Source organism: Nicotiana attenuata, unplaced genomic scaffold (assembly GCF_001879085.1).
Source record: "Nicotiana attenuata strain UT unplaced genomic scaffold, NIATTr2, whole genome shotgun sequence".
In the NCBI taxonomy this organism is placed as follows: domain Eukaryota; kingdom Viridiplantae; phylum Streptophyta; class Magnoliopsida; order Solanales; family Solanaceae; genus Nicotiana; species Nicotiana attenuata.
Window position 1 is genome coordinate 132,883 of NW_017671624.1, and position 69,076 is coordinate 201,958.

The 69,076-nt window shown below is 37.1% G+C and overlaps 11 protein-coding genes across 11 annotated transcripts in view; 4 read left to right on the plus strand and 7 right to left on the minus strand.

Annotated features, from left to right (window-relative positions):
- Positions 1 to 6,098: 6,098 nt before the first annotated feature.
- On the plus strand, positions 6,099 to 7,679 carry LOC109209354 (glucose and ribitol dehydrogenase homolog 1-like). Its single transcript, XM_019372611.1, has 4 exons — positions 6,099 to 6,398; positions 6,569 to 6,855; positions 7,049 to 7,407; positions 7,504 to 7,679. Exons 1-4 carry the CDS (start codon positions 6,276 to 6,278, stop codon positions 7,524 to 7,526), a joined length of 792 nt encoding a protein of 263 aa, XP_019228156.1. The 5' UTR covers positions 6,099 to 6,275; the 3' UTR covers positions 7,527 to 7,679.
- Positions 7,680 to 7,850: 171 nt separating this feature from the next.
- LOC109209353 (mevalonate kinase-like) lies at positions 7,851 to 12,548 on the minus strand. The gene is made up of 5 exons (XM_019372610.1): positions 12,134 to 12,548; positions 11,186 to 11,423; positions 10,839 to 11,092; positions 9,078 to 9,491; positions 7,851 to 8,274 (listed from the first exon to the last, which is right to left on the minus strand). Exons 1-5 carry the CDS (start codon positions 12,264 to 12,266, stop codon positions 8,156 to 8,158), a joined length of 1,158 nt encoding a protein of 385 aa, XP_019228155.1. The 5' UTR covers positions 12,267 to 12,548; the 3' UTR covers positions 7,851 to 8,155.
- A 686-nt stretch (positions 12,549 to 13,234) lies between these two features.
- LOC109209355 lies at positions 13,235 to 18,977 on the minus strand. The gene is made up of 7 exons (XM_019372612.1): positions 18,763 to 18,977; positions 18,405 to 18,499; positions 15,303 to 15,382; positions 15,153 to 15,208; positions 14,952 to 15,064; positions 13,867 to 13,925; positions 13,235 to 13,645 (listed from the first exon to the last, which is right to left on the minus strand). Exons 1-7 carry the CDS (start codon positions 18,869 to 18,871, stop codon positions 13,348 to 13,350), a joined length of 810 nt encoding a protein of 269 aa, XP_019228157.1. The 5' UTR covers positions 18,872 to 18,977; the 3' UTR covers positions 13,235 to 13,347.
- Positions 18,978 to 19,640: 663 nt separating this feature from the next.
- On the minus strand, positions 19,641 to 22,622 carry LOC109209356 (coleoptile phototropism protein 1-like). Its single transcript, XM_019372613.1, has 4 exons — positions 22,034 to 22,622; positions 21,871 to 21,940; positions 20,204 to 21,307; positions 19,641 to 20,118 (listed from the first exon to the last, which is right to left on the minus strand). Exons 1-4 carry the CDS (start codon positions 22,153 to 22,155, stop codon positions 19,744 to 19,746), a joined length of 1,671 nt encoding a protein of 556 aa, XP_019228158.1. The 5' UTR covers positions 22,156 to 22,622; the 3' UTR covers positions 19,641 to 19,743.
- A 6,175-nt stretch (positions 22,623 to 28,797) lies between these two features.
- On the minus strand, positions 28,798 to 32,719 carry LOC109209357 (alpha-crystallin domain-containing protein 22.3-like). Its single transcript, XM_019372615.1, has 4 exons — positions 32,454 to 32,719; positions 30,961 to 31,391; positions 29,507 to 29,796; positions 28,798 to 29,192 (listed from the first exon to the last, which is right to left on the minus strand). Exons 1-3 carry the CDS (start codon positions 32,468 to 32,470, stop codon positions 29,546 to 29,548), a joined length of 699 nt encoding a protein of 232 aa, XP_019228160.1. The 5' UTR covers positions 32,471 to 32,719; the 3' UTR covers positions 28,798 to 29,192; positions 29,507 to 29,545.
- An 8,551-nt stretch (positions 32,720 to 41,270) lies between these two features.
- On the minus strand, positions 41,271 to 42,414 carry LOC109209366 (probable serine/threonine-protein kinase At5g41260). Its single transcript, XM_019372623.1, has 5 exons — positions 42,277 to 42,414; positions 42,071 to 42,157; positions 41,823 to 41,958; positions 41,470 to 41,603; positions 41,271 to 41,387 (listed from the first exon to the last, which is right to left on the minus strand). The coding sequence occupies exons 1-5, from the start codon at positions 42,412 to 42,414 to the stop codon at positions 41,271 to 41,273; spliced, it is 612 nt and encodes a 203-aa protein (XP_019228168.1).
- Positions 42,415 to 45,503: 3,089 nt separating this feature from the next.
- Positions 45,504 to 52,709, plus strand: LOC109209358 (cation/calcium exchanger 5). The gene is made up of 2 exons (XM_019372616.1): positions 45,504 to 46,503; positions 51,432 to 52,709. The coding sequence occupies exons 1-2, from the start codon at positions 45,643 to 45,645 to the stop codon at positions 52,194 to 52,196; spliced, it is 1,626 nt and encodes a 541-aa protein (XP_019228161.1). The 5' UTR covers positions 45,504 to 45,642; the 3' UTR covers positions 52,197 to 52,709.
- A 242-nt stretch (positions 52,710 to 52,951) lies between these two features.
- LOC109209367 (increased DNA methylation 2-like) lies at positions 52,952 to 55,182 on the minus strand. The gene is made up of 2 exons (XM_019372624.1): positions 53,497 to 55,182; positions 52,952 to 53,256 (listed from the first exon to the last, which is right to left on the minus strand). The coding sequence occupies exons 1-2, from the start codon at positions 54,707 to 54,709 to the stop codon at positions 53,012 to 53,014; spliced, it is 1,458 nt and encodes a 485-aa protein (XP_019228169.1). The 5' UTR covers positions 54,710 to 55,182; the 3' UTR covers positions 52,952 to 53,011.
- Positions 55,183 to 57,729: 2,547 nt separating this feature from the next.
- LOC109209359 (signal peptidase complex subunit 3B-like) lies at positions 57,730 to 61,173 on the plus strand. The gene is made up of 6 exons (XM_019372617.1): positions 57,730 to 57,948; positions 58,082 to 58,129; positions 59,181 to 59,243; positions 60,100 to 60,153; positions 60,704 to 60,790; positions 60,872 to 61,173. The coding sequence occupies exons 1-6, from the start codon at positions 57,823 to 57,825 to the stop codon at positions 60,995 to 60,997; spliced, it is 504 nt and encodes a 167-aa protein (XP_019228162.1). The 5' UTR covers positions 57,730 to 57,822; the 3' UTR covers positions 60,998 to 61,173.
- Positions 61,174 to 63,320: 2,147 nt separating this feature from the next.
- Positions 63,321 to 65,065, plus strand: LOC109209368 (basic 7S globulin-like). Its single transcript, XM_019372626.1, has one exon. It carries the CDS (start codon positions 63,386 to 63,388, stop codon positions 64,703 to 64,705), a length of 1,320 nt encoding a protein of 439 aa, XP_019228171.1. The 5' UTR covers positions 63,321 to 63,385; the 3' UTR covers positions 64,706 to 65,065.
- Positions 65,066 to 67,678: 2,613 nt separating this feature from the next.
- LOC109209360 (heavy metal-associated isoprenylated plant protein 34) overlaps positions 67,679 to 69,076 on the minus strand; it is a 2,627-nt gene continuing 1,229 nt past the window's right edge. The window contains exon 3 of the mRNA XM_019372618.1: positions 67,679 to 69,027. Coding sequence (XP_019228163.1) covers positions 67,769 to 69,027 — 1,259 coding nt within the window. The 3' untranslated portion in view covers positions 67,679 to 67,768. The remainder of the gene's footprint in view (positions 69,028 to 69,076) is intronic.

The following is a 69,076-nucleotide window of genomic DNA, read 5'->3' on the forward strand; positions in this document are numbered from 1 at the left end:
ATGGAGAAAGTACAGAGTCCAGATAATCTCTGGAGCGGCCCCCCTAAAGTAACTCTCTTCTTCTCCATTTATAGTTGGGGGTCTCACGCCCATCGGGCCCTCTCTTGGCCGACCCGGTCGAGGGGGCGACGCTTCCCTCGTGGGGTGGGAGGGGCGACCTCGACGCTAGCTTCATAATTGGTGCGGATCGGACGAGGTCAGGTTCGTTAGCCATTGCTTTGGGGGAACGCTTGAGACGGGGTCGATACCACGACGGTCGATTGGGCAGATTTTTGACCAATATAGTTAGTCCCTCCGTTCGTCGGGGTTGTACCCTATCGACCTCGATGGCCGGACTATGTAACGACATGGTCGTGTTGGGAGTCTGGTTCGTATTACTTCCCTCAGTCACGCCACAAGTTTCGAAACAGCATAGAGGGTATTCGTCGACGCCCTCATACCATCGCGGCGGCTTCGAAGAAATGGCGGCTGTTAAAAGGGGCGTCGCTTCACGTGAGCGGTCATAATGGTTCTTGACAGTCATAAGGGCGCATGTTCGCGAGGAACCGAATCGTTTTCACGACTGGTCAAATTCTAATGGCGACTTGGTTTTCGCACTCGAGGAATCTGTGCCCTATATATTGGCTAAACCTTGCACTTTGTCTTTCATTCTTTTTGCCTTATTTCGAGAGAATTTTCGGAATATTCATCCCTTTGGGCATTGAGCTCTTTCTTTGCCTCTTTTCTCACAACCTTCTTCTAGTTTTCCTGTTTTCCCGATAAAGCTTCCCTCTCCTTCATTGAATTAACGATGGCGGGAACTTCTTCTCACGAAAATCTTCCGGCCATCCCGCCGGCGACTGAGGATCACGCTCCGGCGGGAGGGGATTCAGACCTGGCAGAGAACGAAGGGGTTCCCTCAGTGGATGAGATCTTGTTCCGTGCGGGGAGGGTGGTGGAAGACTTCAGCGCCGACGGTGGCAGGGAGTACTCCGACATCGAATCCCTTATGGGGGAGTCTGGAATAAGGGAGCTGAGGGAGCGATGGGGCATACCCAGCTACGTCGAGATAATACCCGCCGAGAAAAATGATAGGGTGCAGATAAACCGCCCTGGGTACTGCTCGTTCTACGCGTACCCTTTCATTGTGGGGTACACATTGCCGCTCCCGATGCTAGTGGTCAACTTTTGTCGCTACTACGAGGTATGCCCCGCCCAGATATCTTCGTACTTGTATAAGCTCTTTCTCATGTTCATTAAATACGCGAAGCTAGCAAGTCGTGACGTCACCCTGAGGCATGTGCTTAGTCTGTTCGCCCCCCAAAGGATTCGGGGCACTATGATCCACGTGCATCCTCGTGGGTCAAGAGGGTTGGTGGTCGATATGGACGACCGCACCAACCGCCGCTTTGCTGATAATTTCTTCTTCGTGCGGACCGAACATCTTGTGGGGATCCGACCGACTTCCCGGTGGTGTGGAATTTCGCCCGTAAGTATGTGTTTTTGGTCGCCGAAATTCGTTTTGGGTCTTTCTTCCCTCATGTCTTGTGTTACCTGTAGACTTATTTTTGATGTTCTGCAGCCGAGAAGGTGCCGCCGCCGCCCTTGGAGGGGATCCGGGACTGGGTAGAGGCCGTCTTTCCCCATACAGTGGGGATTCGCACGTGGGCGTTGTTCCGTCTGAAGTTCGGTCGTAGGCCCCTCACAGGTGAGATTGCCTTCTTACTTCCTAACCTCTTTTGTCCATTCCTCATTTCCTGAACTTTGTTCGTTGTGATTAGGGAGGGTTCGCAGAACCAGGGCCCCTCAGTTGGCGTTCTGTCGCCCGGGTGCGGTCGCTCGGATTAGTGCTCCACCTGTAACTCATCCTTTGTCGAGGGCGACATCCGTGGAGTCAATGGCTTTCACCAGCCCAGCCCGAGTCGTGTCTCGGGAAGAAGGCCCGTCCGGTACTGTTCGTCCGCTAGCTGAGTCGTCATCGACCAGGAAGGAGGACGGGCCACCAAAGAGGCGGAGAGTGGGCTTCGAGATGGCTCCCCCAACGGTGATTAACTTGGACTCTCCTCCGGCGGGGCCAGGAGGGAGGTGTTGTCACAGAGTCTGCTGTAGAGACGGAACATACGGTCAACGCTATTCCTGCGAGTCGGAGCCCAGAGGACTCCGCTGTTGCTGTACCTCAAACGGAAGTTCCTACTGCGGATGTGGCGACTGATCAGTCCTTTGGGACTACTGTCGTGGCCTCGGTCGAGCCGCCATCATCATCGGTAGGTCGTGCCACACCGTTGGCAGTGGAGAGGGGGAAGAGCGTGCTGGTGGACGAGTATGAGTCTGAGTCTGACCTGGACCCTGATGACATTCGAATGTTTTAAGAGGGCATCACCCATTCGGTGGTCAATGCGGAGAGGCTAGCCCGCCTCGTTGATGTTCCCACAGATATGAACCTGTTGGCCCAGAGGGGTGAGTTGGTGGAGCAGTTCAGCCTGCTGTGTTCCGGGGCTGAGAATGAGTCCCTGAGGGAGGTTCCGGATGTCGCCGTGATGGAGGAGGTGGCCGTAATGGGCTTGCGGGTACGCTATACTTAGACTTTTAATCTGTCAGCCCTTTAGTGTGGAGTGGACGTTTTTCTAACTATTCTTTGTTTTGCAGTCGTATATACTAGAAGTGGAGAACATCCGCAGGGCCAACGTTCGGTCGAGGATCTTCTTGCAGATGTTGGGGAAGTATCGTCGTTACCGCGATAGGTGTCACGAGCTGCATGAGCGGTTGAGAAACGATCCTCGCACCCAGGCGTTGGGCGAGGAGTTGGAGTGGAAGGACCGCGAGCTATTGCAAGTGCTGCGCAGCAGGAGTGAGCTCGAGGAGCGAATTCGTCTCAAGGACGAGGAGCTCGAAGTGGGGAGGGGTGTCGCCGCCGAGTGTGAGTATCTGGAACGCAAGGTGCGGGAACTAAAGCTGGAGATGGAGCAAAGTCGGGCCAGAATTATGGAAATTGAGGTCGAGTGGGGAGCGAAGTTGGCTTCCCTGGAGGGTCAAGTCGCCGTCCTGGAGCATGCGGAGAGGGATGCGTCAACAAGGGCAGCGGTCTTTGAGGCAGCGGTTTGTGTCCAGGAATCCCAACGAGAGTCGGAGGGTGAGGCTGCAGCCTTTAGGGAGGCGAGGCTTGAGGAGCTTATCGGCGAGATTGATCAAGAGGCTCAGGATTTGTCGGATCGGGTTGCTGTTTTGGAGGAAGAGAACCAGCGCCTGAGAGCCTTGGCTGGACCAGCTCGTACCGGCGTTCCCCCCAGACTCATGATCTTTGGGTTTACGCCGAAGCCCAGCTTGACATTTTTGAGAACCTGTTGGAGGAGGGCGCCGTGTCTGAGGAGGCTGTGGGGATGGCACGCCAAAAAGCCCGCGAAGCAAGAGCCAACTGCGGGTATGAAGTGGGGACGCCCGAGACCAATGATGGTGCCCGTGGTGGCGGTGATGATGGCCTTGATGAAGGCGAAGATGACGACGGCAGTGCTGGCGCCGAGTAAAAAAAAAATGAGTCTGTTCTGTATTGGTCTTTCCTTTGGTTACGCCGATGGGCATTTGTTTGTTTGTTGTTTCTCTCTTCTTTTTTTTACATTTGACTCTTTGGCCGGCTTGGACCGGGTGTAAGCGGTGTTGGCCCGCGTTTCTGCCTCTATTAATAAAGGATTCTTTCTTCTATCGCCATTGCTTTGTGATGGTGTGCTCTTTATCGATTAGTGATCCGGCTGTGGGCGGTAGACGGTTGTCTTTGCTCGAGTAAGGTCGAGTTACAAGGTTTTGATGGTGAGGGCACTTAGCCTGAGTCCTAGTCCGAGCAAGGTCGAACTGTACTGTGTTGATGGCGAAGGCACTTAGCCTGAGTCCCAATTCGAGCGAGGTCGAACTGTATTATTTTGATGGCGAAGGCACTTAGCTTGAGTCTCAATTCGAGCGAGGTCGAACTGTATTATTTTGATGGCGAAGGCACTTAGCCTGAGTCTCAATTCGAGCGAGGTCGAACTGTAGTATGTTTATGGCGAAGGCAGTTAGCCTGAGTCCCAGTTCGAGCGAGGTCGAACTGTACTATGTTGATGGCGAAGGCACTTAGCTTGAGTCCCAGTTCCAGCGAGGTCGAACTGTACTATGTTGATGGCGAAGGCACTTAGCCTGAGTCCCAGTTCGAGCGAGGTCGAACTGTACTATGTTGATGGCGAAGGCACTTAGCCTGAGTTTCAATTCGAGCGAGGTCAAACTGTACTATGTGTATGGCGAAGGCACTTAGCCTGAGTCCCAGTTCGAGCGAGGTCGAACTGTACTATGTTGATGGCGAAGGCACTTAGCCTAAGTCTCAATTCGAGCGAGGTCGAACTGTACTATGTTGATGGCGAAGGCATTTAGCCTGAGTCCCAGTTCGAGCGAGGTCGAACTGTACTATGTTGATGGTAAAGGCACTTAGCCTGAGTTCAAGTTCGAGCGAGGTCGAACTGTACTATGTTGATGACGAAGTCACTTAGCCTGCATCATGTGTTGCGTTCGCGTTACGCTCATCTTCTTGATTGTGACATTCAAATTGTTCCAGGTTCGTTTTCGATGTCTCGTTTGCGGCGCTTTTTCGCCGGTTTCCGGCCTGACACGGCGGGGAAGATGAGTGGGAGTTACAGCTAGGGACGGCTTCTCTATATTCTCTGTTTGGCGCGTTTCCGTCGATTCTGGTTTGAATCGAGCTATCCTCTTGATGCTTTTCCTTTGATTCGGGAGGAACTAAGAGTTTTCGCTAGAAAATCCCCACAGACGGCGCCAAATTGTTTGACTTAAAATGTTATCGAACAATATTTAAGCAAATCAATCAAATGTATGCAAAGAGGTAAATCATAGCCAACCATAATTAACACCTAATCAAGGATTAAAGAAGCAAGACGGTAGATTCTATAGAAATAATATTCAAGAGACTTTATTGATCATGTAAACTGGTCCTGCCTCCCCTTGGGAAGGTTCAGGAAGTTTGTAGTTTGTTTCTCCCCTTCTAGATCGGTCCTGCCTCTCCTTGGAAAGGTTCAGGAAGTTTGTAGTTTGTTTCTCCCCTTCTAGATCGGTCCTGCCTCTCCTTGGAAAGGTTCAGGAAGTTTGTAGTTTGTTTCTCCCCTTCTAGATCGGTCCTGCCTCTCCTTGGAAAAGGTTCAGGAAGTTTGTAGTTTGTTTCTCCCCTCCTAGATCGGATCTCGGAATGGAGAGATATCCCTTTCCTTTTTGGGAGAGAGGGAGAGAATGGAGAAAGTCCAGAGTCCAGATAATCTCCGGAGCGGCCCCCCTAAAGTAACTCTCTTCTTCCCCATTTATAGTTGGGGGTCTCACGCCCATCGGGCCCTCTCTTGGCCGACCCGGTCGAGGGGGCGACGCTTCCCTCGTGGGGGGGGGGAGGGGGCGACCTCGACGCTAGCTTCATAATTGGTGTGGATCGGACGAGGTCAGGTTCGTTAGCCATTGCTCTGGGGGAACGCTTGAGACGGGGTCGATACCACGACGGTCGATTGGGCAGATTTCTGACTAATAAAGTATCTAAATCATAAATTTTGGAAACAATAAACGTGAAAATAACAGAATTATCATTGTCTACTAACTTACGTACATGGAAATATTCATAAATTATTGTCTATTAACTTACGTAATTATTTATAATTTATTTTTAAATAATATGATAAACATATTTATGGTAATCATCCCATGAACTGAAGTTCCATAGCAGCACCAACAGTAGCAGAAGAAAGAAGAAGAAGAAGAAGAAGAAGAAGAAGAAGAAGAAGAAGACGAAGAAGGAGAAAGGGGACTGAAGTTTTTAAAAGTAGGTATAAACTAAAAAAAAATTATAAAAAATAGGTATAGATTAAATGGGGACGACCAAATAGCAGCCTGTACAATTTTTACCAATTTCCTCCTAGCTAAAAAGACATTAGTATAAGAGGCGATCGAGCTCTTTGTCCTCCAAATTAACCCCATATGACGTCCGTTTCTACAGACGTGTCCGCTGCATGCGGCTGAACAAGACACGTACACACGTACTACTCTTCCACCGTTTTCCTACCATACATATAAATAGCTTTCCCAAATAATTATTCTTCATCACTCACTACATTGATTTACTTTAACACGTATATGTATGTACTCTCGTTTTCTAATTCCTTCTTCGACTCGAGCTTTATCTTCCGCTTTCAACACTCACCTTAACAGCAGTCATCAGCTTTCTCCCTGCTACTCGAAATAACACCACAAAGCGAAAATTTCCATCAGTGATCGTGAGATCAATGGCGTCTGGAGGCCAAACATTCCCACCCCAGAAACAGGAAACTCAGCCTGGCAAAGAACATGCCATGGACCCGACTCCCCACCATTCTAGCCAGGATTATAAGCCTGCCAACAAGCTTCGGGTAATTCATTCTCTTCTTCCCTTTATTTTCATCATTTTTTATCTTTCCTCCAAGTGCAACTTCTACTATTTCCTCTATAGGCTAGTTTTAATGAGTAGTACTGTTACTTTATTCTTAATGTGAAAAATAATGAATGCGAAATGATCTGTGATACTAATTAATTTATGAAGGGCAAGGTAGCGCTTGTGACTGGAGGGGATTCTGGCATAGGACGAGCAGTCTGCCATTGCTTTGCCCTGGAGGGCGCAACCGTGGCCTTCACTTACGTTAAGTCTCAAGAAGAGAAAGATGCGCAAGACACACTTGAATTGCTAAGACAAGCCAAAGCTCCTGATGCAAAGGATCCAATGGCGGTGCCGACCGATTTAGGATTTGATGACAACTGCAAGAAGGTGGTTGATGAGGTTGTGAATTCCTATGGGAGAATTGATATTCTGGTGAACAATGCTGCAGAGCAGTACGAGGCTACCTCTGTTGAGGAGATCAATGAAGTGTTGTGTTGTTGTAGAGGACATATATTATAACGTAACATAAAAATTGGTTCCGAGAAAAATTCGGTGGTTATAGTACTGAATGACCCTTATATAAGGGATGCTGTTAAATGGGATTAATAACGTTTTGACAGAATACAAATGATGTTTTGGATGCAGGCATGCCTTGAAACACATGAAGGAAGGTAGCAGCATAATAAACACAACATCCGTGAATGCATACAAGGGGAATGCCAAGCTTCTTGATTACACTGCTACAAAGGGTGCAATAGTTGCATTTACTAGAGGACTTGCTCTTCAGCTTGTTGAGAGGGGAATACGTGTTAATGGCGTTGCCCCTGGTCCAATTTGGACACCACTGATTCCGGCTTCGTTTACTGAAGAGGAATGTGCGAATTTTGGGAAACAAGTGCCAATGAAGAGGGCTGGTCAGCCTATAGAGGTGGCCCCTTCGTATGTTTTCCTGGCTTCTATCCCTGAATCCTCCTATATAACTGGCCAAGTCATTCACCCGAATGGTAACTTGAACTTTTACATAGCCAAGCTCTGCATTGTTATGTTTAATATAGGTTCCATTAGATTGGGGTCTAAAATTTGTTTTGTTGGCTTTGCAGGCGGGACCATTGTCAATGCTTAAAGCCTCTTTGGGAGTCTTTTTGTCTGTTTCATGGAAAGCTGGGATCTGTTTTGTGATAGTTTTAAATAGTGTACGAAGTATGTGTTGTATGTTTTGTACCATGGTTCTAGAGTGGCATCAATAAAATAATACTCCACTTCTCTCTTCAAGATACTCTCTTTTGCCTCTATCTGTGTCTATGTTGGAGGTTCGCTTAAAACAAGGTTCTGCTACTGTTAAATATGGTCTGGGCGAAACTGATAGCAACCATAAATAGACGAAGGAGCTAAGGACTAGGAAAATTTAGCAACTACATAAAAATATTAAATAGGAGAAACGTCCAAGAACTAAAAAACTTCGGAATTATAATTAGTGTGGCCGTGTCCTTCGAACCATCAAAACCAGGAATCTTCTTATTACCATTGCTGTTTATGACAAAAGAAGGAAAAAAGAAGAACAAGAAATGAGAGAGCGAGTATAAATTTGTTTTCTACAATTGCCCCAAGTTCTAAGACCAGAACTGTAACAAGTCGATGGCAGGGTTTTGATGCTTCTTAGATTGCGAGTGGTCACAAGCTGGCACCTCCATATCTATATTCAAGAATGCAGATAAAGATCTTATGACAAACTGCCGCCTCTGGGTATTACAATCAGGAAGTGCCACTAAATAAAATCTCCACGCCATTTCCACCAATTCCAGCAAGCAGGCACTGGAATCCGCACGTTTCTAACTCAGCTATCACTTTATCAACAACTGTTCCTGACAGAACTGGAAATTGTCGTCAAGGAAAGTTGAAAGAGACTAAGACCAAATGTGGGGAACTCGGCCGCAAGTCTCATACAAAGCACATGATATATGCTAATCTATGGGGAAGACTATTATGTGTCTAGTTGGTTTTTCAGAGGGGTCAAAGACCAAGTGTATCAGCAAAGAAAAGATGGATATAAAACACCTGCAGAAAACGAACAATTTGACAAACAGTTGGACACAAAGGATGTGAGATGGTGAGTAGGTGTAGAAGCAAATATCATATATTCCTGACCTTCCTTAGGTCAAGGCAAGGAATGCAATTATACTTTCAGATAAGATATTGGTTGCACAAGCTTTTGCTTATGCCACCATGTAAAGCAACGCTAGTGATAAATAATGTTGTCCATCTCTGTCTCAGTACAAACAAAGCTGACTCATAGTATCAAGTTCAGACACACTTGAACATAGGTCATATTTTCTAGGTATATAGGGATCTGTCCTAGTGAATAACTGTTTTACCCTTTCAGAGTAATGTTCAGGGACTCAAACTTTATGTGTATGCATGAACTTCATCAGTAATGACAGAAACCCATGTATATTAATGAAAAACAGTATGACGAGGCCATCAGCCAATGCAGAGCATTTATGCAGCCCAGATAAAGCAGATGGAGTGTAAAGGTAAAATGAAAATGATGAAAAGCCATATCCTGGAGCAATTAAGTCTCTAACGCCAAAAATATCAATAATGAATGGAGATACCATATAAAAAGCACATTCTGAATAGAAAGCATTTATAAGAAGGAAGATAAATGAAAGGATACGGGTTGGTAATAATGTCAAAACACAGCCTCCACCACCAGCACCAGTTAACTTGGAAGATAGTTTGTACTTTAGAGTTGTTCGAAGAACAGTTTCTATAGAAGCATGGCTAACACCCATGCACTGAAGCAATCCTTGGTTCATCTCCATCAACTCTTCCAGTTTCTCTTCTTTCTCAGTTATGGCTAGATCATCCGGGACAGGTGATTGAATAATTGCAGCCACTTCGCTGCTGATAGAATCCACTGCAGTAAAAACAGAAGCCATAGCAGTCGGATGCCTCAAGGTCCTTTCTGAGACGCTAGCTACCAATGCCTTCGTATTTCTCCCGACCTTTGTGTTAGTTATCAGCATTTTAAGTGGCATGTTTGTTTTGAGGCGTGTCAAATTGCCTGACTTAAACTTGATCATGTTTCCTGTAAGTAAATTTTATAGGTTGTGAAGTTATTGAAATACTGACATATCCTTCCATAGAGTATCTGAAAGTTAGAAGTACTCTATATTTCTTAACAATAGAAGAAAAATCTACCATGGAAAATAATTTAGGCACATTCATTTACAGATACCTTGGTGTTGGAAGGAGGAACAGAAGGGCAAGTGACTATCCAAACGGACCAAGCCACATCGCCCAAAAAAAACACATAAAAGGAGAAGAATGTCAAAATCAAGATTAATTTTTATATATTGCCCCATGCAATGTGAGTCCAAATGAAAAGTTAATTATCTCTCAAGTAGTAAGACCTATTTTCGGTGGACATCAGTCTTGCTTCAAGTTACTTTCTCTGTTACTAAGGGAAGGGCTTAATGTTTACACCGTCTCCAGTCCTTGTTTGATTCTGGTCCGATGAGGACAAACTTCTCTCATTTCTGGCACTATCACAGATATAGTTTTCAAGTAAACAATGAAGATGATTTTTAACAAATATCTGAGACACCTAGAGAGATTTAGAGTTACTTATATAGAAGATAATATAAGTGTTGCTAACCTAAGATAGTTAAATCCATAATTAAGCTCACTAATTCCTCATAGATCACTAATGATACCTCTTTATGTTGTTCGGACTCTCCGAAAATGTAGCCGGGTGAGTGTCGGATCCTCCAAAAGTAGCGCATTTTTGGAGGATCCGACACGGGGTGCAGCATCACTTTGGAGAGTGTGCACAAATTCATATCAAGGTTCCAAAAGCATAATTAGTTTCACAGTACAACTGTTTGAAGTAGATGATCTAGACGAATAGAAAGCAAATTTTACAAAAAGGTAGGAGAACACAGAAAACTTTCTGCTGGTCTAACATAGGGAAGAAATATTTTAAACAAGCCTAATGAATTCTTTTGTGATAAATGCAATTCCCCTTTGATTAAGCTGTTATTCTGGAGTCATTTTAAGGTGACTAGACAGATATAAACTGAAAAGTCTTTTAGTGGACTATGGTCTTACTATTTTTAATCTAAAGTATAATGTTTAATTTTGGGAAGCTTTCAAGTTAATCGCGTGCTTTTTCTTCTTACCGGCATCCACAATTTCTTTAAGATATCTTCTTTTATTTTGATAAATGCTTCTTAACTCCAAATTCATACCCATTTCTCACTTCTCAATCACAAATTAGCATATACATTTTACCCGATTAAGCAAAAGGTTGCGATATTTCCCTGCGTTAATGCTCCTTTTTCAGCTTGACTTGGATGTTCTTTCTTTGTTCAGTGATTGCTAAACATATCATAAAACGAAAAAAGATATAGTAACTATGGCTATCGTCACATACCATACGTGCTCACTGTGTTGTCAATACCAGATGGCTTCCCATGAATTATTTTCTCTCCCTCGAAAGCCCATTTATTCACCAATTCCAGCTCATTCTCTCCAAATACTTGCCAACCTTGGTGGCTGAAATCCATAGTTACTGAATCTGACAATGCAAGAATGGCCGCGGAGAGTGCAACACAGAAAGCTGCAGACGAACCCAAGCCTGATCCCAGTGGAAGCTCAGAAGAGACTACTGCTTTTGCTGGTTTGCATCTAATCAGGCAATTACAGAGAAAGACAATGTGATAATATGAAGTCTGTTTTAAGAATATCAAGAGGTCAAGTAAAGGGAATTGAAGTTAATACCCATGAATTGAGGTGAACAGCCAAAGAAACGCTGTGACACCAGCAGCGAGGCCTATCTTTGCCTCAGGAATGTTGTGCTCATCAACCAGAGAAGCAATTAATTTAAGAGTCTCTAGTGAGCACGAGGAAGGTGGAATCTGAGTTTCCGAGTTTGGAAAAGCCTCTTTAATTCTTGCAACTGGCCAGGAAAATTCTAATGACACATCCTTAAGCTGGAGGGTTAATGTTTCGTCATTATCTATTTCCCAAGAAATTAAGAAGAAAAGAAACACATTAGTGAATAACTAAATGAAGAAGCCAGTAAACATACTAGGCTTATCATGAAAAGGAAACAACAGTTTGGGTAAAAGCAATGTTTTCCTTTTATCGTACAAAGAAAAATAATCTGCCTAGACTAGTAAAAGTTGAAGTTTAACAAATTTATCATATTTCTCAGACTGCTATCTTGGTTCATCCATTTTTAAGATAGATCTAGCATACACCACAAATCCTAGAGGTCAGTTTGAACTCCAGATAGATCTCATCTCAATATCAAAGCAGGGCAGGAAACAATGAGCATAACAAGATAAATCAACCAATCAGCCGGTCCCATTAATAACCAAAAGCCTAAAATTCAATGGTCATTATACATTCACAGACACTTAATTATATAATTATACATTTTTACGAAACTCAATGTCTCTTTTGAAAAATCATTTTCTGGATCATTTTCCAGTGACAAGATGAAGATAAGGGTAAAACCGAAGAGCGTTACTATCAAATGTCAACTAGCAGGCCGGAATACTCTACCAACACATATTTAGCTCAATAAAAGCCTCAAACACATTATTTGTTTCGGAATTATGAAATTAAGCAACCTCAATATGGAATTATAGGCAGCAAATTAGATTCAGAATCATAATTACAGTATAATAAATAAATGTAAATTGAGGAATGTAATATATATACCAGCGGGAGTAGGGAAGCGAAGGGAGACGTAAGTGTAGAGATCGATGGAGGCGGCGACGGCAGCTGATCCGTGAACCACAGCATGTTCTCCAGCCAATATTATTTTCCCGGGGGCTCTTGCTCTCACCTCCATTTTCTCTCTCCCTTTTTCTGTTAGTCCAGATACGAAACTGTGCCTATATATAGGTCTACCTGTGTGTGATGGTCTAGAGTCAGAAGAAGACTGCGGTTGGTCGAGAGTGGCTGCTGCAGCTGAATGCTGACTGCTGGACTGCTCGAGTGTTGCCTACCTTGATGGTTAGTTATGGCGGAAAATATTATTAGAAAGGTCGATTTATGCACAAATTTCCTTTTGATTCCTCCTTTTGGTGTTAAAAAAATATTCCTCCTTTTGTTTGTTTCTGACACCCCTTACCAAATCACTCTCATCATGGACGGGTGGTTGGAGTCACTAAATTATATTTATCGTATGGAGAATATTAATAATAATCATCATATATACAATTAAATATTTAATAAATTTGTTAATATATCTATAAGATCTAATTAAAAGTTATTGCATTCTCATGATGTAGATTTGCCCTAGTGCTTTTTTTCCTAAAAAATCCTGATCAACTAATCATATTATAAATCATGGTGCGCTCTGATAATTGCTTCTGTTGCCAAACTTGGGCAATTGGCCGACTAAGTGGAATATTGATAGATACTTCGTAAAACGCCATCTATTTGGACTGTTGCCGCCTGCCATATAGGGCTATCAAAGTCATGTGACATGAATCATATTGAAGCCTGCCAATCATGCTTCTTTAACCTTTTATGTATCTCTTGCTTTAACACATAAAAATTATGCGAATGTTTAGTAACATGAAATGATAAAAATGATGGAAATGTATTCAGAGTCGATTGAAAAATTGTTATAGTGGAACTTAAACGAATCGAAGAAGAACTACATATGAGCTATACATGTGCAAGAACTACATATGAGCTATACATATGTGCAGGCTTGCACTAATTTTAGCCTGCACTAATTTAAATCGATATCTCTAGTTGTATGATAGAGGCAAAATTTTGAACTTGAAGTTTTTAAGCAAGCTAATCTCGGAAGTAAATCTGGAACTGTGGATTTGAGATTATCCAGGGTTGACAAACCGCGCACCAGCTAAAATCTGGCAAATGAGGTGAACTTATTATCCTTAACATTCAAGGACAGTATTCTATTCATTTCCATCAGAATCCTCATCAAAGAAGTACAAATAGGGAACTAAAGGGCCTTGTTCAACTGGTTCTCCTATCTCACCCTCCTCGATCTTTTCAGTAGTTTTCCAACCCAAATGTTGAATATAAACACTATCAAAAGCATCAATAGTCAAAGATGAAGCTAGAAACAGTTCTAACTCATTCACAAATCGATCAGTTCGACCAGTTAGAAAAGGTCTTGCTGCTTCAGATACCATGATCTTGAACTCTTCTTGCTTTGTTTGTGGAGCATCTTTTATTTGCTTTGGCTCGTTTCTGCAACATTAACAGCTGTCTAAGCATTCATGTTACACTGAAAATGTATAATGAAGATCAATCAAGTGAACATGAGAACAATAACACAATATTATTAGGTAACTAATTTTCAAGAACATGTCATTTGGTTTTCCCAAAGAGGTGAAAGCAAACAAAGAGGTTAGCTTGACGTTGGCGAGTTCAATGCATGCAAATTATCAACAATTTACTTTAAACATTACCTTCTAAATGAATCAATCACACCAAGTATATGATGTACAATAATATCTACATCTTCTTCCTGCATGACGCGGAAAAGAATTACTTAGCAGAAATGTCATAAACTAACGTTTTGTGATGTTACAAGGATGAGCGAATTATTGAATTATCAATTTAATATTAGTATGTACCTAGTCAAACTATGATGTATTGTTGCCGCAATGAAAATGACATAATCAAGTAATCAACAAAGTTCTCCATGATTCCCATTTTACAATTTTTATGCACAATCAAGGAAAGAAGGTTAGAATAAGTGGTATTTTAGCCAATTCGTAATGTTTACATATCATTTTATGAGAAATTGGGACCAAAATGGCATCAATTTATGTTGAATTTTTTTAATAAGCTCTCATGGTTGCAATTTTCACTATTTGTGGAGGGAAATAGGCATATAGGAAGTCAGTTGCCTAAGATGAGAAACAGGTTGTTGGTGACAACTAACAAGAAGCTTTTCCACGGATCAGACTAGGGATTGTAGGCAGATGTACCCCTACATTGCAGAGATTATTAAATCCCAGTGACTTCAACCTCTGACTCTGAGTGGAAACATTGTCCAGTTACACCAAGATTCACTTCAACTTAGGCAGATGTTCCTCTACATTGTAGAGATTATTAAATCCCATCTGACTCTTAGTGGAAAATTGTCCAGTTATACCAAGATTCACTTCAACTTAAGACTAACTAAAGATTGACTAAGAAATACCCACGGGCATGCCGGTTTTGTGGACAGTTTCCTATTGGTTGCAAATTGGTACTCTTTCAACCTTACAGAGAATCCAAAAAACTTGTTCATTCTGGAAATAAAAGAGTTTTCACCTCCATACTTCACTATAAACACAGGCAAAGAACGTAAGAAACAGGTTAGCACACAATAATAATCAGTAAGTTTTTTCTCTCGGAATCATTAAATATGCTTCTCATTTTTGTTATCCAAAGGATCATTGTCTTTATTGACCATCATAATCAAAAGCTAATAAGAGATTGAGTTAGAAGTGCATCTATACTGAAGATTACAACATTTAAACAATGAAAATGATAAGTGAAGGACCTGTGTCACAGCCTGGATTTCCCTTCTCAACCAACTTATAAGCCAAGGATTAGGCTGCAGATACTTGCACAACTTCCAATAACGTGGCACATTGAATTTGTCAAATAAGCCCCCTGCAGAACTACCAATCTTATGTTCTTGGAAGCAAGGATATCCACTAGAAATGGATAATATGCAAATCAGTGATGGAAAGCACTCTACCTTCATTAGTATAGTAGCACTGAAATCTATACTTGTGAGCTTTTGTGAAGAACATACTGGAATACAAATGTCAAACAGTAAGTTAATTTAGAATAGTAAAAAACAAAGGGAGAATATACAAAGCAGAAGAAGTATAGAGGACTTTGCTACCTATTGTCCAAGTTTTCATTCACATAATGTTGTTGAAAAAACCTTCCACCATAGCTCCTTATAATAGAAAAATTCTCTGTCTGCATAAAGAAGAGCGTTGAGTTGAAAGAAACAAAATCTAGCATAATTTCAACGGAGAAGGGTCAAAATTATCCTTCTACTATGCGAAAAGGATCATTTATACCCTCCGTTATACTATCAGTCCACAATTGTCCCCGACGTTACAGAATTAGGACAAAAATACCCCTCTTAGGGCTCTCCACCATGCCAATACCATCCCACATGACCTAACATTTTGCTAAGGTGGAAGCCACATCACGCACCAACCCAATTTTACCCCCTTCCCCAAATTTTTCCTCCAAACCACCTCTTCCTTCATCTAACCGGATATATCGAATTTGGGGCATATAATCCGAGGAAGGGAATGCATACTTTATTTGGTTTACAAGCTTGGGTTTCCAGCAGAGGATGAGAAAAATGAACCCACAAGGGAAGTTGAACATAAATCGAGAAGAGTCATTTTTTATTTAGATCAAGAACTGGATCAAAATGGAAGCGGATTGTAGTTTAGGGAGACTTCAGAATACGGCATTTCCGACACATACAAGGTGAATGTTGGCAGCTCATATACCATCCTGCAGACCCTCCGATGATGATCGATGAATATATAACTATATAAGAAGGATTTTATCTTTGAACTACTCCATTAAAGACAAACGGAATATATATAACTCCTTTTCTTTGGATTAAATACCGCTAAGTATAATCATATAACTTTATGGAATCACCATAAAAAGTTATATTCTCATCTAATTCAAAGACCAAAAAGTAAAATAGCAAATGGATATCAATCATAAGTTTGTTATGCTTCAAAACATAGTCGGTTTGAATCGAGTAATGTGACTGACTGCCAACACTAAGTAGCCAACCATTTGGTAAGCCATTCTTTCTCATTCCAGCTTGTTGTTTCAACACATTATCAAGAGAAGAAGAAATTTGAATAAAATAACAATTAAAAAATCTAAAGACTACAATATATATTAACAAGAAGAAGCAAAATGGGGTTCTGAGACAGATACATACTGCAAAATAAAAATCAATTTGCAATTATATTTCACTTCCAAAAAATTTGGGAAATACAATCTTGACAAATAAGTAAAAAAGAGTTCAGCGTAGTGAATGGTTAGGTGAAGAGGGAAGTGGTATTGGAGGAAAAATTGGGGGAAGGGGGATAAAATTGGATTGGTGCGCTGAAGTGGCATCCCATGTGGCTTCCACCTTAGCAAAATGTCAAGCCATGTGGGATAGTATTGGCCATGGTCAGTGTTAAAAAAAGCCCGCTTCCTCGCTTTAAGAGAGAAGCGAAGCGGAGCGATGGGTTGGTCGCTACCCCAACTAAAAGCGGCTCAGGTACAGAAAAGCGACCACTTCTCTCTAAAAAGCGAGAAGCGATGAAGCGGTCGGGGGCGGAAGAAGCGATCGCTTCTTGAATTAAAAGGCCCAAACGAGTCTTTTTCAATTAAAAGACCCAAATCGTTGAGTCTTCTGTTTTAGACACTTCTTCAGCAGCAAACTAGGGTTCTAAACCAGCCTTTTCTTCCTCAAAAACAGCTTTCAAGTTTCAACAGATATGTTTTTATTTTCATTCTTCTTCTTCTTTCTTCTTCTTCTTTTTCTTTCTAAACGTCCAAAAAGCGCCGAAATGCTGGCGAATTTTTTTCAGAAAAATTTTGCCCCGTTTCTGCCCAATTTCTGCCCAATTATATATTTTTTATTCTTAGTTCTTATTGCCTTTCTCATTTTGTGCTTTAATTGATGCTACTCTTTAGTTTTTTAATTCAAATATTGAACATTTGCTTACAATTACATGTGTTGTTTATGCCGTATTTATTTTAATTTTTTTTTTTTAAATTCCGCTTCACTTCAAAAAAGCGAGCGCTTCGCTTCTCGCTTCTCGCTTCTCGCTTTTCGTGAAATGAGGGTTGTCGCTTTTTCTCGCTTCACGCTATTTTTAACACTGGCCATGGTGGAGTGCCCTAACGGCAGAGGAGTATTTTTGTACTAATTTTGTAACGTCTAGTGCAATTGTGGACTAATAGTATAACGGAGGATATAAATTTTCATTTTCGCATAGTAGAAGGGTATTTTTTACCCTTCTCCGTAATTTTAAATTAATAATAGAAGAATGAGAATTTTTTGTAAGTTATTAGAAGAGTCAGAAATATAGCGTGATTTCAATTTACATCAAAAGCACAAGTGTAATAAATATAGAATCCTCTGGCAAAGCAACATGAAAATGTATCACTTTGCTAACTATATCTATTGTATAGTGCTTGCCTCTTAATGAGAAAGTTACTGGTTGACGAGATGCATGCCTAGCAGGTTAGCTCAGAGAAATGCAAGGCACGTAACTTGAGCTTCATCGAGCTTTTAACAACATTACTGCTTGTAATGGTCAATTTCATGTCTTTTTGTGCCTCCTTTATGTTTTGGACAAAATGTTGACACAGTACATCAAAGATCAGATAAAAGAAAAAAGAATCCATGTCAATTTCATTTCAATTCCCAGATACATAACATTTTCCCCACCAATAAAATTTACACAAGCTACTCAAAAACATTCAACAGGCAAACAAAAGTCAACACAGAGTTCTAAAGAGACCAATATCTGATTAAGTTCAGAAAACATTTACAAACAAATTGCATATATTCACACATCTATGATCTATCCACTTTGGTATATCCATACTGTGTTCAAGGCTCCGTGACGACTCTTCAGATCAAGCAAAAAGTTTGTAAGACCAAATATGTAATCCCATGGTCTTGACCTCACAAGTGTGACACACTATTAAAGTACTGGAATCCTCTCAAATCCATCTTAGCAGAAAACGTTTCATTTTTCTAGAAGTAACTGCAAAGTTAAAGCACTCTCACGTGAAAGGCGTGGCATCTAAGGGGAATCATGTCATTGCTAATAGTAGTTCATCAATCAATGCCCAAAAAAATTTAGTTACACCAATAACAGTAAACTGCTACCCATTCTTGAGAGGATCTACGTTAGAAGAAATAGGAACCAACAAAAATGATTAAACAAGTTCGGACCTTACATAAAGGACACTTTACTGAAGCAGGTGCACGAGACTGCTTGCTTTTAACCACTTTTGTCCAACGCAGAATACAATTGTAGCAAAATTTGTCTGCAGAAATAACATGATGTCTTAAGCACCTAATAACTGATTTATTTAGAAACAATCCATACATAGCTTTCTTCCACAACTTATACACTTCACAATTACTTAGCAAAATGCCACTTATTAATAATTATGCAAAAAGGGCCAAAGTATATGAAAGGTACTCCCTAAATTAGAGCTTAAAACTTATGAAATTGCATCTTAACAATGACTGTTTGCTTATAAACTACAGGAAGATATGTGTAAAACTAAAAAGAAAGGAGGCGTACGGAAACATTGATCCAAGTAGGACTCTTCAGTAACTGGGGCAAGACAAATAGGGCACGGGTTTGGGTCGGAGGCCGGTTGCTCCGCCGCGTTTCCTCCGTCTTCAGCCATGGACAACTGCCAAAATCTATTCGGAAAAGAACTCCTCCAATTTATTCCTTTTTATTTTTCTTTGTTTCTAACTAACCCAAACCCCTCACCGCGCCCTCAACAAGTATTGTTGAATGTATCAATTTTAAGTTATATATATATATATGTGTGTTCCAACAAATACCACATCACTTGTTAGAAAAAGAAAAAAAAAATTAAGATCCATTTCATTTTATGTGAGGTCATGAAGTTTAAAAAAAATTTAAAAATAACTTTTAAGCTAGTGATTTTAAATATGATAATGGTTAAATAATATATTTTTAGCTCTAAAATCATGTCAGAATAAGTAAATTATTTTTAAGTAGTATGTCATTTTTTTGAGAAGATATAAACAAGAAAAAATGACACATAAAATGAAACAAACGTAGTACTTTGTACATTTTAAGTTAAACGAAGGGTGATAAATTAAATGGCCTTATATACAAACAATAGTAGAAATCTGAATATTTTAGTTAAGACGTTTGGTTGGTAATTCTGTAGTGTCCCACTACAAAAATATGACATGTTAGCTCCCAATTAAAATTATATGAAAAGGGGATATTTTATGATAGCGTGAAACATGGCCAATATTAAAAGTTTCTTTGAATCATAATAGTGATATGGTAGGATGGACACATTGTCCATCTGTTGACCTATTACAAGTGTTTTTATGATATAGCTATTGCGTATTTGAATTTAACTCCGCACTTTGAACGCCTTTTCGCAAGATAAGTCCGCACCTAAAGGCTGATTAACCAAAAAAAAACTTGGAAATTTTTTTAAGCTTCATAAATGAAGATTACAATGATCAGAATCAAGGAACCAGATCCGTAACAGACATGAAACATAACGAACTAACAAAAAACAGATATCTTGGTTTGCCTTTGAAGTTCCATCCTACATTGCTTCAGTTCACCAACTTGAGCCTTTAACATCTCAACCTCTTGTTTCATCACATCCATTTCATTTTTGGAAGAATTCATCCAACTCTTGCCTACACCTTTGCTGACTTTCATTATGGTCTCTGACTTAGTCCGTTGGTAACTTGAGCCAGCTGAAGTCAGTAATCTTGTCATATTGATCTGTTCAACAAGTATAAATTGTGTCCTGATATTATCCGGCAGCCTATCGTTCTTCATGGCATGTGTTCGCGCTTCCTGTGATAGCTTATGGTACTCCAGTTTTCTGCATATACTGCTTCTTTCTTCTTCTGTTAGGTCAGGATGTTCCTGCAAGAAAACCATTTAATTTCCATGAATCGAACTCTGAACCAATTTTTTGAGTTTGGAGGAAAAGAGAATACATTATGCATACCTTTAGGTACATGTCTATTGACCTATATAGGTTGTCATCACAAGATCGTGCTTCTTTTGGCAATGCATTTACAAGAGAGTAAAAGCTTCTCGCTACAAGGTTTGCGTCCCTTGATACGAGGGCGAGGTAATCGTCTACTAGCCTCCCGACAAGAGACATTTTTGAGTTGGGATTATTTGATGCAAGCGAGACATAAGCTTCTACCACTTCAATAACAATGTCCACGTCGAAAAGAGTTGTGCTGTTCCTGACTAGAAGGTCTTTAGCACTACAGCTTTCCAACAAGAAAGCTACTCTTGTTTTGAGTTGATCTTGTAATCTTGGACCAATATTCATAATAAGCCCAATCTTGAAAAGGTGAAGCAGAAAATTGCAGGGAACTGAGTTTTCTTCAATAGGAAGTACCCTTATCAAACATTCAGTTGTTACTCTGTGTAGTTGGATGGACAATTCTTGATCTTTTGATTTCTGCTTTGAAACTGTGATTTGAGAAATCCACTTCTTTGTCCAGTGAGCTATACATGACCCTATAAGCTCTGGCTTAATGTTTCTCTTTTTGATCAATGTAATTACTTCGACAAAATGATCTATTCTTAGGGATGCAACATCCTTGAAAAACCAATTTCCGCTCAACTTTTTGACATTTAACTTGGTCGTATCATTGGTCATAGCATTCACCAAAACTTCACTGTCTTCTATACTACTCGCGCTAGTTTCTGAGCAGGCTTTCCAAGAAATGGCTTCCGAGCAACGCTTGACAATGTGCAAGTCTTTAGACCAAGAAGAAACTGATTCACAGCTTTTCAAGATCCTAAATGTGTCTTTCCACGACGAAAGGATTACATAACTCAGGAATGCCTCAGTTTTAGAAATTAAATTTCCGTGGTGAAGATCATCATGCATTTCCAAGAAATGAGCAGCACAATACAGTGGCGCGACATTTGAAGCTGTAGCTTTGATCTTCAGTCCATAGCAAAATTTCACTACTAATTCAAAGATATTAGCCCCACCGGGGATTGCATCAATCTGAATTGTAGTAATGTTGTCCCCATTCCTATGAAATACCAATCTGTTAATGTATCCACTTCTTGAAACCATGGAGAGCTGCAAAATGAAAAGATTGACTGAAAAAAGGTTCCACAGAAAGCATATTTATACTTTGTATAACAAATTTTACCTCTAATATGCCTATATATTGGCTTTAAAAAAAAAGGGAAACATCAGCCATAAAACATGTTGTTGGGTCTCAATCAGCCTATAGATGCTCTTAACACGGCGTAATATTATCCACTTTGGGTCAAGCCGGATGGTTTTCCCCCAAAGGCCTCAGCTCGTAAGGATAAGTAAATTGAGCCCCGCATACAACCAATATATATAGATCTCAAGTAGTCTCCAAACCAATATGAGAATGGATTTTGTGCTATTCTTCTTATCTCTGCTTCTGCCCCGAGCACTATGCTTAGCCGAACCTCGTTAAATCCTTATGTTATTGTTATTTTCTCTATTTTCTTTGTGTGTGATTGTGTGCTAGTTAACCTACGATCTTCCGCAACAAAACAAGGAGAAAGCTAAAAGATGGTTTGATTTTGAAATTTATCTAATATGCAGTTCGGACATTGGAATTTTTCCTCTCAATTAGAGAAATGGACAGTGTAGGTAGCTGTTACCTTATGCAAGTGGAAGCTTTTGTCTTTAATTTGTACTATCAAATCACTTGGAATTCTTGTCTGGACAAACCTGCACTAGTGTTGTTACATTCATTAGCCACTGCAGAGGAATAAAATTAAAATCAGTATGACTTGAGACAAACAAAAAAAATATGTAATTTACCAGTTCTTGTTTCTTCTTTCCACAGACTCTGCCACCATACTGCCATTGGCTGGATAAATGACACAGTGATTTCTCTTCTCCACAAATATTGATCCACCAGTTACTAGATTTTCTTTCACCATATTTTCAGCACCTAATACTACTTACTAGCCCTTTAGTTTTCTGTATTCTGAACTATACACTTTTTTCTTCTTTGCAATATTATATAGTCCCATCACCAAGACAAAAGCGAAGACTGGCCATAATTTTTAGTCTAAGAAGATATTATGTCCCTTTCACGCATTGAATTTAACAGAGTGTTAATTACTTTAGGAACCACTCTTACTTTTAATCCTCTGGAAAACAATCATTCTCTTCCCAAATTAATGAGTAATGCACTTGACTCGAAAGAAAAGTTTACCTGCTAAACACAGTGTTAACAGTTAACACTCATATGAGATCAACGGTACTTATGGGTGTCTTTTCCCTATTTTTCTAATGACCATTATCAAATCCATCTATTGTTGTATGATTTACTGTCACTGACAACATCTCCAACCCTAACACCAAAATGCTGTAACACCAAATTTATTCCAACCATTACATCATTTTTTACACCAAAAAAAGAATATTTCTTCTCTCTCTTCTATATTATATTATTATTGTTATAAAATAATAAAAGAAGAAGAAAAGTATTGCAAAGAAAAGTAGGGAGATAGAATTCTTATTGATATGGGATGAATTACAATGGAATAGAACCCTCTATTTATAGGGAGATGGTGACTTAGCCACCAAGTAATAAACCCTAGAATCTCTCTAAATATGGACATTTACCATAAATAGGATTCTATTTATAACACTCCCCCTGAATGTCTATTCAACAGATAATGTGCCTCGTTAAAACCTTAACTAAAAGAAAACCCAATGGGAAAAAAATTCTAGAAAAGGAAAAAGAGTACACATGTTTAGAAATGCGCTTATTGGTTGCCTCGTTAAAAACCTTGCAAGGAAAATCCAGTGGGACAAAACCTTGTAAGGGAAAAAGAGTATAACACGCATTAACTCCCCCTGATGAGAGCATCAATTCACATCTTTAAGCATTTGCATTCCAATCTTGTGCACCATCTTCAAAAGATCTTTGGTAGAGATTTGATAAACAAATCAGCCATATTAACTTGAATGAATATATTGCACCTTGAAATCATCATTCTTGATAGAGATATAATGTCTTCATAAATATCGTAGAATGGCTCTTCAATATCTCCATAGAGGTATCCTCGCTATCACATTATCATGCTTATAGTTATAGCAAGATACATTTGTGCATAAATTGCATTGAGGATATGGTACTTCATGACCATGAATTCTATGTTCTTTAAGCAATTTAAATCCTTCAGGGATTGTTAAGTCATATAAGCCATATAACAGACTTTAGATGCATATCAAGTTTTCATGTCATGCTAGACATATAAGATATCGAAAACTGATTGCACATACCATTGACTTTGTACTTTCAAGTGTTTGAACTGCAAGTCCAAAACTACATGTCTTTCATATGAAACCAATTCTACTTGAATTGTTTCTCTTGACTTAAGATCCTCATATATATATATATATATATATATATTTTCGTCGACAAACATTTTATATCGGTTCCAACCTCCTTATTTTTCATAAAGACATAACATAGAGATCTCTTCATTCATATATTCAGGTACCTGAATCTCTCATGAGATATTATGAAGTGTTATGTCATGTGATCTTCTAGATCACCTGCCTCCTTTACTGTGATCATTTTGATCATTTGCTCACCTTATTTATCAAGAAGTTTATTTGAAACCGATCTGTCTATACGCTTTAAACGTACCATAGATTTTGTCCTTCTAGGACTTAACATGAGCATTTGCATTGAGAATATAGTTACTTTCTTTAGGTCAGCAAATGCGTCTGGCATGCTTTGCGATAAATTGCACATGAATTATCCTTTTATGAACTTCAAGTTCATATTATTTTATTCGAGGATCTAGATGTACAAATGATAATTCATTCCACGTAACTTTTTCTCAATTGTTTATCATGTCTCCCCCTCATGTTAGAAAAACTAACTTGTTTTCTCAACTTTGAGAACTCATCTTTGTGCGTTATGGTGTTAATCAAAATATACACCGCACATCAATAATAATAAGATGGAATTATTTGGTTCCTCACCCTGAACCACTTGTGAGGGGAGAAAATAATATACTTTCGTATATAACGTATATCAAACTGATATAGATAACTTTGTTCTCATAAGTAATTGTTTAGCTATTAAGTGGAGGCACTCAATAAATCATTTTGCTAAACCAGCTGTGATGTAGACCAACTTATCAAGATGAACTTCTTGAATAGAAAATCTGGAATATGCTCTAAATTAAATTATTGAGCAAGTTACCTCGCACACAACGGCCAGGTTGCGGGTTAATAATAATTGCACATGTAACCATCTCATAGATGCATCTTATGTGGTATACATGGCGGGTGAATGGGCCCATATTCACCTTTGATATTTCCAGCATTCATGGGATTCAATCCCAATTTCAGTTGATCTATTAATTAATAAGAACAAGCAATGTAAGAGAATTCGTAAAGAACTTTCTAGTTCTTTAATATTTACCCATGTGAATTCTCTATTATTTTTGCACATCATACTTAAATTGGTATGGCTAAACCAATTATGCCAACTGAATAAATTATCAATATTGATAAACTTCAGATTTACACCATGACTTGTGCAATTATCAATAAACTCCAAGTTTATTATGATATGGGTTTTTATATCAATAGACATCCACTTTATTGTGATATTCTTTTATTTGTGTAGTACAAACTGGAGAATAAAACGGGTTGCTTTTCACATACATATTATCCCGCTACAAGTTGTAGTAATAGAAGATATTAAATCTTTCCTTTATTTATAGTCTCAATATAATCAACCGCTTTCGCGTATACTTTGGAAACTGAATAAGTTTCTTTGAGACTTACTACAACACAATACCTTATTGGTAATCAATTGTGTTTCTCCAAAATAGTAATAATTGGCTCTTCCAGAGCTCTCAATTAATTTGGTACTACCACATATTCATCAACATCCATATGGTGAATATCTCTTTTAAAGAGAAAGTTATACCATTATCGGTATGGTCAAAATTATATACAAGATATATTTCTTGCATTAATGTTATTCTTTAATAATCACATTACCAAAATATTTTGGCGTACAATAGGTACGTGACCAATGGCCATTCATGCCATAATAATGACATTATTTTCTTAATCATCTCAAACCTCCTTCTAGAGGTGAGCGTGGTATATTCGCTACCACTAGCACGTTCATATTCTTCCAAGAATGAATATGTATTTATAAATCAGATGTTGTCACATTCACATCATGAATGGACCATAATCATCTATATGTGCTTTATAAAATCTCATGTCAAATCAATGACAGATATTACTTTCACAGAGTGAAGGATTATTTTGAGAATCCTTATTATTCTCATTATCACAATGATGACGATTATAATTTCGTCTATTGCCACGTCCACATCCATTGATACCTTCACGGTAATAGTTTTGTCTTCTTTCAGACTTATCACATACTGCTATCACATTCTCTTAAGGGAATGAGAATGGAGCGAATTCAATGGGACGGGTTTTCAATTCTTTGCCCACAATCATACATGAATTTGATCATGGCGAGGCATTGAAATTTTACCACTTCGGGTGGTTATAATTTCTTACAAACTCCACTAGAGTTATAATCAAACTTTGTTGTCTTTGCTTGTATTTAAAATCAAAGTATAGAATAAAAGAGAAAAATACGGTAAAAGACTTACCTTAAATCCAAAATTTAAATCATGAAGGAAATTCATAGAACAATTGACAATCATTATGATCAATCCCAAAGCTTCTACTACAATTGGTTAGAGTATCGTGCTGATAACGTGTTGTAAAATAATAAAAGAAGAAGAAAAGTATTGCAAAGAAAAGTAGGGAGAGAGAATTCTTATTGATATGGGATGAATTACAATGGAATAGAACCCTCTATTTATAGGGAGATGGTGACTTAGCCACCAAGTAATAAACCCTAGAATCTCTCTAAATATGGACATTCACCATAAATAGGATTCTATTTATAACAATTATCTTCTATTTAATCATTCTTTTATTTCCTTCAAACAAATTCTATCTTTTTTCTTTTTTCCATATTCATCATATATTATTCACATTCACCACTTATATAATCATTTATACAATTATAATAATAATAAAATTAACTTATAATTTTATATAAATATAATATATCTATAAAAATTAATATATCAAAAAAAATAGGATATAAAATTAAAATTATAAAGATCTTAATAGAAAAATTAATTATATACACAATATATGATAAATTAAAAGTCCAAAAAAAATAAAAAATGAATAAAATAATAATAAATCAAATTTTGTGTTGATCTATTCACGCACTATAATGGTGCAAGATTTGATGTTCCATTGGAACAAAAACCAAATTTTACAAAAAAATAGTACACCCTTAGAGATGCCCTAAGGGTTTGTTTTATTACATTTCGCATTATACCTGATTATTTCGATATTAACGCTTCCTTTTAATGGACTTCCTCAAAATATCTTCTTGGTAGAGTAGATGAGAGATATAAAGTTCAAGTTGTTAAGTATAAAGGTCCATGAACAGTATATTCCACAACACTTTGTCCCAAAACTCATGAGTGGCAGTGATGTAGACAGGTGGTGAAGTGTCCAAACCCAAGTGGATGAGCTCGAATTGAAGCATTCATGTGCCTTAGAGTGACTATAGATAGCAAAACACAACTACTCATTTTAATTGCCCCAACTACTCTTACTCTCATAATACTGACCAACCACAAAAGGTGCAGGACATAGCAGTTATGACTACATATCTCGCACCGTACGCAAGAAACTGAATTGTGGCATTTTTTTTTCTTGTCTTGTGGGTTTGTGGAATTTATCGTATTCTTGTGTCAAAATTAAGTCCAAAAATCTAGCTTTTCACGTGGAGTTAGGGTATGTTGTATCTACACTGCCACCTTAAAAGAGATTAACTAGATCATAGGTAATCTGAAGTAACTTTATTTAGCAGTAACACAAGGAATTGAATATATGGTTGGCTGATTCTTTAGTTTTGTGCACTCATGCCCATCAATTTGATTAGTAAATTATTCTTTAAATCAATATTGGATCCAGTGGAAAGAAGCCTTGGAGCAACGGTAAAGCTGTTTCCGTATGATCGATAGGCCACAGTTCAAGCCGTGGAATCAACCATTAATGCTTGCATCAGGTAGGCTGCCTACTTCACCCCCTTGAGGGTGCGGCCCTTCCCCGAACCCTACATGAATGCGGGATGCTTTGTGCACTGAACTCTCCTTAATATCGGATCAGATGGCCTTATCCAAAGGCAATTGTATAGGCTAACTTGGTGTTTATTTACCTAAAGTTGCTCAACAGGGACAAATCCTGCTGAAATGCAAAGTTCTATTGCTGCTACAATATAAGTTGCTTAAATGAATACTCCAGTATAGGATCTTACATGCATACATGACATTAGAATTAGTAGAAAATATAATTGCACTTTTGAGTAGGTTTGCTCATTTTTAATAGTTTGTCATCTTATTATACATACTTGCGGAATGAGACTCGATTTGTGTAGAAGAACCTTCACGATATGTGTAGAAGAACCTATAGTAGTTCGAGGCCATAGTCATGATTTAGGAATTGACCTTGCCAAATATCAATTTGTGCCTTTCAGTCTTCAGAATGCTCTACAGTATGAATATGTCTTTCAACGGTATGCATTGTTGATGCTTTTGTGCAATTATATATTAATGATGTAGCATTTATATTTATTAGATGTAGACCTTGAATCGACACTACTACAGTCAAATCTCTCTATAACAACTTCGTTTGTTCCAAATATTTTTGGATGTTATAGCGAAGTGCTGTTATAGAGAACATATATTATAACATAACATGAAAATTGGTTCCGGAAAAACTTGACTTTTATAGTAAAGTGTTGTTATATAGGAATATTGTTATAGAAAAGTCTGACTATATTTGTAAATGAATTAAAGAATTACGAAAAATACTGCTATTTTAAAGAATCAGAATATCACATTGAAAGGCCTTGATTACTTTCTTAAGACAACGAATGATTCTATGACCTTGAGAAATAAAAAATCCATGTCGCTATGAGAATATGAGAGTCAATTGTTAAAGAGGTGGTAAAGAGTACTCCACGCAATCAGTCTTAAGTTCTTTGTTTCCCTTCATTAATGAGGTTTGATATTTTCCAAAAAAAAAAGAAAGTTGATGTTTGATATTTATGCTGACGAACATTACGTGTCATATTCATGCTCAAAGTAGTTTTATATTAAAATTTACGAAAATATTTTCTATCAAAAAGCAAAAAGTACTTTACAAATATCCCCAACTCATATTCAATCTCACTACTATGAACTGTTATCAACCTATAATATCCAAATATATCACCAAACATAATTCACATACTTTATCCTCTACCTGTACGATCACCCAATATCATATACTCTCGTACCTACCCAGACACTGAAATGTTATGAGAAATGATTTCATAAGGTAAAACATTTTTCACGAAAAATATTTTCCATGAAAACATTTTCCTCAGTAACAAAAACCAATATTTGATAAATTTCCCTTGAAATTTTTTCTTAAGTGTGGGCTCCCTGTGAGGAGAGAATGGAAAGTTTTCAATTTATTGCAAACTGCTAGACACAAGAGTACCATAGCAAACCGGTAAACAAGGACAACATACTTGGTCTTAGAATACCAAAACAAAATCCATTTTTTTGGAGGGGTAATGTGGTAGAGTGCTGAGGCAAAGCTGAAAGCGCGTATATAGCCCAGATTCTGGGCACACAATCTTTCCCTACTGACTACTGTAGAAGTGGCCTAGTTCGGTTAGCCCTGACCTTAGTAAGTCTTAACAATGGAAAGAACAAGAAGACGTACACACAAGAACTAAAGCATGATGCAAAATAAGCCTTAAAGCTGCACAGAGGTCCTGGAATCAACTGCAGCATTGTTCCTGGTCTTCTCAAATTTAGCTTTTCTCTCCTACCATCTACAAGCAAAACAGAGAATTAATTTCAGGAAAAGAGACATTTACGTAATAGTGATTAATGATGTAGAATAATTATTTCAAAATACAAAGCAATATAAAGCTCAACATTAAACAATATGCTTAAAGACCAAAAATAATGCAGAATGATTGTTCATAGATCAAGAAGCTAAATATCGAAATTACATAATCGGTTCTGATATAATAATGGTCAATGTGATAGTTAGTATTTGACTTATATGAAAGCGGGGAACGGCACAGACACAACTTTCACATGCAACTCCAAACAAAGTAATTTGGACTGAAGAGGTACTTACCAAGGTGAAGGATTATGATCTAAATATGTCACAGCTCCCTTAAAGGACCTGTTGTCTTTTTTTCTTCACAATTCCTTCAAATATTCCATCAGATCCAAAAACACAAGTTAAGTTTTGATGATCAATTGGTCCTGGTAGCTGGAATGAAATGGAAAATTCTCCCGGTGGGCATAGGTTCTGAGTTTGCATCTTAAAAACCATGTTGTCCCTGCAAACCATGTCCTCTCCGGTCACGCTCACCCCTTTTATGACAATTTTCCCACTAGGTCCAACATCACAGCGAAAGACCTCTGTAACCACATGAACAGGAAATCTCTTAATCATCAATTGGATTCATATAGATGCAGTTCAACATACAGATTCAACTTGGTATAAGATCACTTATGGGAAAAATAGAAAACCTTTTTGTGAAGCAAAAACAAGAGCATCCCAGTGTTATAAAGAAAAACTTGCATTAAAAGACACAAAATAATCTTGATATGAGAGAATAAAAATTTCATACGTGGAATATAACACATCCACATAAGCTAAACATAAATGTGACGCTGATGTATCAGAGAAGTATATAGATCAAAGATATGATAAGCTGGAGAGAAAACACATCCCTAAAGTAATGTCATTAGCAGACCCTGCTGATCAGATGATAGCTTCTATGGACTAACAAAACTCCAGTAGGGAGGAATTTCAAGGAGAGAGCCAGTTTATCAAGGTAGGCGAACTGAAACATTGCTTGAAACAGCAGAATGACAAAAAGGATAAGGTTCTTTCTATAGCTCATTGCACAGCTGGGAAGAAGGCATATGCAAGTAATATGTGGTCCTAGAAAGAAAGCATTTTTCCATCAGCGAAAGGAAATGATGGAAAAGAACACTAATCTACATAGAAAAGAAGAAAAAGAAGCAGATATTCTTTGACTAATGCTCAAGAACAAAGCCTTTGACCTTCGTATTCATTCGCCAAATTTCAGTTATGCTCAAACTCGGTTTTGTTAGACTCTTCATGGAAGAAGAAATGAAACTCTTGATGATGAGGCTTATATGTCTGAACCTCTTGGTTTTCTGGATATCGCTCCAGGAGAATGTTTGCCAACATCACAAAGCTCTTTATGGACTGATGGCGCTGTTTCTCGCTAGATGGTTATGATGTGCTCAAAAATAAATATTTTGATAGAATTCATACATTGATTTCATATTCAATTTTTAGTAAAATTAAAGGGCTAACATTTTGAGAAAAAGTAAACTACAAATTTTATCCGAGTACAGTGGAGAATGAAGCATATTTTTCAGCATGGTATTTCTGCATTGCATCAACCAGTTATACTCATATAGAGAACATATGGTCACAGATAAGAGGGATATTTGATGCATTAAAATATCAAATGTTCTGATGTAAGAGTTATAAGAAGATTTGGTGATTCGCTACTTAAGAAAATCTTACTCATATATGTAACTTACTTTCATCCCTTGCGACACCAGGGAGTGAAACACGAAATACATAGTCATCCTCAGATTCACCAATATCAACTGATCCAATAAGTGGTCCAATCTTTCCCAACAAAGCTGACCCAGTAAGTGCAACCCCACCATTGGCATAATTTATGAGATTATCCCACTCCTCTCTGGCTGGACAGGCAGAGAAAAAAACCATTGCAGGCTGACTCCCAGAAGGCTGCTGAGAGTTGATATGCTTGGATGCTGAAGTTGTATCAGCTTCAACTGAAACTGGACCCGCATTATTATCTGGTGACGATGAAGCAGGATAACTGTATGGTATAGGAGGGCCAGTATACGGCACACAACTAATGGGGGCCACATTAAGCGGCTCAGGATGCAGCGGAATTGAACCATTATTTTCACCATAATTCGGCAAAGAAGTGTGAGATGCTCTGGAATGCACAAGTAAAAAACAACATTGATTTCCATAATGATAATCACTAGTATTAAAAAATATCTAACTTCTCATAAAAAGATTTCATTCACCGTAGGACCTAAACCCAATGTAATAAGAGCTTCACCGGAGTAATCAAGTGACTGTTCATATGATGCACGAGTAGGAAATGATTTCTTTAACAATTATGAAAGAAAATCATTTCCTACATATGTATTATATGATTTCGCAAAGCACAAGAAAATCATAACCACACATTAAATGGTCACAAAATTGTTCATACATATTTCGGATAAGAAAAGCTTCAGCATCCACAGAGTAAGAAGTTATTTTTACGTTTGTATGCTTGATTGTCTACCAGTTCGATCCCCCCTTAGATGTTTTCTATTGAAATTTTTTTCTCATATCTATCAAAAGGAAAGACCCAATGTTTTTGTAAATAAATGCTAAATTTAACGAAGTGCGCCCCTTTCACTGGCAGTGTCATGTAGGATTAAGAAATTTCTTTAGAAAATATGCGCCTTCCATCCTTGGCAATTCATTATGAACAATTGTTTCCGGGTAATCAAACTGTTCATTTCGGGTTATATTTCCTATGCAACATAACACACAGAACGACAGCCAGAAAGGACCAGCCAACATTGAATTAGCCGTAACAATTTTTGACAGTCTTCGCCCGTAAAATGCCATCTCAAGGAAACTCTTCCATAGATATACGCCTCAATAGCATAGATATTCCACCTTTAGCATACAACTAGTAACAAGATTTGATCTTTTCAGCATACCCTTTTAACTAAAGTAAGCTGCGAATAACAACTGCGTAGCTGCATTTACAAGATCTTCACCAGAAAATGTTACTTTCTACGGTATGAAAGTATCCAGAAACACCCAAAAACATGAAAATCAACACCTGACTTTGGAGTTTGGAATACTCAGAAAGCAGCTAATTTTTATATAGGGTTTCTATTTTTCATTTCCTCTTGTGCTTAAAAGAAAGATAAAATCAGCAGTTTTGCAATATATGAGTAAAAATGTAATTAGGATGTGATCGTTCAAGTACCTCCAGTGAGAATCCATCGGAGAGCTGCTGGAGAAAAGATGGGAAATTCAACTGTCAGATATATTCCGGCAATACTCAGATCCAGACAAGTTTATAACTCTGAAAATATTGGGTTATATGATAAAAATCAGCGAGCGGCAAAAACCTGAAGATGAAATTCATTTGAATTTTCTTTCCTCAAGTGTTGGGTGAGCTCTGTGTTTTAGGCTTTTAGCCTTATTAGGGATTTTGAGAGTTGAAGGCCTCTGCTGACTTGGTTGTGACTTTTTTTTCCCCTTTTTCAGTTCTTCAAAAAATTGAGCAAAATTACTAAAATGGTCACTACCATTATTTAGGATGTATAATGAAATTTTTTTATATATATATTTATTTTCTTTATCAAATGATTAAAATGTCATTTCGATGAAATCGAAGATAAACTCATCACTGTGTCCCAAGGATTAAATTAGAAACTAAAGATAAAAAGATATACTCATCTTGTATGGTCTAGTCCCAATTTTGCAGTCATATGAAAATTGTCAAATTTAATGATTGATTAATTTTGGAAACTACAAAATAATCACTAAGCATTGAAGTATATAATACCACTTGATTGAAAGCTGATAACTAAATCATAAAAGCTCAAATAATATGCACTGGTATGGTTTTTATTCACCTTAGGGCGCCTTCCAACTTATCATATAGCGACAAGGAAAACACTCATATTTGATATTACACAGAGAACATTTATTTCTGTTATAAGATTATTTATTTTACATATTTATGGCAAATTATAAAATTTCTCTTGAGATATGTCTTTATGTAATACTTAACCATTTTCATGTTTCAAATTTTTTATTTTTTTTTTTGGTATAAGAAGCCTTTAACAGCTTGTTTGGATTGTTGTTACATATCGTTTCATAATATGTTGTATTATATTGTATCGTATTATATCGTTTGATGTATACAATGTTTTGATACATTGTATTATTTGCCGTCGTTTTGATGTCATAGACCAATAATATGAAGAATAAACTTGCAATATTAATACGAAAGTGAGGTACGAGGTATAATTAATATATAAAAAAGTATGATGAAAAATAATACAGAATTATTAGATAATATAGAAAGGCAAGATGAGAGGGAAAAAAAGGTAACAACACGACCACACCAAATCAATCGTTACATAAAATGACACTTTTTATTGTTACGTAAATATAGATTTAACGATACGATACAATAAAATCTAAGTAACAATCATGTCACGACCCGAATTTTCCACCGTCGGGACCGTGATGGCGCCTAACATTGAACCCGCTAGGCAAGCCAACGTTACTGATTATCTTACCTTTTAACTTTTATCTTTCAACAATTTACAAGATAACATAACATAAACGGCGGAATCAAATGCGGAAGAACAGAATTTAGCAGTTTAATGTAATACTAGTACGAAATCCCGAAATAGAAATCCACCCAGAAGTCAGAACTGGTGTCACAATATCATGGACTATCTAGGAATACTACAAATAGTGGTCTGAACAAGAAAAATACAAGTTTGTCTCAGAAATAGATAAAAAGAATGGAAATCTGATAGAAGGGAACGCCAAAGCCTGCGGACGCGTGCAGGACTACCTCGGGTCTCCACTGGACTGAAGGCAGCAACCTCAATCTATGGTCCGTAGGGTCCAGTACCGAGATCTGCACAAAAGAGTCCGGAGTGTAGCATCAGTACAACCGACCCCATGTACTGATAAGTGTCGAGCCTAACCTCGGCGAAGTAGTGACGAGGCTAGGACACAACAACCAAAAACCTGTGCAATTAAATCATATACCGAAAGCAATAATAACAAGAATAAAACAAAGAAAAAGGGGAAAGGGGAAACATGCTGAGAGGGGTATCAAGTTATATTAGATATAAAGCAAGGCGACAAAGTAAATATCAAACTTAAAGCAACGGAATTAATAACACAAAAACAAGTGCACGGCATCACCTTTCGTGCTTTCACTCTCGTCCTCGCAATAGAAATCAACAGAAACGGGATGGCATCACCCTTCGTGCTTTTACTCTCTCATAATCATGGCACGGCATCACCCTTCGTGCTTTTAATATCATTAATATGGCACGGCATCACCCTTCGTGCATTAACACTCTCTCACAATCTCACGCACGGCATCACCCTTCATGCATTAACACTCTCTCACAATCTCACGTACGGCATCACCCTTCGTGCTTCACACTCTTCCTCACTCAAACAAATACAATGGTAACATCCCGGCAAGGGAATCCATAATAGAAACATCAAATAGAAACAATACCGTTCCGGCAAGGGAGTCAACAGCAGAAATAATATCATCCCGGCAAGGGAATCAGCTATAACCAAACTAGCTTCAACAATTACTTCACAAATAAACCTCAGCTAGAACAATTACTCAACAATAGTCAACTACTAAGAATTTATCATAAGCCTTATACCACAGTACTAATCATCAATTTCAACAATTACAATACATAATAAAAATCACAACAATCTTAATATGAGACTCATGGGCATGTTTGACACCAACGTATAGATACTCGTCACCTCACTTATACGTCGTACTAGACACTAGCAAATAAGACACAACACCTATTCCCTCAAGCTAAGGTTAGACCAAACACTACCTCGAATTCCACGGCCAAACTCAAGCTCAAATACCGTTTTTCCCTTTTGATTCCACTTCCAATTCACTTGTATCTAACCCAAATTAATTTAACAACATCAATAAATGCTAAAGAATTCAACTCCAATGATTAATTATAGGTTTTCTATCGTTTTCTCCAAAAAGTCAAAAATCGACCCCGGGCCCGCTTGGTCAAAACTCAAGGTTTGGACCAAAACCCGATCACCTATTCACCCACGAGCCCGATTATGCAATTAGTTTCTAAATTCGACCCCAAAACGAGGTCTAAATTCCAATTATTCAAAAAGCCCTAACTCTACCCAAATTCCCAATTTCTACCATAAAAACCCTAAATTTTTGGATGAAGATTGATGAAATGCTATGGAAATTGAAAGAAAAAGGTTTAGAATTATATACCAATACTTTGGGGAAGAACTTGCCTCTTGAAAATCGCCTCAATGCTCTCTAGTTTTGAAAATATGAAGTTGTGGGCTAAATTCCCGTTCTGCTACTGTTTTAAGTGTTGGGCGATAGTGTTCATCGCGTTAGCATGAGCACTGTTGCGTTCGCGAAGAGCTGCCTACTGAGGACTTACGCGGTCGCGGGAAAGGCTATGCGTTCGCGAAGGTCTAGCCCAGTCCTGCCTTCGCGTTCGCGATATATGGGTCGCGTTCGCATAGGTTTCCCTAGGTTCCCTGACCAGCCCATCCTAAAGTTACGCGTTCGCGGTTGACAGGTCGCGTTCGCATAGAGCAGTCCCCCCAATGCTCCGCGTTCGCGACCTTGGTCTTGCGTTTGCGTAGGGTAAAATCCTTCCCAGCCCCAGTTTCCCTTCCGCGATCGCGAAAGTTACTACGCGATCGCGATGCATGGTGCAACAGACACCAGAATCAGCAACCATACCAGATTTTCACTACTACAAAAAAGGTCTTTGGCGGCAATAAAAAACAACATTGGCGGCAATAACAATAGGCGCTATATCATTTTCCGGCAATTGATCTTTAGCCGGTGATGCCGGGGTCGGTAAAGCCTTTAGCGGCATTTCTGCCAAAAGCTGGTAAAAGGTATGACTATTTGCCGCTAAAACTCATCTGCTTTAACTGCAATTGTTTGCGGGAATTATTATGGCTGCTAAACCCATTCTAAAAATGACTAATGATGCACCTTTAACGTCCATTTTTATAGCCGCTAAATTCAAAATATTTATCGCTAAAAGTCCATACATTTAGCGGTAATTGTTTTGTGGTAATTAAAGTGGCAACAATATCTCTTCTAAAAACGTATTAGTATGCCCCTTTAGCATCCATTTTAATGGATAGTAAAGTCAATTAAATTGCCGCTAAAAATAATCTTTAATTGGAATATAGTGGTTACAATATCCCTGTATAAACGTCTTAATCCTGTTAAATTGACACTAAAATTCACAAGCTATAACGATAAGTTTAGCCACCATTAATAATAGCTACTACATTCGACCAAAAAATAATGCAAATAACAAAACATATTGATATTAATTCATAAAACTATAGTATATCTCGTTAAATCTTAACAAACAAAAGGAAGTACTAATCCAAAATATTAATATCACAAAACTTTAAAAAATAACTCATATTGTTTGAAGTAAATAGCTAATGTCATTATATAACTAATCTTAACGAATAACAATCTTCAAATAATCCCTGAAACTCTTCGTCATATTGAAATCTTCCACCCGCTAAACTGTATGACCTGAAATTATAAAATAACTATGTCAATAGGAAGTAAATGTTGCCAAACAACAAAGCTGATAATAGTTTGCGAGGTTATGAAACTAAAAGTCCATAACCAGAAAGGGACACAAGCAAAATTGCAAGAATCTGCTTCATTAATGTCCCAAAAGTATGTATAGTCTCATCTATGAAGTATTTTAGTATATCTGTAAATGCATATCATACAAGCAAATATACCAAATCAGCCTTTTGAGCATTCTTCACCCAAAATTGCTTGAAAAAATATTGTTGAGAGAAGAATAGTCTGTCATTTGGATCATCACGTTTGAGATCAAATGCGCAATAGCAGATATCAAATTTCTAACTACTACACAAGATATCATATCTAACAGCTTATGACCAGCTTTGCCCCTCCGTTCAATCGAAATTTATAGTTGTTCGATTCTCCGACCCGGTTTGATAATCTAAAAATAGAATCAGGGCAGGAGACGAACCAGCTGAATTCTGATGATACCAAATCAGAACAAGATGAAGAACAACAACAAAGAGGAGAATGTTGCGATCACCAAAATGCAGAATTCTGATGATACCAAATCAGAACAAGATGAAGAATAATAGCAAAGATGAGAATGTTGCGATCACCAAAATGCAGTCTCAAATTAATGGCAAAGAGATTCTGAAAGCAATACAAGTAGTAGAGAGAGATTCCATGGCAATCACCGAGAGCTTCACTTCTCTTTTTGCTTCTCTACGCTCTACTCTATCTGAGGTTACTAGTACTTCTGTTGATCACATGGACTGCTTTGGCGATGCTGCAGGACGAGTTCAAGAATGTGCACTTGATGCAGCAACTAAAGGAAACCGATATATAAACTCTTGTCTGAAATTGAATGAGGAAATGAAAGGAATTGATAGTCTTGCAACACAGCTAAAAATCATCCTGAGAAATGTAGATGCATTGGACTCGGCAGTTAACAGGCTAGTTCGTTTTCCATGAGTGGATCGGTCTTGAGGAACAATATTGACTAGGTGAGCTGCACATATTTTCTGGTGCCACCAATGGTGCTTTATTTATGAGTTGAGATGCCAATTGAAGTCTTGTTTCTTATTTGTAAGAATTAAGAATAAGAATTGTGTAATCAAATGAATTGCAAGGCTGATACATTTTATAACCCAAAAAAAAACAGCTTATGACTAAAGTTTGAGATATAGTCTTTTCATTGATTGCATAGAAAAAGGGAGTTGATCAGGAAGTTGGAGACAAAAGAGAATCAACCTTCCATACATGTACTTGAGAATGGAGTTCATACATATCTGACAGCTTTTGAAAGGAGTCTTACAAGTGTGAACTTACAGTAAAATGCAATCTCACAGTAAAATGTGAAAGGAGCTTACAATAAAGAGCTTTTGAAAGGAGTAANGAGCTTTTGAAAGGAGTAAAAGGAGCTTTTGAAAGTTGAAAGGAGTTTATTGTAAGGAACTTACAGTAAAATGCAATCTTACAGTAAAGAGCTTTTGAAAGGAGTCTCACAGTAAAATGCAATCAGCTGTTTCATAGGAGGTCTAAAGGAGCAGCTAAACATAGCTGTGAAAATGACCAACCCCAGATCACTTGCTCAAGCATTCAAGGCATCCAGGATGCAAGAAGCCTACATAGATGCTCAGTCAAAGGAGATTGTGCAAAGGATATCATTATCTCCAGCTCAAAACTACAAATTTTAAAGGAATGTGGACCAAAATTCCAGAACAAGCCATTGCTGGCTTTACCTGCTCCCAAGAAGGATCAGCAACCAACTTTTAATAGAGGATTCAACAGAAGAAGACTAAGTATTGAAGAAGCCAATGAAAAAAGGGCCAACGGATTGTGCTACTTCTGCAATGAGAAGTATGTGCAGGGTTACAAATGCAAGAACCTCAAGCAAGTTTATGCATTAGACGTTGAAGAACAACTGAATCCTGTGTACTCTTAAGATGCTGAGAGTTCTGAGAATTCAGAAGATAAGTTGGAGTTGGTTGAACAAACAGAACATATGGAGATTTCAGTTCATGCATTAAACGGATTAAGTTCATGCATTCCAGTGCTATTGCTCCCAGGGCTTTAGTCTAGTACTAAACTCTATATTTTCAGCACACTATATAGACACTATTTCGATCAAGCAAGGCAACTAATGATATCAGATTAAGTAGAATTCAGCTAGAATCCTATAACTCTAGTCTTTCAAACAATAAACTCAAATAGTAGCTTGCCGAAGGATAAAGATGAGTAGTACCATGAGACATTGAAGTATTTTCAGCAACATTAGGTGTCCTTGATGTTTGTGGTACTCGTTCATGGCTACTATTGGCAGCAGAGACCTGATAAATATTAACACACCAGATAACAATACTTTTATAGGATTAAAACTTCATTAATAATATACATAACTTATAAAATCGAGTTACCTGTTCAATTGAGGTGCCATTGATATTTTGAGGCATAGATTCATTGGAAGCATATTTGCGCATCAATTGTCGCATTTCGAGTAATTCTGATTGCATCTTCTCCTGATTTTGTTTCATCAAATTCTTTCTTCATTGTGTTTATCCTTTAACTCGGTTATCTCTACCCCATAGAACAGAATGAGTTGGACCAAGTCCTAAACCACGAACATATCCACTTTTGTCATTTCCGAATACCTGAGAATACACATCGCCTTCCCAAGCAACAGCGCGAGGAGGTTGGTCAGTAGAGCTTTCACTATTGTTCGTCCTTTAATTTATCATTTCCTGGCCATAAAATACATAAATCCAATTTGGAATTCATTTATTCGCTTTTATATTTTTTCCTAACTATTTCCCAATTAAGAAAATAAAAGAAAAAAAAGAAATCTTACAATTGCCTTGACAGAATCATCATCCAGTGGTCTACCGTTCTTACGTTTTGCATGAGTTAATATGAAAACGTGTGCTCGTGTAGGCTCTGTCCCATTTACAGCCTAATACAATAAAATTGATGTAAGATATGCGTGAAAAAAAATTAAGGTAGCAATACTTTTGTGTAGCTTTACTTTACTTTCACGGAGTTCTATATTCAAACTAGTTTTTACAAAATCAAATATTTCTTCAAGGGAATTCTATGCTATCTAAAGGAATAAAGACGACCAAATAGCAGATGAATCACTACTCCAAAGGAGAATAATTGTTAATGACTATCTAAAAGCTGCCTTCATGGTTAATGCTCCTCCTTCATAACAGCGGATAACCAAGAAGGCGGCAAATTGTCACGGGGTGCTGCTGCCTATGCAAGAGGCTAAGAGAAGACACATCAGAGCTATGGGACTTTGTGTGCTCCTTCTCTAGCATCTCATAGGTGTTCACTAGAACAGTCGATGAAGTAATGTTAAGCTGGAATGTAGGTTGAAGACTACACTGTTGTACCGTTTTTGGATTATTTGGATCGGAAGAAAAAGGAGATTATTCTATTATAGTGAGAATGATATGAAGACTACAAAGGTTCTTGTTTTGCTTATACTTCTGGTGCAAGGAGAGAATTCCTTTTTGTATGGAGAATTGGACTATCTGGATGGATGAGTATTTTAAGCACGCACCCTATGTGTGCATTCGTACCACACTATCATGGTAAGTAATTAATGAGACGCATTTTGACTTATACAGAAAAGGAAAAGGAAAAGGAAAAGAATGCAATAACCTCCATACTCAACTTTCTTCACTACTCTAGTTAGATTCTGCTTCGCTCTTCACAAAGCTATAGTACTTCCATTTTCCTTTTTAATTAAACACGTGTAACACGTCCAATGCCTAAAACTCAGGCAATGATTTCCTTGGCATGATCAAACATATGGATGAATATAGCAACATAGTCCAATAATTCCAATAAAGAAAGCCACTAATGAAATTTGGAAGTATGTAGAAGAAATAATACTTGTCCATAGATTACATTTCAAATTAAATGCCACAAAAAATACACTAAGTACAGAAAGTAGTAGTTCATTTTCTAAAGCTTTTATCCAAATATTTAGCCATATTGACTACCACTGGAAACCCATTTTTCGTGTGGTAAATTTTCAACTCCAGATAAATTTTGTCCTTGTTTCTGTGTAGGTAAAATAATGTGGACACTCACTTCTTCAAAATCTTCGAATACAACATTTCACTTCAATCCCCCCAACCCAAAGCAAAAGAGGAAAGAGAAGAAAAACCAAAAATGCTGTTTGAGTACCCACTTTTAATGCTTTTACTTTTCACAGACGGACTAATACACAAGAATGAGAAATATGACATTAAGATATCAAACTGGTAGATGAAATAATCTGTATAGTTAGTAATTTGAACAAGTTTACCTGCTCATCCATCAAGGTAGCAGATCTTTCTTGAGGCTAAAGCTTTATGGTGGACAATAAAAAATATTCTCAAGTCCCGGGCGCAGAACACACAACACTTGGATTGAGAAACTAATAGGTTAGAGTAATCATATTTGACCTGTTTTCAAGTACTCAGGGGGAGTGAAAGCCAAGTTTGTACTGTAACTCTTTCCATCTCTACTGTTCTTCATCAAGCCAAAGCAAGAGAGTCTAGGATTACCATCCTGTAAAAATGCTAACCAATTTTAAGAGGACTATACCAACAGCAACCATTAGTAACTAAAGCTCGCCATAATCTAACGTTACCTGATCAAATAAGATTCTGTAAGCATTAAGATCGTGATATAACGCCCGACCTTTGCTACTGCAGTATTCCAAAGCTTGTGATAGGTAAAAAGCGACCCTCAACCTCATCGCCCATTTCATAGGTTGATTCTCCCCTATTCCATTTCAAAGGTATTAAATATCATGCCTTAATCACAGATTCATAGATTCATTCAATTAAAGTTGATAAAATGACAAAGATGCAATTGACTATATAACCACAAAAACACAAAATAACAGTCAATCTAGTAATTACAAACAAATCCCATCAGTTACAATATAATGTTCCTACAATCTAAATTTCTGAAATACAAAACTTTAACATTATTACATACAGTGAAACAAATGCTTTGCAAGGGTTTCATTAGGCATGAATTCAGCCACCGGCAATTTTTCTTCCCCTTCACAGCAACATCCAATTAGATTTGCCAATCTCTCACTCCTCAGATTCCCCACTGCCTTTGCCTCATCCTTTACAACAACACAAACATTATCCAAAATACAATAAAATCAATTGCTACACACAAAAAAAAGTTACAAGATTGGGAAAATGGGGCAAGAAAGTGTAATTAACAATACTAACCAAGAATTGGCGCGAATCAGACCAAGCAGACCTATTGAATCTTTTAACAACAACCCAACGACCATTTTCAAGCAAGCCTTTATAAATCTACTGTAAATTGATTGGACGAAGAGAAGTTAACACTGCCATTAACGCACTATCTTCTGTAAATCAATTGAACTGATCTTCTGTAAATCAACTGTAAAATCGAAGAGAAGAGAATTTACCTGGGAAGAAGATGTGCACAATCGTTGACGCACTGTAAATCGCACTGGCGTTTCCGCGCACTGGCGTTGATGCAGCAGCGAATTAGCTAGGGCGCACTGGCGTTGATGCAGCGTTTCCGCGCACTGGCGTTGATGCATCAGCGAATTAGCTAGGGCTTTTTCCGCGAAGTCGATTCAACTAGTAAGGGAAACCATTCAATGTTTTCCTTCAGTTATTTTCTAATTCTAATTGGGGAGGGAAACGAAAATAGGTATCAAAAAAATTGGAGGGAAAGATTTTCTTTTCTTTTGTGCAGAGGGAAAGTTAAAATAATAAAAGATTAATTACAATTAGTAATTTTTAGTGGCTATTATTTTTTATTGCCGGTAAAAGGATATCTTTTACTGGTTAATGGTCATATGCCGCTAATATTTAAGCTTAAAGAATTTATTAGCGACCATTGCCTTATTGCCACTAAATAATTGCCGCCAAAGGTCCTTTTTGTAGTAGTGTTTCCTAAGTCAAAAACACCCCGAAGCCTATCCGAAACTCACCCGATCCCTCGGGCTCCAAACCAAACATGCACATATCTCTAAAAACATCATACGGACTTGTTCGTGCGATCAAATCGCCAAAATAACATCTTAAATAACGAATTTAGCATCAAAATCAATGAAAATTTCAAGAACTCTTAAAGTTTCATTTCACAACCGAGGGTCCGATTCACGTCATATGAATTCCATTTCTTACTAAATTTTACAGGCACAACTTAAATACCATAACAAACCTGTACCGGGTCCCGGAACCAAAATACGGGGCCGATACAATCAAATTCAAACATCTTTAAATTTCCATAAACTCTTATATTTCTAGTTAAATAATTTCTTTCAAAAATTCATTTCTCGGGTTAGGGACCTCGAAATTCAATTCCGGGCACACGATCAAGTCCCATATTTTTCTACGGACCCTTGGGGAACGTCAAATCACGGGTCCAGGTCCGTTTACCCAAAATGTTGACCGAAGTCAACTTAAATTCGATTATAAATGCAAAATTAGCATTTTTATCAAATATTTCACATAAGAGCTTTCCGGATATACGCCCGGACTGCGCACACAAATCGATGTGGAACAAAATGAGGTTTTTAAGACCTCGAGACACATTTGACTTTCAAAATAAGAGATGACCTTTGGGTCATCACAAATCAAAACAAATATTGTATTTGAAGTAACAATACTATTTATACTATATTAAAAGCACGAATGCTTTTAGCGAAATGTCTTTCGTCTTTTTTACCCTTTTATAGTAGAGTTCATATTAGACAAAATAGTTATTTTATTATTTTCCTAATATTTAGTAATAATAATTTAATTAATTCCCTACTATTTTGAAATAATCATTATTTTATTATTTCTCTAATATTTATAATTTTGATTTTAATTCCTTTCAATTCTAGAATTCAATCGCTTACAATTCGTACAAAGGAAGTTTCTTTCACTTTCAACTCCATCTATATTCAATGGGCGTTTGTACATAAGAATTGTAAAATTTCAAATTACGGAGAAAAAATTTCAAGTGAAAATAGTAATTGAAATTTAAGTTGTGTTTGGACATGAATATAAATATGGGTTGTTTTTGAAGTTCTGTGAGTGATTTGAGTGAGAATTTTGGAAAACAGTTTTTTGGAGTTTTTCAAATTTTCGAAAATTTTCAAAATGCATCTTCAAGTGAAAATTGAAAATTTTACGAACAAACGTTGATTTCGGAAAAAAATAAAAAATAATTGAAAAAAAAAGAAAAAAATTTCTTATGTCCAAATGGTCTCTCAGGAGTCTTCACATTTCTTCCTTTTTCGAATTAGGGCTTTCTTTAGTTAAAGAGTCAAAAAACAATTAATTTCTTTAATAGGAAAACAATCGATAAATTTATTTATTATCAACCAAAAGACTGTTCGATCCCAATGTCGCAGTTATTATTCCAAAACTAGGCTCAATTGATCTTTAACAAAGTAAAAACTCGAAATGTTATGTTATGTTTATCATGACATTTTTGTTTAATAAATATGAATATTCATTCAAGATTATCAATGTAATAAAAAAAAATAAAAGAAACATCTTAATATTACTTTTTATGTGGCTTTTTAAAATTTTGTACACATGACCAGAGGTACTTTTGTATTTATATATAGCAAAAATTGCTAATATAATAAAAATTAGTTGACCTAAATCAAGGTTATGTTGAAGCATTGTGCTATTAAGATTTCTGTTTTTTGGGCATAATATTTTAATATTTTATAATTAATATTGTTAGTGTTCAAACGGTATAATTTAGCATTCTTATGAGATGACTGGATGCTTAAATATGAGTATGCTGTTTGATACAGATAAAGAATCACAAAAATAATAATTATGTGATTCTACAAAGATGTTTGTCGAACAAGTTTTATTTTACAAAGATCTAATGACATCTTTAGGATATACTCTTGATTATTATTGTTATTTAATTATTATTTTAATATTAAATTTTTGATGATAATTAAATTAATTGTTAAAGTTTTGACATAATTAAATTTTTTTTACTCTTAGTTATTTAATTGTTATATATAAATTATTTTCTTATTTGTTGTAAATTTGAGAATTAGTTATATAAATCATGTGAGTACAAACAAATTTACAATACACCTAAAATTAATTTAATTGATCGCTTCATTATAAAGTTCGTAGAATTTAAATATGCATTCTTTGTAGTGAGTATAACTTTTGGTAACTAAAAAAAAATATGATAACTTATGAAATTTATTTGGTGCAATTATAAAAGTATAAATTTTCTTAAGTTGAGCATAATGACTAATGACCGAAGACTTCTTTTTTTTTTTTTCGGAATTACTCGTAATAAGATATTGGCTACAATTGAAAAGGTCTTATCAATAAAATTTCCATTTATCCTAGTTTTTTCTTTATTGAGTTAGCTATATATATGTGGTTAATGTTTTTTATGTTTACAATTTTACACTTTATTTTATAACTCAAGTTTCAATTATTTTATACCTATATTTATTAAGATAAGGCACATGCATAACACACGTAGCCTAAGACTATTACAATACAATAGCAACAACCATCCAAATGTAAAAAGTAAATAAATGTCCGTTTGGCCATGACAAGAAATTCTCCACATTTAGTTTTTCAATTTAAGTTTCATTTTCGACACTAATTAATTAGTCTGGTCTACCCAAGTATGGATTAGTTTATCTATATTGCGTAATCAGATCTCATTATTCTCACAGGCAAGTGAAGTTATACTCCATTCCATAAACACGAAAACGCGTTAATACTTCTCATCAAAAAGCCAGTCTTGATCTTCAACTCCAATAATAATCTGGAATGGCATGGCCTTCAATTTCTCCTACTTCAACACCACTCTAACCTCACTGTTCCTCCTCACCACTCTCCTCTTCTTCTTCATCGTCCAATATTCCCCTAATCACATTCCCAAATCTCCCCACAGGTCCCTCTTAATTGTCCAAAAATCCAATCTTTTTCCTTGCAATTTCACTGACTCTAATGGAATCTTTAACTACTTTTCGTTCCATTATTGTCTCTTCCAAGAAAACCCATTTTTCTCCATCCCTTTTTTCACCCTTTGTGTATTTCTACAGTTCTACATCCTCATTAAAACTGCTCAAGATTACTTTTCTGTTGTGGTTACTAAGCTTTCTACACATCTTAGGTTGTCACCTTCAATGGGTGCAGTGACCCTTTTGGCTTTAGGAAATGGTGCCCCTGATGTTTTTGCATCTGTGGCTGCAGTTAGGGGAGGCCAAGCAAGAACTGGATTTGGTGCTATTCTTTCAGCAGGGACTTTTGTCTCTGCTTTTGTGGTTGGGTTTGTGGCGATTTATGCAGCGCCTTTTCCTGTTGATCCTGCTCCTTTTGTGAGGGATGTGATGTTTTATTTGACTGCTGCTTTGTTCCTTTTTTATGTGTACTTGAGTGCTGAGATTTTCCTATGGCAAGCTATTGGGTTTGTTGGATTTTATCTGTTTTTTGTTGGGTTTGTGTTTTATATGGACTTTGGGATGGGTTGTGGGAAAGGGAAGGGTGCTAAGTCTGGAGGTGAGGTTGGTTTGGTTAGAAATGATGAAGTTCATATAGGGATTATTGAGTTGGATTCTGAAAAAGGCAAAGGTTTGGGAACTGTAGAAGATGGAAATAAGCAAACTACTGGGTCTTGGCAAGTTATCGAAAAGGTATATTCTAAATTTTTCCAACTTACACATATGGCGATTTCATGTTTTAGTGAATTATTCATTTACCTGGCAACTGTATTGACATTTGATAGATGATATATTGAGCATTTTGAACCATCTTAGGGTGTAAAATTTCTTAACTTCGTGGTGTTTGTGGCCTTGCTTGTATGCTTTAATTATCAAGACACCAATTGGTATGCAATTATTTAAGAAGGAGAAGATTGAACATTTGCTGGAAAGATACCATAAACAATAAAATAAGGAACTGATGAGAGTGATCGAGGTCTAATAGGATTGTCCTCATTCCTCTTGTGTAGGAAACGATTTGGTTCTGTTGTGCATTGCTGTGAAATATGATTAAATCTGATTGAAGTATTCTGATTAAACTATGACCTTGTACTAGCTCCAGAGGCTTGAAAGTGGATATGTTTGGTGGGTTAGAGTCTAGCGTTAATGAAAAATCCATCTTGTAGCAATGAGAAAAAAGTTGGTATTGTATGATGATTTATGTTACTTTACTAACGTTGTGATATTTGTATGTGCTGTCTGCTAGAATTTTGAGGTCGCATTTGTAACATAGTGCGGATGATTACTGAAAATCGGCTCCATATTCTGTGCCTAAAGTCATGTCTTTCTTGAATGACTCTCTTCACTAACTGAGGATGCTGAATACCGGGCTAGATTACCTTTGTCTGAACATCATGATCTTGACAAACGATGCTGCAAAGTTAACGGGTTGTGTCCTTCTATCTCCACCTCAAAAGCAAACCATCTGCAAATGGTAGCATTTTCAGGTTCTGGGCCTCAGAGTGGGAAAATTTGGAACGACTGTAGTCTAGATAGTGGCAAGATGTTGGAATTAGGGAGTTAATCTAAATAATATGCGAGCTTCATTGCTCAATAAGAGTTAGGCATCTGGTCCTCAAATTTCCTTTGACATGCTTTGTTTTTTTTTTGATAAGGTGAATTATTAATAATAAAAAATGTACCAAGAAGGTACACAAAGAGTACAAAACAGGGCATACAGCACCTATAGAGAGCACTCAATTTCATCTTTCCCAACAAATCCAAAAATTCCAGATACTGGTCCATACTATCTAGTAAACACCTATTACACCAAAAAAACAGATTATGCAGACATAAATTTTTGAGACTAGCAATGTTGTTCTTTTTATTCTCAAAACAGACTGTTTCTTTCCGCCCAAATGGTCCAGAAAATGCATAGGGGAATGGTCCTCCAAAGCTGCTTCTGGGACTTTGATATCTTTTGCCCTTGCCAACTATCAATTAAACTCCTAATATCTGAAGGCATAGCCCAACTGACACCACAAAGATTCAGAAAGAGCTCCCAGCATTGCTTAGCAACTTTGCAGTGAATAAAGAGATGATTTACTGATTCCAAGCTTTCTTCACATAGATAACACCTGTTGCTTAAGGAAAAACCTCTTCTCTGTAGATTATCTTGAGTTAAACAAGCTTCTCTGATGGCAACCCATCCAAAACACGCCACTTTGGGAGGTGCTTTAGTTCTCCATAGCATTTTCCATGGCCAATTCATCACATAATACTCAGATTGTTTTTGGAGAAGAGTGTAACCACTCTTGACAGAATACTTCATGTCATTGCTAGCTGTCCAGACCATGGCATCCTCTTTATNTTCTTCAACCACCACTGTCTCCGGTATTAGAAAGGAAATTAGTTGAACTTAATAAAAATCAAAAATAAAATAAAGAATCCAAAAAAACACGATTTCTATTTATGGTTCCACATTTCATTTACATGCAATAAAATACTTCGAAAGGTTTAAAGATAAGAACCGCATTTTTACTTCATGAAATGAAAAACTTGAATCCCCGTTCGATTCACTGGTCAAACTTGGAGAAAAATAGGCCTATTTCAAAAGAGAAAAAGAGACTAGTAATTAATCCCTTTCATATCATTTGACCAATTGTAACTTCTTGATTTCAATAGTTGAAGTATTTAGCAAAGACTCAGAATAAGTAAGAATAGAAAATTCGATTTAAGTTTTAAATTAGTTTAAGTTAGTCCATATTTTGACTTTTTATTGACTCCTTTCAAAAGAGGTAAGATCCGGTGAATCGGAAACAATTAATTAAGAATTCTAAACTTTTTTATGGAACAGACATATGAATATGCGTGGATCATACCTTTCATTCCACTTCCAGCCCCTATGTTAATAGGAGCGGGACTTATTCTTTTTCCAACGGCAACAAAAAGTTTTCGCCGTATGTGGGCTTTTCAGAGTGTTTTATTGTTAAGCATAGTCATGGTTTTTTCAATCTACCTGTCTATTCAGCAAATAAATAGCAGTTCTTTTTATCAATATGTATGGTCTTGGATCATCAATAATGATTTTTCTTTAGACTTCGGATACTTGATCGACCCACTTACTTCTATTATGTCAATATTAATCACTACTGTTGGAATTATGGTTCTTATTTATAGTGATAATTATATGGCTCATGATCAAGGCTATTTGAGATTTTTTGCTTATATGAGTTTTTTCAGTACTTCCATGTTGGGATTAGTTACTAGTTCGAATTTGATACAAATTTATATTTTTTGGGAATTGGTTGGGCTGTGTTCCTATCTATTAATAGGATTTTGGTTTACACGACCTGTTGCGGCAAATGCTTGTCAAAAAGCGTTTGTAACTAATCGTGTAGGGGATTGTGGTTTATTATTAGGAATTTTAGGTTTTTATTGGATAACAGGGAGTTGAATTCCGAAAAAAGAACTAAATTTGTAAAATTTGTATTCAATACAATTGATCCTAATGGGACAACATCTGAAAAAAAATCGATTGGAATAAAAGAAATCAGTGAAAAAATACCTCGCTGGTCACATAAATTAATCACCAAATTGGAACAACAATCGGGCGACTATCAAGAGGGCGTAATCTTCAAACTTACATCCCCCATCCACACATCAGTCCAGAATTTGATTTTGACACCATTGCCCAGCTTCAGATTAGTGTATTGTTGAAATTGATCCCATAATCTACTGATGTTACTCCAAATACCACCCTTTGAAGAACTTTGACACATAGGGGGACACCAACCATCTCTCTTAACGTATTTGGCGTTTATCAACTCCTTCCAGGTGCTTACTTTTCCATCATTGTACCTCCACAACCATTTATATAGTAGGCTTTTATTTTGTAAATTCAAGTCCGCGACCCCCATGCCTCCTCCCTTCTTATCAGTCATCACCTTATGCCATTTGACAAGATGAATCTTTCTTTTCTCCGCATTTCCTTCCCATAAAAAGTTACTCCTAATGGTGTTCAATTTCTTTTCCACCTTCACAGGCAACTGAAACAGAGACATCAGATAGGTTGGAATCCCATCCAATACACTACTTATCAAAGTGAGTCTAGCTCCAAGAGATAGATACTGCTTTTTCCATGGAGTTGACATGCTTTGTTTTGTTGAGTTGACAATAGATTGGCTCTTTTTATGTTTACTTATGAGGAAGTGAAAGAAGGGGCTAAATGATATTTACCTTTTGAGTTATTATAACGAGCGTAAAGCAAAGGATTGAGTGTTTGACATCGATCTATTTGGAGTATGCGTAACTATATGTGTAGGCAAGCTGCAGAAACCACCAACCACCTTCTTTTGCACTGTTCAGTTGTCTATGACATTTGGTGTATGTTCTACTCTTTTTGGGCTAAGTTGGGTCATGCCCAAAGTACCAAAGAGGCGGTTGAAGTTTGGAGCTCATGGAAAGTTGGCAAATCCATCAAGAAGATCTGGAACATGATACCAGCATGCATTTTTTGGGTAGTATGGGCAAAAAGGAATCGTAGATGTTTTGATGGTTTATCAACTTCAAATCATGCCCTCAAGGCTAAATGTTTTTTATTACTCTTTAGTTGGTGCAAACTCTCCCCTGTAAATTCCCTTGAGCTTTTTTTTGGATTTTGTTAGCTCCCTGGAACTATAGTTATCCTATTCTGGAGCTAACACTCATCTTTTGTACTTATCATCTTGCATCTTCTTGATGCCATTAATGAATCTTATTACTTCATCAAAAAAAAAAAAAACCTTCCTCAGTTAGAATTGCTTACTGAAACAGATATAAGATAAGCATAGTTATATTTAATGACAAAGAGAGCATATAGGCTTGTCAATGACTTAACCACTCTTATAGTACTCCTTACCTCACACCGTTGTCACTTAAAGGGTGAAGTCTCTTCTTCTACTTTCTTTTTATATGTAACAGTGGTATCCGAACCACTCAAGACTCAACTATTCCACTGGGTACCGGCTAGCTCCCGCCAACAGGAGCATCAAATGATTATGTCCACCAAGGTTTAAGCAGATGAGAAAAATCACCTAGTAGGATTTTTGTATCTGCTGGGATTTAAGCGGATCTCCCATGATTTTCACCCCTTTATGGACCACTAGGCCATACCCTCGAGTCTTTTTAGGATTAAGTCTCTAAAGTGACGCTGACCACTGCATAGAGAGATCCATATATATAAGCCAAAATTTGGAATGAACTCCATGCTTGTGCTTTTCGAGTGAAAAGAAGGAATGGAATAAGGGGCAAGCAATTGAGAAACAGAAAAGCATGCCTAAGAAGGTTGATTGCACTATATTAAGCCATACGAATTGTGGTCACTATAACATTTCTTATGACTCATATGTGATAAAAGTAATATCCTACATAGAAAGGAAATTTTGATAAATGAATGTGCTTAATGTGAAATACATTCTCAGCTTTCTACTTCTACACCATGGTAGTCCAGTGTTGTGTTGTGTTGTGAAGCCTTTTAGGTTCTTCGTAAGATCCATGTACATACAAACCAATTTAGTTGCAACTGTGCCAGTTTTAGGTACACTTAAAATTTGTATTCTAATTTTATGAATTGTGACGTTTTAACTTTTCTTTATTGACAGGTCACAGTAATCTGGAAACTTCCAGTTTCAATGCTCCTTAAACTAACTATACCACAGACTGCACCTTCTGAATGGAGTAGATTCTATCTATCTGCCAATATTGCCCTTTGCCCCCTCCTACTTCTCTTTTCCTGCAAATCTTTCGTGCCTTTAAATCATCCAATCTCTTTTCTACTCTCTGACACCCATTTTCCTCTATGGTTCATTGTATTTTGTGCTAGTTGTTCTTTGGCTATTGTTCATTTCATTGTTGAAAAGGAGGCCCCTAAAACAGAGCAAATGCCTGCAGTTGTTATAGCATTTGTGATGAGTGTATTTTGGATCTCCACTGTTGCTGGGGAACTCCTCAACTGTCTTGCAGTTCTAGGAGTGCTACTGAAATTGCCTTCAGCCTTTCTTGGGTTGACAGTACTTGCATGGGGAAACTCAGTTGGTGATCTTGTTGCAGACGTGGCTGTTGCAAAGGCTGGCCAGCCGGCCATGGCCATGGCTGGATGTTTCGCCGGGCCTATGTTCAACATGCTTTTTGGGCTTGGAACAGCTTTGGTTATACAGACAGCCGATGTATATCCAAAAGCTTATGAGCTTCATTTCCACGTGAGTATTGTGGTTGCTTTTGTATTCTTGCTATTCAGCTTGATGGGATCTCTGCTGGTGGTAACTTGGAATAGGTTCCGGGTACCAAGATTCTGGGGATTCTGTCTAGTTGGACTTTACATTGTATTCATGCTAATAAGCCTGGTCATTGCCAAGTTCTCTGCGTGAGTTTCAGAGAGACAGAAGTGCTGAAAAAAGGTATAACACGTCGAGCAAGAACAGTCGATTCATCCAGAACCATGTGGGAGCTGCTAAACTCTTGAATGAGTAACTAGATTGAAGATGAAGCATCTGGCAGTTATTAGCAGTACACCTTGTGTCAAAATTTGGAGAAATGGTTCTGCTTCGATAGCCTCGTGTCAAAATCAGTTAGACATCCTATTGGTTTCCATGCAAGAATATAGCAATTCATTTTTTCAGTTCATTGGTAGGTGATTAAAATTGAGTTGGAATATGCATCCATCCATATAATGGTATCCAATAGAAAATATCTGGTCAATACGAGTTTCATGTAGGCCATTTCTTTTTCTTTTTCTTTTCATATGAAATTGATGTAGTATTTTAGAGAAGAATGTTTAGACAGAAGGAACGTTTACTCTCTTGTACTTTTCATAATAAGCGCTTCATCCTCGTTTTCTCCTCGATATGTTTTAACCCCTTAGTCGTGCAGAACGACATCAATAGTTTCGTATTCTTCAAGGCTTTTGCTTGTTGGAGACTGAAATTGAATAAATGAATGGTCCTTAAACCGCTATGTTGATAATACTGTGATTGTGTTGAGTTAGCCCTCCAGTTGAGGACAGAAAACAAAATTTGCAAAATGAATGTACTTTTGATTGAAACTGTAAGGTGGTCACATTCCATCATGTTACGAATCACTGGGATATACACCATATTAACAATACTATATAGACATACTAGGAGAATATGTACAGGTACTAGCCTTCTAATGAACAAAGCAAAAATATACCCCATTCCATCTGTCATTTTCTTTCTGCTTTCATTACAATTCCCTCAAGAATCCCATCAGTGCCGAAATTACCAGAAAATTGTTGAGGATCAACTGGACCTGGGAGCTTGAAAGAGATGGAGAATTGTCCTGTTGGACAAAGGTTCTGAGTTTGCATCTCGAATACTTGGGAGTATTTGCGGACAGTCCTGTTACCAGCTGTTGTCATTCCCTTAATCAATACCTTACCATCGCTCTCCACTTCACTAGTAAAATCTCCTGCATTTTACAATAAATTTGAATTAATTAGTGACGAAAAATTGCTGATGTGACCAGTGATAGCGAAACCAGAAGCAACAGTATGAAATACAATGTAGTACTGAGAAAATCAACCTGCAGAACTGTGATGAGAATGACTGCTATTTATAAGAGGATTTTGCAAATCAAATATGTTGAAAAAACCAGAAAATTGGACTTGTGACAAATTCATTTATATCTGATATGATATTTATAACTTACTTTCATCTCTTTTTACTCCAGGGAGTGACACGCGGAACAAGTAAGAGTCCTCGCTCTCTCCAACATCCAAGACTCCTAGAACTGGTCCTATTTTACCCTTTGCTGCACTGCCAGTCACTGCAAATCCACTCTTAGTGGCAGCAACAATGTTACTTAGCTCCTCCTTAGAAGGGCGAGAAGGAAGGAAGACAGTACTAAGCTCAAAGTCCTTAGAGTTGGTCTGCACCGATGATGGACCCGTAGAACTATCCGTCAGAGGACGGACATCTTTAAAGAGATGACCATTTAATTTCGTAGAGGTGTCTGGTGGTGCATCAGTAAACTGGCCGTCACCAGCATTCTTCCAGAGACTACTAAAAGGTGTATTATCAAACTGTCCGTTGTTATCAGGTCGAGTACTGTTAAATTGTCCGCCACAAACTTCCTTCAAGAGACTACTAAAAGATGTAGTGTCAAACTGTCCATTATTATCTGGTGGCATACCATTAAATGGTTCATCACAAGCAGCCTTCAAAAGACTAGTAAAAGAAGTATGTTCAAATTGTTCATTGTCAAGTGGTATATCATTAAATGGTTCACCACAACAAGGCGTCTCCTTATATGGTAGGCTACTAGAAGCTAATGATGGATAGTGGAGGATATCTCCAGGCTTGGATACCTCCTGTTTTCCAACATTACTTAGAGCTTCATAATCAACACCAGCTTGTGACTTTGTGCAATCTTTATCCATAATAAGATGTTCAAGACCAGTGAGCTTCTTGAACCTCTTAACATCGTCTGGGTCAATATAACTGGTATCAGGGTCATTGATGAATACAATGTTTGCAATAACATTATACACATGACAACATAAATGGGGATGCAGGCTGGGAGGAAATAGATCACAAAACCGAGGATAAGCTGCAGCTTGGCCGTGGTATAGTGTAGGAAGCTTTCCGTGAAAGAACTGGTGCAACCATGGTTGTGCCAGGACAACAGACCGATCTGCCTTTCTTAATGCATGATAGTAAACCCTTTCTACTTCTATGGTTCTTAGGCATGAACCAGCTAGTTCATTGGAAGTGTACGGAGGTAAGCCCAGATATTTTCTTTGTAGAACAGATTTTTTGCGATATTCTCCCTGGAGATCTGGTCCAAAGTAGGCTCCAGTGATGAAGTAAAGGAGGAAAAACTGATCATCCGTGGGAACCAATCCACAGAAGTTCTTGTCCATGCTTGATCAAAACAGTAAGAACTATGTGAATCTGTCCAACAGAGACTAATCTGTTTCAGATGAAATGAAGCGGAGAAAATAGTGCATTTTAGCCAACCTCTAGTTTAAAACATGATTGAGACATATAACAAATGAAGACAGTAGTTGACAGTTCATGGAATTGAATCCTTAAATCACAAGGGTAGAACCAGTTTTACAGAACACTACGGGATTTCAGAAGTCACAGTCATAGAGAACTGTCTTAGAAGCATAGGCAGAGAAATGGGAGGCGAGGAGACGTTCTCTTAAAACTGAAAAGTAAGAAACATGTGAGCCTTTTAAGAATGTTCACCAAATCATACTTGCATTCTTTCAAATATAGATTTAAAAATAACTATGTTGTTCCTTCTAGTAAGCACAAAACCGGGTGATTGCAGCTGCTAGTTTTGTCCTTTTTCTTCTGCAATTGGTCCAGGATCTTTATCTCTATTCATGTAAATTATGATGCCAAATTTTGTGAGTTAATCAACAAATAGTGAATAGTGTGAGAACATCTTCCTTTCCTATCCTATAATACTTTAAATGCAAGATATGATTTACTAATAATATAAACTAATGATCCATAATCAAACATGATTACTTCCATTAATTTGATACCAGAGCAAGAGAATGAACAGGAATAACTTAAAATTGGCTGGATTTAAGCAGGTACAAACGCAAACTAAAAACAATTTTGACACTAGCAACAAATTGGCAAGTGAGAGTAGAGGTATACTATTCAAAACCCACATGCAAAAGAAGAAACTGAAATTATCTTGGTAATTGGTTCAGATTATGTGAATTACCCAGTATTATCTCCAGTTCCCACCTAGAATTCCATCAGAAATTTCATCGGCCATCATAAAACTCAAGAGTCAATAACAACACTACATTGATGAATCTTACATGCAAGAAGAATATTAAAATCCATGATAGTACACACTCAAAAGATCAGAGAGATTGATAAAACAATTAAACAAACACCTATTCAACTGTCTATTTAGAGGGTGCATCTAGACAAGGACACACTTCATTATGATTATGTGCAGTTTGCATATACTAATAAATGCAAACTACAATTCTGTTTTATCCTTGGTCTGTCAAAAATGAGAATTGATTCCATGATTTTGAGACAAGAAGTTAAGTGTAGAAAGCGTACCAATGAGTTCTCCAGTTGAGCTGCTATTTTGAATCTCTTTGTTAGTTCCATGAACAAGGCAAAGGAGTTTTTCGGCCAGCAGTCATTCCATGCAGTGCCACGCGTCAAATGGCTACTCTTTTTCATTTTTCCATTTAGATTAGGGGTGTGTTTGGTATGAAAGGAAAGTGTTTTTCGGAAAATGTTTCCCACTTTTCGATGTTTGGTTGGCCTAAAGATTTTGGAAAATATTTTTCTCGTGAACTCAAATATTTTCACTATCAAGAGAAGGAAAAATATTTTTCAAAATTCATTCGCGCGTGAGAATGTAATAAATACGTACTAAATAGGTCTTAGGTCTTTGGTAAGTGCATTCAGTTGGTGTTTTACTTGTATAAGTCGCACAATATACACTTGTTAGCAGTAAACTTTGTGGGAATAGGAAATCTGGAAGTATTTACATACCTAGAGAGGGTAGCACAAAAAAATATTTTCCTAAAAAAGTATTTTCTATTCTCTAACCAAACACTAAAAAATATTTTCGGAAAAATATTTTCCACTCACCAACCAAACAAGAAAAAATAAGTGATAAAAGCACTCATTTTCCATGAAAATATTTTCTAGGAAAACATTTTCCTTCGTACCAAACACACCCTAGATGTTACTACTTAGTCCTAAGAAGTGTTACATCCAACATTAACCATTTTGTAAGGGAACTATATATAGAAACTCACATTCAGCAATAAAACTCTTTCTGAGTACCTTGGTCTATGATTTAGTTATGCAAGAATTACTCAAAATTATTGCACATTAAATAATAATACATGAATTGTTACATGGTAAATAAAAATATGGGAATTAATATGTAAAAATATTTACTCATTTTGTCAATAGATATTTTATGCACATGATATTAATTAATTTTATTTCACATTCTATCCCATGTATATAGATTCTCGAATAAGTTATATTAACACTAGTTAGACGACATTTGATTTCCTCCGATAGTAAACTCTAAAAGTAATAGATAGTACCGCAAATCAAACGTCATATATATTAGTATTACAAATTTTTATATCGAAAATCAAACAATGTACCAATAATATACTAATACCAAATTAATATTGGGGTTCTTAGCCAATAAAAATAAGTATCGGGGTTGAATACCCTTATTAACTTTGTATGTCTAAGTTTTCACACATTACCAGTTTAAATCCAGAATAAAAAAGAAAGATTACGATAAGTTACAGCTTGTTTGGATGGTTGTTACGTATCGTTTTATAATGTAACGTATCGTACTGTATTGTATTGTACTGTATAGTTTGATAAGTATAATGTTTGGATAGATTGTGTTGTTTGTCATCGTCTCATGATATCACGCACAAGCAATATGAAGAATAAACTTGCAATATTATAAAGAAAAATTATGATCCAAGGTAAAATTACTATGTATAAAGGTAGGGTAAATTATAAAATAAAATTATTTAATAATAATGAAGGGTGAGATTGAGAGAAAAAGACAAGGTACCAACGCGACCACACCAAATCGATCGTTACATAAAGTGACACATTTCGTCGTTATGTACGACGAATTTAACGATACGATACAATAAAATTTAAGTAACAATCAAAACAAACATCGTATTTAAAATAACAATACGATACAATATAATGGGTAACAACCATCCAAACAACATGAATGATGAGAAACTTGCTTGTAATTATTAAATATCCTTATTATGCTAGAACTAAATCAGCCCTAAATGGGATTCAATTTCGTCCCAAAAAGGATAAAAAATAATAGTATTGCAGTATAGTACAAAAGAAAAAGAAAATTAAATGCCAGAAGCAGATAAAAAAGTGATTTTGAGTCTTAAAACCGCACGATCTCAGAAGACCCGAATTGTAGAAAGCCAGTTACGCCTCTTTTGGGAGAGACGAAAATAAGGCAGCAAAGATGCATTCATTTGGATACAGAGCCAATGCTCTGTTAACATTGGCAATCACCATACTTGCTTTTATGTGTGGCATTGCTTCTCTCTCTGACAATTTCAATTCTCCGGCTCCTACTGCTCAAGTTCAAGTACAACCGAAAACCCTACTCGAATTCAATTTTTTATTTTTTTGTACCGTTGTTTGTTATAATTAGATCTGTTGTTTTTATAAAAGACCCATGTGTTTGATCGCTTGATTCTTTTGTTTTCATTTTTTTCTAGGTTTTGAATATCAATTGGTTCCAGAAGAAACCTGATGGGGACGACGAGGTATATTTCGATGCTGAAACATATGTTTTCTCATTATTTTGATTGGGGTTTTGGGGGTTTTCTGGAAGGAGTTTTAGTTTCTGGTTATTTTTTGCTGAATTTGGCAAAGATTTAATCTTTTAACTTTAAACTTGGTGTCCGAGATTGGGAATTGGGAATTAGGGTAAAGATTTTAGCTTTTAACTTTGAATTTGGTGTCGGAGATTGGGAATTGGAGCAAAAACTGGTTTAAGTATGGTAGGTTGACTTTTTCTTTTTTCTAGTTCCTATCTCAAATCCACTGTATCCTTGTTTCATGAATATGGTCACTGCTGGATTCTTTGTGTAATCAGGTGTAATTTTATGTGATCCATATGAATTGTTGGCTAAATTAGTCTGCTTTCTCTGTTGGCAATGGAAAAATCGTGAGATTTCTCTTATGAAGTTATATAATGCATAAAATTGTTCTATTTTCAATAATTAAATAACGCATAAAATTGTGTAAACTGCATATTCAAACTGTTTGCCATTCCTATGACAACCGCACAGAAATTACATCAATACTTTGTGGATCAACCTTATTCGCCTATGTGACTTTCTTCAACCTTCCTCAAACAAGCATATACCTGTTCGACTTCATCTTGTCTCAGCACTAAATCCCTGATATTACCCTTATCCACTCCCAGCAGAGAGCCGAGGATGCTAGTTTGAGTGCACTTTGCATTTAATTATAATGTCTTCCTCTCAATCTTGCTTAGAATTGTCAGTATACCCACTAGTTCCTGCCAAACTAAAGCCGAGACCATTCTTGCTGGAAAAGAGCGTGAATTGCTGCCTGGACAATCTTATATTTTTTGGATGAACATGCTAGCATATGGTATATGTATCATACGGTTCTAAGAAAAACTTGTAAATCCTAAGGTATCAGTTTTTTTTCTTTATCTTGTTGATCTACATGAAATTGTTAGCTATGTTAAGCTTCCTAGTTAACATTGTTGATTAAGTGGTTCTATGAACTACTTAATTTTGAAAGAAGTTTGACCATATCATGTATACTTTTCCTTTTATGCAGATCAGTTTGACCTTGAACATATCAGCAGATTTACAATCATTGTTCACGTGGAATACTAAGCAGGTTTTCTGTCTACCTTATTTGCACCATAACTTGGATTTCATTCTTTAATCCCTATTACTTGGTCTGATTTTCTTCTACGTGAGTACATATGAATGTCTGGATGTCTGGGTGTGTATACATCTTATGTTCCACTAAGCTAATCTCTAGGACATAATATATGTACACTTGTCATCCCTGGTCTAATATCATTGAAGTTCGCTAGAATGTAGAGGAGAGGTGGTCATATGGATGTTGATGCCACAGCTAAAACACTGAATTTTAGGACGTGGAAATTGGAAACAGAATGTAATACAGAAATTTACCAGGCTATTGGTTACCTATAGCAATGTCAGATACTAAATTCTATGCCTTGTTGTACAACTTGATGAAGTTTGGCCAATAAGTCCAATGACTTGTTGCAGTATTTCCTCTTCCACTGTATATTTTAGTGAAAATTTACTGAATGACCTTAAAAGATTGTCACAGTGATTGTGAGAACGCTGGTTTTATTCACTTACTTCCCCTTTTATTTGCTTTGGAACCAAATTTGTAGTTGGAGGACATGATTTAGAGTTTCTTACAGCTTCACCATACCATTTATTGAAATCATGTCAAGCATGAACTTAGCATGTGTAACAAGAGACCGGAATAATTCAAAAAGAGCAAGATTCACGCACTCTGGTTTTCCAGTATATGACAAGTGATTTTTTAATGTCTGCAATAGGTTTACCAGATGTTCGAATTCAAATTTTATGGTTTTTAACTTCGGTCTCTTAAGATATATTTTGGTATTGATCGGTCAGATTGCCTGTAAGTAGGGATTGCCTTTACACACACTTTTTGCAATGTGCAACTCTAATTATGTCAAAATTTGCAGGTGTTTGTATTTTTGGCAGCTGAGTATGAAACTCCAAAGAATGCTCTAAATCAGGTCTGTCTTTCATTGGTTTAGAACTGCATATCTGATGAATATTTTCCTTGTCTTATATTTATTGGTAGATAGCTCTTTGAGGTTTGTGTCATTGTTTAAAAAAATGTATTGCAGTAACTCAGTATGTATCAACATATCAGTCCTTTGCTTCTCCTTGTAAAAAAGGAATACAGTCTTGTACTTCTTTATCAGTGATAGGATTTTCCTGCAAGTACGAGTATATGCTTAGTGAACCTAAGAGTGTGGTGTAATGGTCAATGAGGTGGGTTAAGGACCATGAGGTCTCGGGTTCAAATCCATCGGCGCAAAAAACACTAGGTAATTTCTTCTTATCTGTCCAAGTCTTAGTGGACAAAGTTACTCGGTACCTGTGCTGGGGGAGGTAGCAGATACCCCGTGGAATTAGTTGGAGTGCGCACAAGCTGGTCCAGACACTACGGTTATTAATTAAAAGATATACCTGCTTGAGAATTTGTTTTGTTTTTTGTTTTCCTACCAGATTAGAGTTTGGTTTGAATTCCTTCAACTGATCTGATAGCTTTACAAACAGATATCTCTATGGGATGGTATTATCCCCAGTAAGGAGCATGCAAAATTTTTGATTCACACCACAAACAAGTATCGCTTCGTTGATCAGGTTAGTTTCAGAAGCATTTTGCTTTATTCTGCTTTCTTGGTCTTTTCATGGTATTCACAAGTACCTTATTCCTTGTTATAGGGAAGCAACCTCCGTGGTAAAGATTTTAATCTAACACTGCATTGGCATGTTATGCCAAAGACCGGGAAAATGTCTGCAAACAAACTTGTGATGACTGGTTACCGCTTGCCAGAGACATACAGATGATCAAGTTTTTTCTTTGTGCAATTTATCTGTAACTTTAGCCTCCACTGACAGGAAGGGAAAAGGTGATTAAACGAGATGAATTGGATAATTTTGTAGCGGATAATGTCACAGAGCTATTTATTGGCTTCAAATTCACATATTGGAATTCTAGACCGTTAATATCGCTCGTTCTTTTATGATTGTTTTGCTTGACTAAAACCTCAATTATTTCCTTTCTTCTGCTTGTCGGAGAACCTTAATAGGTATTTGGACAATATTTGAGTTAAAAAAAAAAAAAAAAGGTGCTTGAAGTTGAAACTGAAAAGAAGATACTAGTAGCTTTTAGTGAAGTTTCCAACTGCAGGTAATTTTATGTGGGGAGCCCTCAGTAGTTAAAAGTATAGTAAACAGCGAAAAGGTTTTTATTTCGCGAAAATGGATAGGGACAAAGCAAACAATGGAATTGTTTTATTGTTATCGGGTATTGCCCCACTGACGCCCTTTGTCCCCAATACGTTAAAGGGAAATTTACACAAATGTCCCAAATAAATTTTAACTTACCAACCTCTAGCCATTAGTCATAGACTTACCAAAACTAGCCAACAAAAAATGAAAAACCAAATAATAGGGTCTTTCTCTCAAAAAATCACATGCAAAAATCACCTTCCATATTTTAAGCGTCATTAGCAACATTAGATACAAGACGGAAAGGAAATTTCATGGACGAGGTAGCAAATAAGGTGATGAAATACAAAAATCTATACAATATTCCAAAAATTTAAACAAAAAAGGAACTTTTTCAATGGGTATAATTGAAATTCATTGAAAATATATAGATAAGTCAATATACAAAATTTGAGGAAGATTGGAGGTGATTTGGACTGGTTTTGCATCAAAATTCGTAATTAAATCGAGTTCAAAAAAATCTTCTGCAACACATGTATCAAATATGTATCACGCATGTATCTCACGCACAGGTATACATGGATATACATGTGATACACAATTGATACAAATATGATACATATGTGATACACAAATGATACACAGTGTGATACACATATCATTTTTTTCATGTTCAGCTTTTACTTCGAATTTTCAATTCAAACCACCTCAAAACTTCACCAAATCATCCCAAAACTGAGATTCAAGCTCCTTAAGTTGTGTCCAATCTATTCTAATAACACCCACTCAAAACAAAGCAAAAATTTGATATTTTTTTGCTACAAATAGCTAATTGGCTAATATTAGTAATATTTTATCTATTGGCCAATTTTTGTAATGAGCTACTTATAAATGGACATAGGTGGCTACGTTAAAACACTAAACAACCCACTATAACTCAAGGAACGCATAGGCACAACAGTAATGATGAATGAAGCTGTTTGTTTAGCAAGCTTGTTCTTCGTATGAATCAACTACATCAAAAATTAAATGTGGTTTCGTTTTGATATAAATTTAGGTGGACATAAAATCTACCTATTCATGCGTATGGGCTTAATATCAGAATGCAGGAAGTACCAAAGATAGTAGTTATATTGCAAACTTTTTGAGTGAGCCTTTTGCACTTCGTATTGAGAATCTGCATCTTATAAATTTGCACCATGTGAAAAGAATATTTAAAGACAAATATATCCTTATTAAGCCAGCGATCTGTATTAGATCGAAGAACAAAACCAATGCTGGTAGATTTGTGAAGGAACCAATTTGGTTGTTGTGGGGTGATGTGGAGCTGACCAGGGAGGAGTAGTAGACGTCCCTTAGGCTTCTTAATTCTTTTCATGGACAACCTTCTATGGTGAACCATAGTTATACAAACCTTGCTTAGGAAAAGCTAGGCTACTATTAAAGATGCTCCAATTCGAAACTTCTTATAAAATAAAGATTTTTTTAAAGGAACGGAAGATGTGATAAAGTTATGATCAATCAAATGGAGGTCGTTGAGCTAGCAGATAATTGAAGGCGCAAACAAATAAACAATGACAACACTTTGCGGGATATGTGGAAATACTTGTAAAACAACTGACAAAATGAAGTTTTTCATCAATACCATGTGTCTTAAAACCTCGAACACACAGAAATTGTCTTGTTCTCTTTAATTACGACAGTCCAAAGAGAGCATGATCATGTTAAAAACTTACATGCTAAACTGAGTTTGTTGACAGGAAAACCATGTTTTAACGTCATTGAAATGACTCTCAAACAAGAATGAAGGACAACAGCTAGCCTGGCGTGCATCATCACATGAAAAATGACAAAACAGCTGAAATATTGTCTCTATCCTTAACTATAGATACACCCCTAGTTAAACTACAGAAATTCCCACACTATAAATGTGTATACTCACTCTTGTTCATCAGTACTAAAAGGGAGTAGTACATAAAAACTTTTCTTCTATTCTCTCTAAGTATGGCCTCATCAATCTTTCACTTTCTTCTTACTTTCGTAGTTCTCTCAAATCTTGTTTTTCTATCACAATCACAAGTTACTAGTACTAGAGCCCCCTTCAAACCTAATGGCCTAGTTTTGCCAGTGTATAAGGATTCTGCCACAGGTCTTCACATTGCCAACATCACTAAAAGAACTCCTCAGCGATCACTACCATTTCTCATTGACTTGAATGGCAGGTTCTTGTTAGTAAATTGTGAAACAAACTATCTTTCGAACACCTATTTTGCTCCCTTTTGTCGCTCAACTCAATGTTCTCGCGCTGGTGTTCATTCTTGCAACAAATGTTTCTCTCCTTCACCTAGACCTGGTTGCCATAACAACACTTGTGCTGTTACAACAACAAACCCTTTAACTCGCCAAACTGCTATTAGCGAAATCGCTCAAGATTCTCTCTCAATTCAGTCTATTAGTACTACTCAAGGTTCAAATACTGGTCCTTTAGTTACTATCCGTCATTTTCTCTTTGCTTGTTCGCCTTCATCTTTGTTACAAGGTCCTTTACCTAGAAATGTTCAAGGAGTAGCTGGATTAGGCCATGACTCTATCTCTCTCCCAATTCAACTTGCTTCCCATTTCGGTTTCCCTCGTCAATTCGCCTTGTGCTTACCCTCTTCCTCACAGAAAAATGGTGCAATCTTTTTCGGGACTAATGGATCATATGAAACGCAACCAGGACTAGATGTGTCACGAAATTTAACCTACACACCGTTAATCATCGGTTCACAAGGCGAATATTTCATCCCAGTAAGATCCATAAAGGTAAATAACAAGCTTGTACCATTGAACCGTTCATCTCTAATTTCAACGAGGTCTCGAAATTTTGGTGGTGCAAAGATTAGTACTATAAGGCCATACACAGTTCTTGAGCACAACATTTTCACTGCCTTCACTCAATTCTTTGCCAACCAACTCTCTGGGGTTTCTCGAGTGAATCCAATATCACCATTCGGACTGTGTTTCAACTCCAACAACTTGACAAACGCCAACGTTCCAAACATTGATTTTGTCATGCAAAATAGGAACGTTACGTGGACGATTACTAGAGCAAATTCAATGGTGCAAGCACGACCTGGTGTGTCTTGCTTGGCTTTTGTTGATGGAGGAGAAAACCCTAAGAATCCTGTTGTGATAGGGGTACATCAACTAGAAGATAACTTTGTTCAGTTTGATCTTGTGAGGTCCAGATTGGGTTTTAGTTCTTCCTTACTGTCACATAACACTAGTTGTTCTAACTTCAACTTCACTACTTCCACCTCCTTCGACGATGAGATGGAGTGAATTATGATCCGAGGATTTTCCTATATTAAGGGTTAGATATATGTATGAGTCTGTATGTTTTTTTTTTAAAAATGTTGTGTACTAGTTATTTACTCCTTTTTCTGTACTTTCTCCAAACCATGCATTGGGGAGTTTAAGGTGTATGTAATATATGTCGAGTTCTTTTAGTTTTAAGTAAATATTATCGCACCAAAAAGTGTCTTCATTAGTTACTTGTATTTTTGAGGTACAATAGGTAGTTTGACAACATGTTGACGACAATGTTTTCTCCCTTTTTTTACCTAGACTAGATGGTTGAGACACTTCACTTGATTTGTATCTCATAATTATTGTATTATCGTATTGGTTATGTTTTTATTAGTATGTTAGATTCTCGGTTAAAAAAATTACAAAATTTTATTATATTTCTGTTATTTTACGTAGTTTTCTCCTTTTTAAGAACTATGTCATTCTATTAACTTGTAAACACTTTCGAGGAAGGTCTCTATTTTATAAAACGTCTTGTCTTACGACTTTACTTTTTAAAATAATATTTTATAGTTGTTTCAGCTTCTCTCAATTAATTACTCGATGAAATTTTTGAAAATATAAGTTTGCATTTATCATAGGTTATAGTTATCCTTTAGGAGACTCATATGAAATTTCTTTTACACTATGAATATATAGAAGCTAAATTTATTGCCACAGGATGTTGCTGGGCGATGTATACAAATAGTCCTCAAAGTGGATGGTCTTGAGTTTTTGGGGTGATTTTTAAAAATAGTCAGATTTACAACTGGTCGTTCAAAAATAGTCCAATTTAAAAAGTAATCGAAATTTAGCCATTTTTTACGTAAAGATAAATCTGAGCGAAAACACTGTTCAAAACCCGAAAAATACTCTAGTATATTATGCTGGAGTTCCAGCATTAGTATACTTGAACTCCAGCATATTATACCGGAGTTCCAAGATAGTATGCTGGAACTCCAGCATAATATGATGGAGTTCCAGCATAAATACACTAGAACTCCAGCATAATATACTGGAGTTCCAGCAAGTATAATGGTCCAGTATAATATACTGGAGTTTGGAGCACCGGTGCTCCAGTCTCCAGTATATTATACTGGAGCCAGCAAAGTATACCGGTCCAGCATAATATGCTGGAGTTCATACACAAGTGCACCGAACTCCAGTATATTATGCTGGACCGGTCTCTATTGCAGCAAAACGGTGGCTATTTTTCATTGACTTGGTAAACGCTGGCTATTTTTGATTGACCAGTCTGAAAACTGGCTATACCGTAAAATTTTGGCGAGTTTTTGTCCCCCGCTTGCCCTATCAATAGAACTTTAAGTTTAACAAGTGTTGCCCCTCGCTAAGCCCCGTGGACAACACTTTTAACTTTTGACCTTGAAATTTTCTTATGGCCTATGAGGCAAGCGGTGATCAAAAGTTAAAGACCATCCCAAAAAGTGTTATATTTCTGCAAAATTTGGGATGCTGATGACGCACAATTGCATAAATTGGGCCATAAAGAAAAGTAGCCTAATGGGCTTATGGGTTTTGAAGCTTTTTGGCCCAATACTAATGAAAAATGGACCTCACATGCTATTCTATCAAACCCAGCCATAAGAAACCTAACTACCTTAGTCCTCGGTCTGTTGAAATTTGGCTTTCAATCCCTCAATTTCTGATAATTTTTTTTTAATTTTTTTATAAAGTAATAAATGTTATCTATTATGTGAGTTTCTGGCTTTTTCCAATGAAATTGTTATATCATGTGAGGCTCATCTTTAACGCTTCTACTCTGTTTTTCAAGGAATAGTTTACCGTTTTCTCAATCCTTTACATCGCTAATAATAGAAAACTTCAGACCCAAACGGCACATATTGATTAGCGAAGGTTAAATGTATTTTATTAATTAGTAGTATCAAAAAGACCATAGTACAGTTTTTCATTTCTTTAAAAACCAAATTGCAAATTTTCCTTTATAATATTTTCCAAAGACCTAAAAATTACTATCTACCCTTCTTTGTTTAATATTCAGAACTCAGAATTCAAGAACTCACGTGCTTGGTCAATAGATCGTGAATTTGATTAATTAGTTTGACCTAACCCAAGAATTCTGGCATGATTTTAATATGTAGGTGCACATGAATGCAATTAAAGCCCTTGCCAGACCTGTTAGTACATCTTCAGTCTTCTCTGCCCCAAAAATATCAATGTGATATTTATTCTAGTCAATACTACTAGTACCTTAAAAAATATCTTAGAGATACATATGGAATTCTCTTTTTTAACCCCTCCTTCGTTCTTTCCTGCTTTCTTTTTATCTATTTTTCTTTTGGAACCTTGGCGTAACTCGTAAAGTTGCCTCCATGTGATCAGGAGGTCACGGTCCTGGTCACGGGTTTGAGCCATGAAAACAACCTCTTGCAGAAATATAAGGCTGTGTATAATAGACCCTTGTGATCTGATCCTTCCCCGGACCCAGCTATAAAATACAGGATAAGGCTGCGTATAATAGACCCTTGTGATCCGATCCTTCCCCGGAACCCAAACATAGCGGAAACTTAATGCACCGGTATGCCCTTTATTCATTTCTAGGAAGCCATGTGCTCATCTGTAAAGTGATTTCTAGGAAAAGCTTTAGCAGAAGCTTCCTACTTACTATACTTAAACATATTGTGACTTTGCCAAAAGCAAAAGATCCATCGCCTGAGCTTTAAGTTTCAACTAGTGTTGGAAAAAACTATCTTGTTTCCCAAGTGATTCCTTTCCAAATTCCAACACTTCTCATTTAGTGAATGTGTGTTTAATTGCGAGTTTGCTACTTCCAAAATTGTTTTTTGGATCAAATGTACTGCATCAAGGTTGTAATTCGATTATACTAGAAAAATTACTGAACTAATCATTATTTGAACCAAGTTGGTTTTTGAGATATGAAGCAGCAGAACTACTTGGTAAAACTTAGTAATAGGTAGAGCAGAATATTCCAACAATTGCTGTCTAAAAACAAAAGCATACTCGCTCATCATTTCATAAGTAGACCAAAACAAAGTTCAGCACAAACTTCTTAACAATTTACATGATACTACAACTACCTGTATTCTCATCACTAAACATATGAGTAAAATTATCATGCACCGGAGCTCCCATAGGCGGCCCGTAACTCACGGCTGGATGAGGCCGGGCGTACATCATCGGATGGGCGCCGTACATATCATATCCAGCTGGCCGCTGTTGTTGCTGCTGGTTCATCATCATTTGTGCCATGTACTGTTGTTGTTGGCTATAAGGGTTGCCCTGTCCCTGTCCCTGTCCCATCCCGGGGTAATACCCGGCCCCACCGGAGGCAGGTAGTCCTTGAGCTGCCGGCATATTCCCCATTTGGCCCATCGGATAGCTTCCCATCTGGCCCATCGGGCCCATACTCATGGGGGCTCCGCCTTTTTGGCCCATACTCATCCCATGAGGTCCTTGTTGCATACTATTCATCATTAAGCCTCCATCCATCTTCCCTCCCCCACCATTCTTTCCTCCAAAACTTCCATTATTGTTACCTTTACCATTTACCCCTCCATTTTTACCATCTAGTAGACCCCCACCACCTCCACTTTTACCACCATTTTTACCACCACTTTGATTCTGATTCCCTCCCTTTCCCTGTTTTCCTCCATTATTGTTCTTACCATCATTATGATTTCCAACCATACCCTTCATTTGTACAGGTATTTCAACCCCACCACCACCACCTTTCTTGCCATTTCCACCATTATTATTCATAGCCCCACCCTTTAAATTTGCATTCATCATTGCATTAATCCCATGGGGTCCATGACCACCCCCCATAGCAGGCATCATTTTGCCGACCGGGCGGCCATCGAAACCATCATCAGAATCATCATCAAACTCATCTTCATCATCGTCAAAATCATCATCAAACTCATCATCAAAATCATCCTCAGGCAAATTGAACTTCACAGATTTTTGGTCCTTTGCGTTAGGCATATTAGGCATCTTGAAATTATCTTTTGAGCCTTTCAGGTTTTGCATCATCTGAAGAAACTGTTGTGCACCCCCACCCCCCTTTGGTTGTTCCTTATTCCCGCCGCCACCACCCTTTTGAGATTTGTTGTCTTTTCCACCTTTGAGGTTGTCCAATTGCATGTTCATAAGCTGATTGTTCATCATATTGAAATTAGAACCTCCCCCTTTTTGTCCTCCCCATATCTCTGCATGTTTTCCTGATTTCACTAGTTTCTTTACCAGTGTTGTTGGATCAACATTTCCTGTCACTGTTACTTTACTTTGGTCTGCATCAATCTTCACTGTGTAAACTCCTGTAAAAAATATATACTTAAGTTAGATAAAAACAGATCACAGATGCAA

Excerpts from the sequence above, each read along its gene's own strand:
- LOC109209354 (XM_019372611.1), top strand. The coding sequence starts at position 6,276 with ATGGCGTCTGGAGGCCAAACATTCCCACCCCAGAAACAGGAAACTCAG. Across the intron at positions 6,399-6,568 it reads AGCCTGCCAACAAGCTTCGG|GGCAAGGTAGCGCTTGTGAC; the intron begins GTAATTCATTCT and ends TAATTTATGAAG. Across the intron at positions 6,856-7,048 it reads GTGAACAATGCTGCAGAGCA|GCATGCCTTGAAACACATGA; the intron begins GTACGAGGCTAC and ends TTTTGGATGCAG.
- LOC109209353 (XM_019372610.1), bottom strand. The coding sequence starts at position 12,266 with ATGGAGGTGAGAGCAAGAGCCCCCGGGAAAATAATATTGGCTGGAGAA. Across the intron at positions 11,424-12,133 it reads TCGCTTCCCTACTCCCGCTG|ATAATGACGAAACATTAACC; the intron begins GTATATATATTA and ends CTTGGGAAATAG. Across the intron at positions 11,093-11,185 it reads CTGTTCACCTCAATTCATGG|ATGCAAACCAGCAAAAGCAG; the intron begins GTATTAACTTCA and ends TTGCCTGATTAG.
- LOC109209355 (XM_019372612.1), bottom strand. The coding sequence starts at position 18,871 with ATGGCTGAAGACGGAGGAAACGCGGCGGAGCAACCGGCCTCCGACCCA. Across the intron at positions 18,500-18,762 it reads CTACTTGGATCAATGTTTCC|ACAAATTTTGCTACAATTGT; the intron begins GTACGCCTCCTT and ends TTATTTCTGCAG. Across the intron at positions 15,383-18,404 it reads TAAAGTGTCCTTTATGTAAG|ACAGAGAATTTTTCTATTAT; the intron begins GTCCGAACTTGT and ends TTCTTTATGCAG.
- LOC109209356 (XM_019372613.1), bottom strand. The coding sequence starts at position 22,155 with ATGGTGAAAGAAAATCTAGTAACTGGTGGATCAATATTTGTGGAGAAG. Across the intron at positions 21,941-22,033 it reads GAAAGAAGAAACAAGAACTG|GTTTGTCCAGACAAGAATTC; the intron begins GTAAATTACATA and ends ACACTAGTGCAG. Across the intron at positions 21,308-21,870 it reads AAAGCTTCCACTTGCATAAG|CTCTCCATGGTTTCAAGAAG; the intron begins GTAACAGCTACC and ends TTCATTTTGCAG.
- LOC109209357 (XM_019372615.1), bottom strand. Across the intron at positions 29,797-30,960 it reads TGGTGTCGCAAGGGATGAAA|AGGTCTTTCGCTGTGATGTT; the intron begins GTAAGTTACATA and ends ATGTGGTTACAG.
- LOC109209366 (XM_019372623.1), bottom strand. The coding sequence starts at position 42,414 with ATGCATCAACGCCAGTGCGCGGAAACGCTGCATCAACGCCAGTGCGCC. Across the intron at positions 41,604-41,822 it reads TGCAAAGCATTTGTTTCACT|GGGAGAATCAACCTATGAAA; the intron begins GTATGTAATAAT and ends GAAATGGAATAG. Across the intron at positions 41,388-41,469 it reads ACAGAATCTTATTTGATCAG|GATGGTAATCCTAGACTCTC; the intron begins GTAACGTTAGAT and ends GCATTTTTACAG.
- LOC109209358 (XM_019372616.1), top strand. The coding sequence starts at position 45,643 with ATGGCCTTCAATTTCTCCTACTTCAACACCACTCTAACCTCACTGTTC. Across the intron at positions 46,504-51,431 it reads CTTGGCAAGTTATCGAAAAG|GTCACAGTAATCTGGAAACT; the intron begins GTATATTCTAAA and ends CTTTATTGACAG.
- LOC109209367 (XM_019372624.1), bottom strand. The coding sequence starts at position 54,709 with ATGGACAAGAACTTCTGTGGATTGGTTCCCACGGATGATCAGTTTTTC. Across the intron at positions 53,257-53,496 it reads TGGAGTAAAAAGAGATGAAA|GAGATTTTACTAGTGAAGTG; the intron begins GTAAGTTATAAA and ends TGTAAAATGCAG.
- LOC109209359 (XM_019372617.1), top strand. The coding sequence starts at position 57,823 with ATGCATTCATTTGGATACAGAGCCAATGCTCTGTTAACATTGGCAATC. Across the intron at positions 58,130-59,180 it reads AACCTGATGGGGACGACGAG|ATCAGTTTGACCTTGAACAT; the intron begins GTATATTTCGAT and ends CCTTTTATGCAG. Across the intron at positions 59,244-60,099 it reads TCACGTGGAATACTAAGCAG|GTGTTTGTATTTTTGGCAGC; the intron begins GTTTTCTGTCTA and ends CAAAATTTGCAG.
- LOC109209368 (XM_019372626.1), top strand. The coding sequence starts at position 63,386 with ATGGCCTCATCAATCTTTCACTTTCTTCTTACTTTCGTAGTTCTCTCA.